Raw genomic sequence first — 51,036 nt, forward strand, 5'->3', positions numbered from 1 at the left:
CCCACTGACTCTTGTCCTGCCCTTTGTGGCAAGAGAAAACAACATTCTTCCACCTTTTTTATGGCAGCCTTTAAAGTATTTGAAGTCTGTGATCATGTCCCACTAATCTCCTCTTTCCAAACTGAACACAGTTGCTTCCTTCAGCTTTCACATAGGGCTGTCACCATCCCTCATAACATCTTTTTTACTTGCATCTGGATCCATTCCAATTTCCCTACATCCTTTCATACAAAATTTGACACCGTACTTCGACTGAGGCCTAACCAATGCCGAGTGGAGAGGTACTATCATATATCATGACCTCCATGCTATGCCTCCAATAACACAACGTGACATTATATTTCCTTTTTTAGAGACAGCAAATAAGAAAACCCACACCCCTGATAGATGTAGCTAATTCAACTTAACCCCAGTGTAGATGGCATGAGATCCACAAATGACCTAGCTACCTCCTCTCAGGTAGGTGGATTACCCACGCTGATGGGAGAACCCCTGTCGTCGGTGTAAGTAGTGTCTATGGCAACACTGCTGTGGCATTTTGAGTGTAGACAAGCCCTCAAGCAGATCTTCAGAAAAAGCGTCCAGTCTCGGTCTGCAGGCATGGGGAGTTGGAGAATCCACCATTTCCCTTTGCAGTTTGTTCCAACGAATAATCATCCTCAGTGCTAAACATTTGGCCCTTATTTCCTATTGGAATATGTCTGGTTTCAGCTTCCAGCCATTGGGTCTTCCTCAGCCTTTCTCCGCTAGATTACAGAGCCCGTTATTACTATTTAAGATAAACAAACAAAGTTCTTTAATCTCTGTCTCTGTCCAGCATTTTCTGCAGCCTCCAATTATTTTTGTGGCTCTTTTCTCCACCAGCTCAAATTTTTCATCATCCCTTTTGAAATGTGGACCCCAGAACTGGACACAGTCGGTTTCACCAATGTCACATGCAGAGGTAAATTCCTTCCCTGCTTCAACTCACCACTCCCCTGTTTATGCATCCAAGGCAGGGCCATCCTGAGGCATACGCAGAATATGCAGCTGCGTAGGGCACCACGTAATTTGGGGCACCAAATTTCATGGGGCCCTGGGCAGCTGCATGCTACATATGTGGCACTGGATCCAGCAGCCAGCCCCATCCTTCAGCCAGCCCCCCTGTTTGCCCCCGCCCTGCCCCCATTTGACCCCTTCCCCCCAAGTCCCTGCCAAGGCTCTGTCCCAACCCATCTCTTTCTGCTCCTGCTCCACCCTCACCCTGCCCCCATTCCACCCCTTCCCCCACGCCCCCTCCCCAGGGCGGTATGGCTCACGGGATTAGCGGAGGTACTGGAGCAGGCAGAAGGGGACAGGTCTGCCCCTGCACTCACCAGGGGCGGCGGCTGGAAGCAGAGCGACCAGGCCCCGGCTTGCTTCGCTCTGCCAGCTCGCAGGCGCGTTGCTCCTGTTTCCCACCACTGGTGAGTGCTGGGGTGGGCCTGACCCCTTCCTCCAAGCAACAGGGCTGGGAGCTGCGGGAATGGAGTGGGCTGGGGTCGGGTCGCTCTGCTTTCCGCTGCCATCAGTGAGTGTGGGGGGGCAGGCCTGACTCCTGCTCCCGGCTCCAGGCCCCCCACTAATCCCCTGAGGCCCTGATCCAAGGAGCACATCAGCACTTTTGGCCACAGCATCGCACTGAGAGCTCCCGGTGAGATGATTGTCCACAATGCTGGCCTAAATCCATTTCAGGGTCCCTGCATTCCATAATACAGTGCCGTAGTCTCGGGCCAGCATTGCCTATTCTGAGAGGATCGCTTTTCATGCGACTGTATAAAAACATTTTGTTTGCCTAGGCCCAGCTCACCAAATGCTCCAGATCAATTGGTGTGCCCTTCCCTGGATGCCTCATTGCAACCACGCTGCCAATCTTTGGGTCATCCACAAATTTTATCTGCAGTGATTTTCTATTTCGTTCCAGATCATTAATGAAAATATTGAATAGCATCAGGCCTAGAACTGATCCCTGCAGAATCCCACTAGAAACAGCCCCATTCAAGGACAATGGCTTTCTGAGATCTGTCAGTTAGCCAGTTTTTAGTCCATTGTACGTGTGCTCCACTGATATTGTACATTTTTTTTATCTGAATGTTTTCCCCTACTAAATCAAATGTTTCGGAGAAATTGAAGTCTATTGCATCTGCGCAGTTCCCTTGATCAACCAAATGTGTACAGTCATTAAAGGATGAAATTGGGTTTATATGGCAAGACCTGTTTTCCATAAACCATGTTGTTGATTGGCATTAATTATATTCCTAGAGTTTTTTTCTTAACTTTGTCAAGGTCGATCGGTCAGTTCATAACTCTGGTGTTTGTAACTCTGAGGTTCTCCTGTAGATACTGTTTAACATCCTCCTTGACTGCTAATGGACTGGAAAGGGTTTCATCACCGCATGTGATAGGAGTACCTCATACTGCTTCTTTCTGAATGCAGAAAGAAATGATTTCTTGAACACACTACCTTTTTTGAAACATTGCGAAGCTTCCTTTCTCCCTTTGGAATTGCCCTACATCTTTTCTATGATTTCTTTTCTATGAATATACTTAATAAGATACTCCTTATTTAGATCCTTAGCTCTGCCAAGCATGGATTGTTCCCTGATGTTTTTAACATCTCTCGTCAATTTTCATAGTTTGTATTATTTGTTTTCTATTTTCCCTTTTCCCCATTTGTTTGATATTGTTTTTCACCTCTAATTGCTGCCTCCACTTTGCCACTGAACCAGCGTTTTCTCCAAAGGTGTCCACTTTCTTGACAGTGGACTTGTGGTTTTAAGCTATCTAATAAACTCTTCTTAAAGAATTTCCACATCTCAGTTCCATTTTTCTGTCTACATTTTTCCTCCCAATCAGTTAAGATGATAATTTTGCTCAGCTTTGGGGAATTAGCTCTTTGAAGAACAAAGTATCTATAGACATTACTGCTTGGGAACTGTTCTATGTCCATTTCAATGTAATTAGTTCCATTCTTTATTTTGCTCTCATATGCCATATGCTCCCTTTGTCTCTTCTTTAAACTAAACAGTCCCAGAGTTTTCAGTCTGTCTGCATATGGCAACCTTCCCCATTCTCATTGCCTGTCTCAGAAATCCCCTTTCTATCTTCTATATCTGAGTGACCAAAACTGAGCACATATCCAGAGCAGGGTATAGCCCTTTCATTAGATACACCTCGACCTCGATATAACGCTACCCGATATAACACAAATTCGGATACAACACAGTAAAGCAGTGCTCCGGGGGGCGGGGCTGCGCACTCCGGTGGATCAAAGCAAGTTCAATATAACGTGGTTTCACCTAAAACGCGGTAAGATTTTTTGGCTCTTGAGGACAGCGTTATATTGAGGTAGAGGTGTATCTGAACCTTGTCTTTCTTTTGGCCACAACTGCCAATGAGCAGGTGTTTCTCTGGAGCTGCTATCAGTGGACAGCCACATCTTTTCACTGAGGTGTATTCTAGTCGGGATGTTTCACCCGTCAAAGATTTGCTTTTTTTCCATGCTCAGATTTTGAGTTACCAGGTGAATGGGGAACTCCCTACAGCATGGACTCTTTCGTCTGGCATTCATTGGATTAAGGAGCAATGAGGGATAACCAGTATCCACACGTGTTTCCTGCTTGTGCTTTACCACAGTACAGCATGTAGGAATTATAGACACATGCCATCAAATATGGAATTGGCATTATTAGGGTCAGTTGTTTATAATTCATTTCTCTGAATAATGAAAATGTCAATTCTTAGTGTGTGAAGAGTGACCAGTCTGCTTCACCCATGAGAACAGCCCCCAGTAGTGCATGTAATTTCTCATATTAACATTGTTTCTCCACCCAGGCATTTGGACTGTGATCATCACCCTAGACTCTGGGCACATACAGAAAGTCAGCATATGGCAGCCTCCCCCATTCTCATAGCCTGTCTTAAGAAATCCCCTTTCTGTCTGCTATATCCTTAATAGAGACTGGATGACCAAAACTGAGCACATGTCCAGAGCAGGGTATTCTCCCTCGCATTCCTTCAGGCATCCGAACACTGTCTTCAGCCACTGCTGTGAATGAGCAGGTGTTTCCGTGGAGCTGCTATCAATGATGCCCTTTCCCTGAGGTGTGTTCTAGTTGGGTTGTTTGCCCCTGGCACGTCTTGGAAAATGTTTGGTTTCTTTCCACTCTCAGATCTCCCTAAGCATATGCATGCAGTTTCTCATATTAACTTTGTCTCTCCATTCAGGCATTTGTCCTGTGACGAACACCCTAGACTCTGGGCACATACAGGAAGTGAAGGGAACGTACGGTACATACAGAAGACATCATTTTGCCTCAGAGTTGGACACCTTCTCCCCTACTCCATGTCTGATTCCAACACAACCGATTTCACCAACCCCTCCACCTTCATCCTGCTGGGCATTCCTGGCCTGGAGGCAGCCCATGTCTGGATCTCCATTCCCTTCTGTGCCTTGTACTCCATAGCCGTCTTGGGGAACTTCACCATCCTGTTCATCGTGAAGATGGATCCGAGCCTCCATGGGCCCATGTACTATTTCCTCTGCATGCTGGCCGTCAGCGACTTTGTCATGTCCATGTCCATCGTGCCCAAAATGCTGAGCATCTTCTGGTTCAATTCCAGGGAGATCGATTTCAGTGCCTGCCTCACCCAGATGTACTTCATTCACTGGGCCTCAGCGATGGATTCTGGGATCTTTGTGGCCATGGCTTTGGATCGCTATGTGGCCATCTGCAACCCCCTGAGACATTCCACCATCCTGACAAACCCTGTGGTGGCCAAGATTGGCCTGGCCGTGTTGCTCCGCAGTGGCTTGCTTGCATTGCCCTTGCCCTTCCTGGTAAGGCAATGGCCATATTGCAGAACCAACATCATCCGCCAGCCGTACTGCGCACACGTGGCCGTGGTGAAGCTGGCCTGCGCTGACACCAGTGTCAATAGTTACTACGGCCTCTTTGTGCTGTTCTGTGTGATGGGTCTGGATGTGATTTTTATCATCATGTCCTATATCCAAATCCTCAGGGACATCTTCAGCCTCCCCACAAAGGGAGCCCGGCTCAAGACTTTTGGCACCTGCGGCTCCCACCTCTGTGCCATTTTAGTATTTTACATCCCAGGTCTCTTCTCCTCCCTCATGTACCGGTTTGGGCAGAATGTAGCCCTGCATTTCCATGTTCTCATTGGAACCATATGCCTCTTGCTGCCCTCCTTGCTGAACCCCATCATCTACGGGGTGAGGACCAAACAGATCAGGAACAGGGTGCTCCGGCTCTTTACTCATAAAGGGACCTAAAGTTTTCTCCTGGTGCTCTGGATCTCAGACCGAGCTCCATGCAGAGCTGGCTGGTGACATGGTGCTGGGCCCTCTTCCCTGAATCACTGACTGGGTAGTCAAAGAGACATTAAACTCTTCACTGACCTTACTGCGCTGTCAGTGTGACAGACTGGAGAATCAGTCTGTATACAACTCATTAACTCATTGGGTTGCCATTTTTCTAACTGCTGGTAACTGGACCCCGTAATTCCCCCCTCTGCCCCCCCCCATTCCTTTAAGACCCTGACCTCTGCCCTACATATTTCCCCTAGGCCCGTTCCCATGCCCCACCTAGTCCGTCGATACCCAGCCCCATTCTCCATTTCTTCCACCATTGCCCTGCCCTTGTCCCTGGCTTCTCTACAACCCTCCCCTCATCACTCGCTAGTTCTTCTCCACTTCCGTCTCTGCCACAAGTGGGATCCCTCTTCTCTGGGACTGGTTGGGAGCTGCTGAAACCTAACAAGGGGTTTGCCTGTTGGTATGATGAGGCCCTGGCTGAACAGGGGCAGGAGTAGGTTAATGACCCAATGTCTCCACCCTGCCCTGCAGGAACCAGACACAGCCAGATGCCCTTCTTGGCCGGACTTTCTAGTTCAAAACCAGGCACCCCGACTGTGACAGATTTTTGTTACTAATCCACCCAGGACCACAGTTGATCAGGCTGTGGCCACGGGATCTTTTGGGGAGGAGATGACGATTCACACACCAAGTGTCTAAATTTTAAAGGTTTATTGATAAACTAATAAAATAACAGCAGAGAGTGCTGGGAACGCTCCCATGTCACTCAGGGGAAGAAAGAAAGTGTTAATGCCCTCAGGCTGTAACCCACTTTCATACTCACACGCTTGCTATCCAAACTGGCCAAGTCTGGGTGTAACATCAGAAGAAGATGGGGTGGGGGGGGGAGGGGGAAGGTGGTCAGAAGTGCTGTCCTGGGCCCAGGCCATCCAAGAATCTGTTGTACTCTCCAAATTACACCAGCTCTCACGGGGGTTTTAAATCCTGTGCTTCTTTGGGGGTGTTTTCGTCCAGAGCCCTCATTTCATGGTGCTCTTTGCACCAGTCCAAACAGGCTTGCTATGTATCAGAGGGGTGGCCATGTTAGTCTGGATCTGTAAAAAGCAACAAAGAGTCCTGTGGCACCTTATAGACTATCAGACGTATTGGAGCATAAGCTTTCATGGGTGAATACCACTTGGTCAGATGGATGTGGTATTCACCCATGAAAGCTCATGCTCCAATACATCTGTTAGTCTATAAGGTGCCACAGGACTCTTTGTTGCTTTTTACAGATCCAGACTAACACGGCTACCCCTCTGATACTTGACAGGCTTGCTATGGTCTCTTTCCCTTTCCCAAAACATTCTAGCTTCAGGGATGCCTGACATGGCTCTCCTTCTTGTTGTCTCACCTGTGTTTTCAGACTGGCAGCCCTGGGCTTTGTTTTCCTCTCCACTGGCTTTGCTGTCCAGCGGGTGCAGATCAGTGTAGTTGGTTTCCCATGGCCACTTGGGCAATTTTCAAGCCCCTGTCTTTCTCAGTTGTCAACTAAGTTTCTGCTGTGAGCAGTGTCCTTGGGCGGAGGCCAGGTTATTATCTTCAGACTGAGCCTGCCAGCTGCAGGACTGAGTTCACCCATTCCCTGCTCTCTTTTTCCTCCCCTTTCATGCTCTTCTACCCACAAAGGAAACTTCCACTCACACCTTTGACCCTCCCCAAAATGCTTTATGATGCTTGCAACAGCATTAGCCACATACAATACTGATCTTCCCCGGGGAGGGGGCCATTGGGGTGTGACACGACAACCCTGCATTACACCCAGACACAGAAGCCAAAAAACGGAGTGTCCGGATAAAACCTAGATGGGTGGAAACCCGATTATCTCACCCTTTGTTATCGAAACCGTCTGCATCCCCAATGTCTTTTGGGCTTTTCCTGTACTCTTCTCTCACCCACCTTGTATGAAGGGGCAGAAGGCTGAGGCAGAGGCATCTCTCTATAAATAGGTCATTGACTCTCAGCCCTAGCGAGAGCTCGCCCAGTAGAAGAAGGGAGTAACTGAATTCTAGATAAATGCAGTTTTCTCCAGCTTCTCTGCAGAGGGGTTGCCATGGAAGGAATGGAACCTCCCCAGAAGAGGAAACAGAGAAAGGAAGTGTTGTTCCAGCCCTTCAAAAACATAGAGACTGGATGAGTCCGAAGAGGAGCAAGAGGAGAGAGGCACCAGGGCGTCAGAGGGGACTGTTTGGTTGCAGGGCTCTGGCCGCAGCAGAGACAGGTTTCAGCTGGAGAAGAAGCCAGGAGTTCCAGGAGGTGGCCCCTGAGTACTCTAGAGGGCTCTGACCAATCCCAATGATGCTCCAGGATGATGTGGACAAAGTAATGCATATTGGAAAACATCATCCTAACTATACATATAAAATGATGGGGTCTAAATTGTAGCCAATAATTTTAGATCATTATTCATTTATTTTGTGATATTATGATTAATCAATATGTTATACTATATTTTCACTGAATGTTAGTTAGGGTTAAATTGTGGAATTATAGAAGTGTGAGACTGATCAGTATTTAGAGGAACCAAGTACTAGACATGAGTAAGACAAGTTGAAATGCAAGAACCTGTAGGTTGAGGCCTGCAAGATTTTAGTTTAGCTATTGTAGGCGTTGGAGACAAGAAATGATGGCATAAGTGATTGGAAAATGACCTGTTGCCCTAAGATTAGGGAAAAGAGGCACTAAGAGATAATACTGTGCAAAATTACCTAGAAGTTTAATATTAGATCATAAAAATACTGTAAAAGCATGCCTGTCTCAGACATATGTCTTAATGACAGGATACAGGTGTGCGTCAATGGTAATGAGAATAAAGGGAACTTACCACACCTATAGAAAATTGGGGTCCCTTATGTTTCCAGGGGACAAAATGTAGGTATAGAGAGAATCACATTATAAAAAGAGGATGCCCAGAGTGGGGAAATTCAACTCCCTATGGAAGACTCCAGCAGGATCCACCCGTCTTCTGATGATCGAGCTATGACAGACCCATCAGATCCTAACACTATTGTTAAGGATGGGAATATAAAGCTATATTTCAGAGTAGCAGCCGTGTTAGTCTGTATCCACAAAAAGAACAGGAGTACTTGTGGCACCTTAGAGACTAACCAATTTATTAGAGCATATATGTTCCACTCTATATGCATCCGAAGAAGTGGGCTGTAGCCCACGAAAGCTTATGCTCTAATAAATTGGTTAGTCTCTAAGGTGCCACAAGTACTCCTGTTTTTTTAAAGCTATATTTGTAAGTGGTGCATAGGTGTGTATAGAATATCTATATGCTTGGGTAATTGTAACTTTAATAAAACTTATAAAGTAGACTAGACCTTGTACTGATGAATGTATGTGTGGTCACTACCTTCGGTTTTTATGTGTTCCTAGAGACTCTAAATCTGAAGCAAGCAGCAGAAGTGACTTTCACTCTGTTAAGATTGAAACTGTAGTCACCAAAGCCGAAGCCACGGTGGTGTAACACCACATTACAAAATTTACTTTAAATAAAATAAAAGGCAATAAAATCAATGTTCCATCTTTTTTCCCATCCATTTGCAGAATGAATTTTGCTCTTTTCACCAATATCAAGGTAATGTGCAGATGTGCACCACCAGTAGAAACAAAAAAGCTCTCTCTCTCTCTCTCTCTCTTTCTTTATATATATATATATATAAAGTTACCATCAGGCTAATTACTCGAGCCAGGACAGGTTAGGTATTTTAGAACTCACTCACTACTCAAAGAATTAAATGTAAGCGTAAGAGAGAAATAAAATTTTGAAATGCACAGACCAGTCAAAAACCTAAAATAACAGCACTTGGAAAGAATAAAATGACAGAGCGTATATGTGCACTGCAGGAAGTATCAAGAAGTAAGAACAACAAGAACACGTGGTTATTTACCTGCAAGCCTTCCTGTGTACTGTGGGCCAGCCCGTGGATAATGAAGAATGAGGTCTCACAGGGACATGTGACCATGTCACCTGACACTGAAATCCATCTTAAATCTTGTATTTTTCCTTTTAGAAGGAGGAGTGTGGGCCAAGCACAGACAAAAGATTCCCACCTTGTGCCAAAGATATAAAAGAGGGTGGAGAAGGACAAAGGGGGCGGCAGTCATGAGAAAACCCCTGCTTACCACCTGAGATGTCTGCTGGAACTAACAAGGACTGTACCAGGGGAAAGGATTGGGCCCAGACTAGGAAGGAGTCTAGTCTGTGAAAGAAGCTTATTGGAATATCTTTGAGGGTGAGATATTACCAATAATCAGTTTCTTAATGCATTAGGCTTAGACTTGCGTGTTTTGTTTCATTTTGAATTGTGACTTACTTTGTTCTGTTGTGACAGATTTTTGATACCAATGTGCCTAGAACATCAGTTGATCAGGCTGATGCCACAGGCAGGGCTGGTGCAAGAAACTTCCATCTTGCGCCCCCCCCCCAGCCCTGCGGCAGCTCCCCGCCCCCCCTCAGCCCTGAGGTACCCCCCCACTGCACCTTCCTCCCCCCTGCCCTGAGGCATCCCCCCTGTGGAGCTCCCCACCCCAGCTCACCTCTGCTCCGCCTCCTCCCCGAGCACGCCGCCCCCACTCTAATTCTCCTCCCCTCCCAGGCTTGTGATGCCAAACAGCTGATTGGCGCTGCAAGCCTGGGAGGGGGAGAAGTGGAGCGGCGACCGCGCGCTCGGGGAGGGGGTGTAGGAATGATGTAAAAAAAATTGGGGGCACCGCTTTTTGGCACCCTCATATCTTGGCGCCCTAGGCAACTGCCTAGTTTGCCTGTATGGTAGCACCGGCCCTGGCCACAGGATCTTTTTGTGGGGAGGAGATGACAAGGCATGCACACCAAGGGTCTAAATTTTAAAGCTTTATTAATAAAATAATAAAAAAAAAACAGCGTTGAGTGCAGGAACTGCTTCCACGTCACTCAGAGGAAGGAAGAAGCATTAGTGCTCAAACCCTGACCCACTTTCATACTCACAGCAAGGCCTGGGGGTACCATCAGAAGAGGAGGGGGGGGAAATGCACAGGAGTCTGTGCTGTGCACAGGTTGTCCGGGTTTCCGTTGCAAAGTCTCCAACTTGCTTCTACTCTTGAGAGGGTTTTATGCCCTGGGGTCTCTTGGGGGCATCCCCTTCAAAGACCTTTGTCCCTGTGCTTGGTATTCCAGTCCAGACCACCTTTTGTGGCTTCTTCAGCTTTCCCAAAACCAACCAGCTTCAGGACCAGGAGACAGTCATGTTTTTCTCTTGCTGGCCTTCATCGGTCTTGCTTCTTTTTGCAGCCTCTGCATTTTGTTCTGTGATTCTCCTTTCTCACAGCAGGGCAGGGTTGAAATCTCGCCCCTCCCCCTTCTTTCTTGGCAGGTAGCAGCACATCTGCAGCCTTGAGCCGGCTGAAGTCAACGTCTTATCTTGGGTCTAGGAGGAGCACAGAGTTAACCCATTTTCTGTTTTCTCTCTCTCGCTGCTGTTTTTTTCTTCCCCCAACTCCTTGGCCTCCTGAAACCTGCAAAGGAATCTTCCATTCCACACTCACACCTTTAACCCTTTCCATAATGCTTTGTGATGCTTGCAACAGTGTTAGCAACATACAATATTGATCTGCTTTCCCAGGGAACTTGAGGGAGGGGACCATTGGGGTGTAGCACTGTGTGTTATTACTTGAAACCACTTAAATCCTACTTTTTATACTTAATAAAATCACTTTTGTTTATTAATAAACCCAGACTAAGTGATTAATACCTGGAGGGGTGGGAGGTGGTGCAAACATCTGTGCATATCTCTCTATCAGTGATATAGAGGGTGGGCAGTTTATGAATTTAACATGTATACGGTGGTATCCCAGCACATCAAGTGACAGTCTTAACAGGGTCTCTGTAACCGAACCCGTCACAAGGGGGTAGGGCTGACCTAGGAGAGAAGGCCTTAAAAGCCAGAGTTTAAGTGAGCAGGGGGAGCTAGTGAACAGGGGACTGCAAATAGGGGAGGTTGAGAGGGAGTTTGTAAGAGGATGTCCTACGATAGTCACTATGGTTAGGAAGGTCCACATCGCCTGTGCCAACGCTGCTCGTGTCTCCTCCACCTGCTCCAGTATCCAGACAGACAACCTGACCATGGACGCCTCTACCCAGATTCTGGTGTGGCTTTGCGGAGCCTGTGGCCTGCATTTCCCTTTCTCAGAAAACCAGGCTGGGAGGGGGACATCCAGTGTGAAAGGTGCCTGCTGGTGGAATCTCTCAGGAAGCAGGTGACAAAGCTACAGGAGGAGGTGGCTAGGCTGGGGTGCACCTGTGCCCATGAGGAATTTCTTGAGAATATTGGTGTGGAGATGTCCAAGGCAGGGGAAGCTATCCAGCTACAGAGGACTGCTGGCACACCACTGGGGGAGGGGGAGATGGCTCTGTCAGAGGGAGAACTCTGCCAGCTAGTTACTTCTGGCAGCAGGCAGTGCTACATCCCTACACCCAACCCATCCACTGTGGAGATGGAGAACCGTTACACTGCCCTGGCAATGAGAGATGAAGAATCACCCCCTAAGGTATGGGAGGAGAAGCCCCCTAAGGTATGTCTTCAGCCACCACTCCCAGGAGGAAACGTAGGGTAGTGGTAGTTGGAGACTCTTCTGAGGGGGACCGAGGCACCTCTCTGTCACCCTGACATGGCACCCTGGGAGGTATGCTGCCTGCCAGGGGCCCATATCAGAGACGTTATGGAAGGATGGTTGAGGATCATCCAGCCCTCTGACTACAACCCCATGCTACTCATCCATGTGGGCACTAATGACATTGTGAGGTATGACCCACAGCTGATCAGAAGTGACTCCCAAGGCTCTGAGGGTACAAGTGAAGGAGTTTGGGGCACAGGTGGTGTTCTTTTCAATCCTTATGGTCAAAGGTAGGGGCCTGGGCAGAGACAGATGCAGGTGAATGCCTGGCTTCAAAGATGATGTCACCAAGAGGGCTTCAGCTTCCTTGACCATGGGATGCTGTTCCAGGAAGAAGGACTGCTAAGCAGAGATGGGGTCCACCTATTGAGCAAGGGAAACAGTATATTTGGATATAGATTGGCTAACCTAATGAGGAGGTCTTTAAACTAGGTTCGAAGGGGGCATGTGACCAAAGCCCACAGGTAAGTAAAAGACATGGATATCTGGAAAAAGGGTCAGAAATGGGGGGAGCATGGGCTCTAATAGCAGGGATCAAGGAGAGACAAGACAGAAATGGGGGGGGGGGATCAAATCAGTAACTTAGAAAGGCCAAGGCACAAAAGAAGATCAAACTAGCTAGAGACATAAAGGGCAACAAGAAAACATTCTACAAATTACATTTCTTTTATACTTCTATAACTAGCTAGTGAGAAGAATGCACCTAAATTCTTAAAGTATAGGCCTTTGCAGACAGGTCTGAACATCTATATCCTAACACTCAGCGGTGGCTCCAGGTACCAGCGCTCCAAGCGTGTGCCTGGGGCGGCAAGCCACGGGGGGCGCCCTGCCGGTCCCTGTGAGGGTGGCAGTCAGGCAGCCTTCGGCGGCATGCCTGCGGGAGGTCCGCCGATCCCGTGGATTCGGCGGCAATTTGGTGGCTGGTACGGCCAAAGCCACGGGACCGGAGGACCTCCCGCAGGCATGCCACCAAAGGCAGCCTGCCTGCCATGCTTGGGGCAGCAAAAAAGCTAGAGCCGCCCCTGCTAACACTTCCAATGTATTACAGCAAATGAAAGAGGATTGGTGGACCTGTAAAGCAGTCAAACTTCAAGACGCAGCCAACAGACTCGATTTTAAAGCATTCTATGATGGACTGAAGGCAGTCTGTGGGCCATGCATTTTTGGCTCCACACCAGTGTGCTCTGCTGAGGGCAACACTTAGGTTACAGATAATACTAAAATCCTTGATCACCGGGCTGAACATTTTCTCAATTTATTAAACCAGACATCAACTTTTGACAGCAGCATTCTTGAAGAGATTCCTCAGTGGGCTAATGATTCACAGCTCATTATGCCAACAACTCCTGATGAGGTACAAAAAGAAGTAAAACAGATGAAATCTGGAAAGGCGGTGATGTGATTCCATGAGAGATTTACAAAACTCTTGTATCTGAAACTAGAAGTGTGAAATATAACTCCGAGAGCCTATTGTAATTATGCAAAGTGTGGGCCATTAATGGTGGTTTGGAATCTTGATGACTCCCATTAACCAGGACGATTGACTGCAGATGGCTCTGTTTTATCTGTAAGTCTTCCTGTATTTGTGTGTGCTGGCAAGTGGGTAATGAAGTCTTACAGTGACATGTGATCATGTCACCTGAACTGGAATCCATCTTTAAACTGGTGTCTTTCCATTGAGTAGGAGGGGGTGGGAACCCAGAGAGGGACAAAGGATTCCCGCCTTATCAAAAAGATATATAAATGGGTGGAACAGAGAAAAGGGAGCAACCATCATGAGAAATGCCCTAGCTACCACCTGAGCTGGAATAAGAGATGTACCAGGGGAAAGGACTGTGCCCAGACTAGAGAGGCATCCAGTCTGTAAAAGAAACTTATTGAAACATCTCTCAGTGTGAGATTTTTATCTGTACTCAGTTGTATTACTGTATTAGGCTTAGATTTGCGTGTTTTATTTTATTTCACTTGGTAATTCACTTTGTTCTGTCTGTTACTACTTGGAACCACTTAAATCCTACTTTCTGTATTTAATAAAATCACTTGTATTAATTAACCCAGAGTATGTATTAATACCTGGTGGAAGGGCAAACAGCTGTGCATATCTCTCTATCAGCTGTATAAACTTTATACAGGGTAAAACGGATTTATTTGGGTTTTGGACCCCATTGGGAGTTGGGCATCTGAGTGTTAAAGACCCATTGGGAGTTTAACATCTGAGTGTTAAAGACGGGAACACTTCTGTGAGTTGCTTCCAGTTAAGCCTGCATCTTTTGGGCACTTGGTTCACTCCCTGGGTCTGTGTTGGAGCAGACGGGCGTGTCTGGCTCAGCAAGACAGGGGGCTGGATTCCCAGGCTGGCAGGGAAGGTAGGGGCAGAAGTAGTCTTGGCACATCAGTTGGCAGTTCCCAAGGGGGTTTCTGTGATCCAACCTATCACACCCTCCTTTAATTCTTTATCTGTATCAGCTGCTCCATCACCTTGCCTGGCATCTATCAGATTGACAGGCCTATAATTATCTGTGTTATCCTGTTTACTCTTTTAAAAAAATGGTACAATATTTGCTCTCTCAGTCTTCTAGGACTTCCCCAGTTCTCCAACTTATTGAAAATTAACATTAACTGCCTTTTAAGCTCTTCAGCCATCCCTTTTAAAACTCTTAGATGCAAGTTATCAGAATCTGCTGATTTTAAAATGTTTAACTCTAGTAGCTTCCATTTAACATCCTACTGAGATGCTAGTCAGGGCCAGCTCTAGACACCAGCACAGCAAGCAGGTGCTTGGGGCGGCCCAGGGGAAGGGGCGGCATGTCCGGGTCTTCAGCGGCAATTCAGCAGCGGGTCCCTCGGTCCGTCTCGGAGGGAAGGACCTGCCGCGGAAGTGCTGCCAAAGAAGAAAGCGGGGCTCCGATTGGGGTGGCAAAAACCCTGGAGCTGGCCCTGATGCTAGTGGAATGTAAAAAGTGTTATCATCACCATATGATAAGCCTATAGCATCTGTTTTTTCACCAAATATAGAACAGAAATATTTAGCAAACGTTTTTGCATTTTCTGCATTATTATTGATAATTCTACCATTTTCATCTAGTAACAACCAATACCATTGTCTGGATTTTTTTTTGTTCCTAATATATTTTAAATACTCCTTCTTATTGTCCTTAACTTTCTTGACCATGGATTTCTCCTTGTGTCCTTTGGCTTCCCTTATCAGTTTTATAGACTCCATAAGTTCCCCTTTCTTCCATTTATTTTTAAAACCTACCTTCACTTCCCCTCTAAACAGGGTCAGATATTTTAGCCAGCATGAACTTCTTTCTTGATTGTGAGATTGTGACATTTGGGGCATCTAATGAGGGATTTTTAAAAGAGTCTCAATTATAATTCACATTTTTCTGATTCAATTCTTCCTCCTGTTCCTTTGGCTCAGAATTGTTTTCAGCCTTGTGAAACTGGCCTGGTTAAAGCCCCAAGTGTATCCATTGCAGGTCTGGAATTCCCCCAGGTTAGGTGCGCACTTTCTGAGCAAGGAAACTCTCCTCTGTAAGATTTAGAAATTCCAAGGACATTGTAGTACCACAGTCCCTCCTGTCTGTCCCTCCTCATGGCCTTACTGTCCCTGGTGTGAAAGTCTTCTGCTCTGGGGCTCCTGCTGTCTTTAGAGGCCTCCCTGGCTCTCACTGACTCTCTGTCTCAGCTGACAACTTCCCTTTCTTCGCTTGCTTCTTTCTCTTCCTGTAGTTTCTCTTTGGGGCACTGAAGTACAGTTTGGATGAGTGACACTAAGCAGAATAAAGCAGCATTGTTTTTACTTGCAGGGAGCGTCTGTGCCAGCAGCACGGACATCAGCAACCACTGGAGATGCCACTGCTCAATTATACCTACTTCCACCCTTCCACATTCATCCTGCTGGGCATCCCAGGGCTGGAAGCTGCACAGGTCTGGATCTCCATCCTCTTCTGCACTGTCTACATCATACCACTGCTGGGGAACTGCACCATCCTGTTCATCGTCAAAACAGAGCCCAACCTCCACCAGCCCATGTTCCACTTGCTGTGCGTGCTCTCAGCCATCGAGCAGGGCCTCTCTACTGCAACAGTGCCTAGCATGCTGGGCATCTTCTGGTTCAACTTCAGAGAGATCAGCTTTGGTGGCTGCCTCACCCAGATGTTCTTCTTTCACATGTTCAGGGGAATGGAGTCAGCCATTCTTCTGGCCATGACCTTTGAAAGATACGTGGCCATCTGTGACCCTCTAAGATACACTGTGATCTTAGCAAAGAAGAGAATTGCACTGATGGGCCTGGTGATTATATTGAAGCCCGGACTCATCATTTTCCCCATGGTATTACTGGTTGACCGTCTGCCTTTCTGTAGAGCCCGTGTCCTCGCCCATTTGTACTACGAGTACATGGGAATTGCAAAGCTGGCCTGTGCAGACATTAGGTCCAATGGAGAATGACTGGTTTTTAGTTTCCCTCTTAGTGATGGATCTGATCATGATTTTCTTGTCCTATGCTCGTATACTACAGGCCGTCTTCTGACTCCCATGCAATGACGCATGCCTCAAGGCTCTCAGCACCTGCGGCTCCCATGTGGCCGTGATGTTCATATTCTACACTCCGGTGCTTTTCTTGTACCTCACACACAAGTTCAGCCAACAGAATCCCCATTCTGCCCACATTCTGGTTGCCAGTTTCCATATCCTCATGTCCCCCATGCTGAACCCAGTCATGTACGGGGTGAGGGTGAAGGAGATCTGTGAGAGGGTGCTGAGAAAATTCCCCAGAGAAAGCGCTACTTACTCCTGTTTCTGCTGATCAGTGTGACCTCTAATAGAGCTTCTCACATCCCAAAGCAATATGTTTGTCTGGGGCCTTTTGAACCTGAACTCGGTAATGATGCATTGTTGCCATTTCTCTTCTGCTCTGTGCCTTGGTGAGCTGGGGTGAGACTGGCAAAGGCAAGGCAATATTCTCATGTCACCAGTGACTTTGCCACTTATATGTGGATCACTTCAACAAAACCAAATTGGTCAAGAGGCTGTGGGAGAAATATAGAATCAATGTGGCCAGCGATAGGAGAGAGACCAATAGATTTATGACCAGTAGCCTCTGGAAAGTGACCTTGGAGTGCTGGGGAAAGGGCTAAAGTTCTTCAATCCAAAGCATGCTAAGGAGAACTCAAGTATGGCCTTTGCATCAATCCTCACTGCAGGGGATATGAGGTAGATTCCCACACCTGAGCAGTTCTGTTTACAGCTGCCCATACTAGCTAATAGCCATTGGTGGGCCTGGCCTTCAGGAATTTCTCTGGTTCTCTTCCGAACCCAGTTAGACTTTTGGCCTTTACAACATTCCCTGGCTCAGAGATTCCCATGGATTTGAAGCAATCTCTTCTGAGATTCTTCAAGTTCATCTTGTTTTCAGTGTGAGACTGTTTGGGTTAAAATACTCATGGGGAGCAGGCACGGACAAAGGAGGCTGTATCAGCAAGAACATAAGAACACAAGAATGGCCGTACTGGGTCAGACCAAAGGTCCATCTAGCCCAGTATCCTGTCTACCAACAGTGGCCAATGCCACGTGCCCCAGAGGGAGTGAACCTAACAGGTAATGATCAAGTGATCTCTCTCCTGCCATCCATCTCCACCCTCTGACAAAAAGAGGCTAAGAACACCATTCCTTACCTATCCTGGCTAATAGCCATTAATGGACTTAACCTCCATGAATTTATCCAGTTCTCTTTTAAACGCAGTTATAGTCCTAGCCTTCACAACCTCCTTAGGCAAGGAGTTCCACAAGTTGACTGTGCATTGTGGGAAGAGCTTCCTTTTATTTGTTTTAAACCTGCTGCCCATTAATTTCATTTGGTGGCCCCTAGTTCTTGTATTATGGGAATAAGTAAATAACTTTTCCTTATCCACTTTCTCCACGTCACTCATGATTTTATATACCTCTGTCATATCCCCCCTTAGTCTCCTCTTTTCCAAGCTGAAAAGTCCTAGCCTCTTTAATCTCTCCTCATATGGGACCCATTCCAAACCCCTAATCATTTTAGTTGCCCTTCTCTGAACCTTTTCTAATGCCAGTATATCTTTTTTAAGATGAGGAGACCACATCTGTACACAGTATTCAAGATATGGGCGATACCATCGATTTATATAATGGCAATAAAATACTGTCCGTCTTATTCTCTATCCCCTTTTTAATGATTCCTAACATCCTGTTTGCTTTTTTGACCGCCTCTGCACACTGCATGAACATCTTCAGAGAAGTATCCACAATGACTCCAAGATCTTTTTCCTGATTTGTTGTAGCCAAATTAGCCCCCATCATATTGTATGTACTGTTGGAGTTATTTTTTCCAATGTGCATTACTTTACATTTATCCACGTTAAATTTCATTTGCCATTCATTTGCAAGGGGCTGTCGGGGGAAATCAGAGAAATTAGAAAAGCCTCAGAGACACAAGGGGCGGGTGGCGTTTTGTTGGTGTTTCTCCTCTATGGATCTAATGGGTGAGCCTTATGCCTCCAGGGTATCCTGGGTTGAAATTTAAATGAAAGCTGAAATTCATAGATTACAAGGTGTGCAGGGCCCCTTGTGACCCTCTAGTCTGACCTCTTGCACAACACAGCCTAGAGCCCAGCCCCCAAACCATTCCTGGAGCACAGCTTTTAGAAAAACACCCAGCCTTGATTTAAAAATGGTCAGGGATGGAGAATCCACCACGACTGTTTATACATTTTTCCAAAAGTTAATGATGATCACTGTTAACAATGTGCACCTTATTCCAGTCTGTGTTTGTCTCGATTCCATTTCTAGCCATTGGCTCGTGTTAGACCTTTCTCTGCTAGACTGAAGAGCCCATTCTCACATATTAACTTATAGGCTGATGAAATCACCCATCAGCCTTCTTTGTTCTGCTAAATGGATCGAGCTCCTTGAGTCTGTCACTATAAGGCAGGTTTTCAAACTCTTTATTCATTCTTATTGAGTTACTTAGGCACCTGAAAACGATAGGTTTTTTGGCAGACAGAAGCACTGTATCTAATGTCTATAGAAAGGAATATATACAGATCCATTAAACACCTGTTTAAACACCCGTTAAAGCCCTATTTTAAGGCGGGTCGGTCCCCCTGGGGCTGGAGCCGCTTGCTGCTGAGGGGCTGCTGGCCAGAAGCCAGGCCCTCGCAGCACTCCTACTGTTAGTCCACCCCCCGTCAGCGTATATTTAGTAAAAGTTAGGGGCAGGATGCAGGCTTCTGTGAATTGTTGTTTATTGCCTGTGATCTGTCCCTAACTTTTACTAAAAATACCTGTGAGAGACTCTTAACCTTAGTGATGGGATCACCTACCCACAGGGAAAGTTCCTTCCTAACCCCAGGAGTTACACGGTGGGTGATGCCCTGAAGCAGGGGGGTGAATAACTCCTGGGTTTTCATCTGCAACTCCAATTTATTGGCTGTCCCCTGGCGCTTGTATTCTGAGACAGGGTGAATAGGAGGACCCGACTACTTCTCACTCCAAGGCAGTGCTCACATTCTTCTGTCACATCCCCTCCTGCTTATCTCCATTCCAAACAGGCCCAGGTGGGTTCTCCCGTCAGCAGTCACTGGCATCTGCTTATTCTTGTTGCCTGTTTCTGAATGCTCTCTGGATCTCTTGTAACCGTTCTCAGACAGGGTGACCAGAACTGAGCAGGTGGTCCAGCGTAGGATGAACAACTGACTTCTATAGTAGCATTCGAACACTCTCCATCGTTTTTCTACATCCCATTTCATATGCACCCTAACATTTTCCTTGCTTTTCTTAGTGTGCTACCCACTGAGCAGGGATCTTGGCTGAACTCTGCCCCTGGCTTTTCCTTGTGTTTTGATGCCAAGAACCCAGCAAGATGTATGAGCAGTGAACATTTGCCATCACATTTGCATTATATTGCCTTTATCAACACTAGATTCCACCTGCCATGGGGCTGCCCACCCCTCTGGTTCAGTGGGTTTTTCTCAAGCTCCTCACGATCTTCCCCAGTCTTGATTATCCCAAATCATGTTCTGTCATGTGCAGAGTGGGCCCGCTCCCTGCTCTTTCTTCCCAGGTCAGTAGTAACTCTACTGCAATATTATTAATAGATGGGCAGATTATAAGGCCAGAAGGAACCACAGTGATAATGTAGTCCAAAGATTCTCAAACTGTTGGACAGGTCACTATTCTAGGGGGGGGGGGTGATATGCTTTGAGGGAAAATAAATTTCCTGCACACATTTTACCCACAACAATGAATAACTAGCAGATCTGGTACTCAGACGGCACTGTGCGTTTGACAATAGGTGGTGCTGCGCATTTTGACGGATTTCTGTTAAACCTGACTTCAGTACCAGGCAAATTGGTTGAAACTATAGTAAAGAACAGAATTGTCAGATACATAGATGAACATAATTTGTTGGGGAAGAGTCAGCATGAATTTAGTAAAGGGAAATCATGCCTCACCAATCTACTAGAATTCTTTGAGGGGTCAACAAGCATATGGACCAAGGGGATACAGTGGATATAGTGTACTTAGATTTTCATAAAGCCTTTGACAAGGTACCTCACCAAAGGCTCTTAAGCAAAGTAAGCTGCCATGGGATAAGAGAGAAGGTCCTCTCATTGACTGGTAAGTGGTTAAAAGATAGAAAACAAAGGGTAGGTATAAATGGTCAGTTGAGAGACAACCCTCCTGCCAGAATCGGTGCCCCTCCATTCCACAGAAACTGAGATTCACTCAGCCCAGAGGCTTCTCAGTTAACAGGGACTTTCCCAGTATTTAGCCTTCCTGAGAGCCTGAACCCCAAATAAATCTATTTTACTCTGTATAAAGTTTATACAGGGTAAATTCATAAAATGTCCTCCCTCTATATCATTGGTGGAGAGATATGCACAGCTGTTTGCCTCCCCCAGGTACCAATTACTTACTCTGGGCTTATTAATAAACAAAAGTGATTTTATTAAGTGTAAAAAGTAGGGTTTAACTGGTTTCAAGTAATAACAGACAGAACAAAGTAAGTCACAAAGCAAAATAAAACAAAACAGGCAAGTCTAAGCCTAATGCATTAAAAAACTCATTACAGGTAATATCTCACCCTGAAAGATGTTCCAATAAGTTTCTTTCACAGATTAGACTCCTTTCTAGTCTGGGCTCAATCCTTTCCCCTGGTAGAATCCTTGTTATTTCCAGCAGACATCTCAGGTGGTAAGCAGGGGTTTTCTCATGACTGGCCTCCATTTTGTCCTGCTCCACCCCCTTTTATAGCTGTGGCACAAGGCGGGAATCTTTTGTCTGTGCTTGGCCCCCACCCCTCCTTCTAAATGAAAAAGTACAAGATTTAAGATGGATTTCAGTATCAGGTGACATGGTCACATGTCCCTGTGAGACCTCATTCTTCATTACCCAGGGGCTGACCCACATATACAAAGGCAAGCTTGCATGTAAGTGAGCCATTTACAACTCATTGATTCTGAAGCACCCTTAATGGTCTCCACTTAATCTGATTACATTACTAGTACAAGTTTATACCTTATATTTCTAACTTCAGAAATAAAAATTATACACGCATACAAATAGGAAAATGAAATTTAGCAGATAATAACTTTTCCAATGAGATGTTACAAGAGACCTTTTGCATAAAGTGCATTCCAGCTGTCATTTTCAGATTCATATGCCTATTTTCATAGAGCATATGGAGTGCAACGTCACAGTAATGAACTATAATTTTTAAATATACACAGATAAAGAGAGCAGCCAATTCCTCTCGGCCTCAGCACAAACCCCAAGAGTTCTCATCTCCCTTTGGAAAGGTCCTATAATTGCTGTTTACTGCTAAACCTGGATAAATAGCACAGAAGTGCAGACATGGAACAAGACACATTAGCTAGAGTGTCTCCAGACTCCATCCTGTTTCCACCCAGATGCCGCTTCTCCCCTAGAGGCTGAGCAAACTCCACTGGGATTGCACAGAGCTATATTATAAACAGTGCACACCTCTGTGTCGGCATTCAGCGTGGGATGCTGCTGCAGATGCCTGAGTGAGAGAGGTGTGGGACAAGGCTACCTCAGGGGATTCCCAGGGAAGACACTTCCAACTCAGAATTCAGAGGTACCCATCTCTTGCTAAGGAGCTCACCTGGTCGACAAACCCAGTGCAACATGGGCGTGATGGGATAGAGAGTAAGACTGTGCTCCTTTCTGCTTTGTGCAGCCATTAAATTTTCTTTTATCAGTGTTATCTGTTCAGACTTTCAGTGTAACTGAATGTTCCCTTGTTCGTGAGTAGTGAGTGTTAGAGGGCTTATTCCTTAACCCGCTTACTTCCCTGGTCCTTCTCGCATGAACAGAGAGCAACAATACCCGAAGTCCGAAGGTGCAAACAATTTGATGTTTATTGGGGTCAACTTCCAGCAAGCATGATTTCAGTTTCCTTCCTCAGTGTCCCCCTTCCCAGCTCTAACACCACAGAGCCTTGCCTGTGTCCCTGTCCCCATTCCCCCCCTTAGTGAAACATGATTTCAATTCCCCCACCCCCATTCCCTGTTCCCATTCTCCCCTTACTTCTTGATTGACTGCAGACTATATAGTAAAACTTGAGTTCTGCTTAGCTATACCTTAACCAATCATTTTACTGAAATTTAACTAACCAATCCTAACATACTGTAACATGATTATCTAACCAATTATATCCCACCATCTTAATTGGTTTACAGCCAACAAAATTAATTATACAGCAGACAGAAACAATCGCAGAACAAGACAGAGACCATGCAAATAAACAATAGCAAAGTGGAAACTCTAATGACAAAACAATACAGAAGTGAGGATTTTACAACTACATCTATAAAGACATAAGGGTTTCCCAGCTGTGTCTATTGATAAGTGAGTTCTTACCAGACAGAAAACTATCAAACTAAATTTCATAGATTCATAGATTCTAGGACTGGAAGGGACCTCGAGAGGTCATCGAGTCCAGTCCCCTGCCCTCATGGCAGGACCAAATACTGTCTAGACCATCCCTGATAGACATTTATCTAACCTACTCTTAAATATCTCCAGAGATGGAGATTCCACAACCTCCCTGGGCAATTTATTCCAGTGTTTAACCACCCTGACAGTTAGGAACTTTTTCCTAATGTCCAACCTAAACCTCCCTTGCTGCAGTTTAAGCCCATTGCTTCTTATTCTGTCCTTAGAGGCTAAGATGAACAAGTTTTCTCCCTCCTCCTTATGACACCCTTTTAGATACCTGAAAACTGCTATCATGTCCCCTCTCAGTCTTCTCTTTTTTAAACTAAACAAACCCAGTTCTTTCAGCCTTCCTTTATAGGTCATGTTCTCTAGACCTTTAATCATTCTTGTTGCTCTTCTCTGGAACCTATCCAATTTCTCCACACCTTTCTTGAAATGTGGCGCCCAGAACTGGACACAATACTCCAGCTGAGGCCTAACCAGAGCAGAGTAGAGCGGAAGAATGACTTCTCGTATTTTGCTCACAACACACCTGTTAATGCATTCCAGAATCACGTTTGCTTTTTTTGCAACAGCATCACACTATTGACTCATATATAGCTTGTGGTCCACTATAACCCCTAGATCCCATTCTGCCGTACTCCTTTCTAGACAGTCTCTTCCCATTCTGTATGTGTGAAACTGATTGTTCCTTCCTAAGTGGAGCACTTTGCATCTGTCTTTGTTAAACTTCATCCTGTTTACCTCAGACCATTTCTCCAATTTGTCCAGATCATTTTGAATTATGATCTTATCCTCCAAAGCAGTTGCAATTCTTCCCAGTTTGGTATCATCCGCAAACTTAATAAGCGTATTTTCTATGCCAATATCTAAGTCGTTGATGAAGATATTGAACAGAGCCAGTCCCAAAACAGACCCCTGCAGAACCCCACTAGTTATATCATTCCAGCAGGATTGGGAACCATTAATAACTATTCTCAGAGTACGGTTATCCAGACAGTTATGCACCCACCTTATAGTAGTCCAATCTAAGTTGTATTTGCCTAGTTTATTGATAAGAATATCATGCGAGACCATATCAAATGCCTTACCAAAGTCTAGGTATACCACATCCACCACTTCTCCCTTATCGACAAGACTCGTTATCCTATGGAATATCAAAGGGGTAGCCGTGTTAGTCTGGATCTGTAAAAGCAGCAAAGAGTCCTGTGGCACCTTATAGTCTAACAGACGTATGGGAGCATGAGCTTTCGTGGGTGAATACTGTGACAGACACAGACCAGTGGGGTACAGGAGTCTGGTAGAGGGCAAATATAATGGTCAATGGATGAGTAGTTTTCTGTTCCCTGAGTGACCAGAGCAGGGGCTATACTAGAGTAATCAGGAACCTGCTAGAACCAGTTAAGGCAGGCAGGCAAATTAGGACACCTGGAGCCAATTAAGAAGAAGCTTCTAGAATCAATTAAGGCAGGCTAATCAGGGTATCTGGGTTTTAAAAAGGAGCTCACTTCAGATTTGTGGTGTGAGTGTGAGGAACTGGGAGCAAGAGGCGCAAGGAGCTGAGAGTGAGAGGGTGTGCTGCTGGAGGACTGAGGAGCACAAGCGTTATCAGACACCAGGAGGAAGGTCCTGTGGTGAGGAAGGAGGCCATGGGGAAGTAGCCCAGGGAGTTGCAGCTGTCATGCAGCAGTTACAGGAGGCACTATAGACAGCTGCAGTCCACAGGGCCCTGGGCTGGAACCCGGAGTAGAGGGTGGGCCCGGGTTCCCCCCAAACCTCCTAATTGACCTGGACTGTGGGTACTTCCAGAGGGGAAGGTCTCTGGGCTGTTCCCCAACCCACATGGTGAATCTCTGAGGCAAGAAAATCTGCCAATAAGCGCAGGACCCACCAAGATAGAGGAGGAACTTTGTCACACTGGTGTAAGAAGTGGGATCTTGGGGTGCACAGCGCGGTGGAAGAAGGACGATGATTTAAAAAAAAAGCAACAAAAAAAAAAAGGAGAGGGTTTATTTTTTTTCACCACAATGGATGACGTAGTGCGGGCACTGATACAAGCTATGGCAGCCCAGCAGGAGGCTACCCGTGTCCAGGCAGCCGCCCAACAGGAGGCAGTGCGGCTGCAGCAAGAGACTAATCACCTGACGATGGACCAGGCTGCTCAAGACCGAGCTATGTTGCGGGAACTGGTAAACCAGGTAAAGTCCCTTACAGAGCTGAATCGCGGCCATGATGGGACGCGGCTCATGCGGGTCAGCCATTGGCTGCAGAAAATGACATGGGAGGATGATGTAGAGGCATACCTTCTGGCCTTTGAGAGGACAGCCCTACGGGAGGCCTGGCCTTGAGATCAGTGGTCTGGCATCCTTGCCCCATTCCTGTGTGGGGAGGCCCAGAAGGCCTACCATGATCTGCCTGAAGAGGCTGCAGCAGACTACCCCCAGCTGAAAGCAGAGATCCTGGCCAGATATGGGATAACGACAGCAGTGTGGGCCCAGCAGTATCACGGTTGGAGGTACCAGGAACACAAAACCCCACAGTCCCAATTGTATGACCTTATCCATCTCACACAAAAGTGGTTGCAAACAGAGTCCCGGAGTCTGGAAGAGATACTAACAGTTCTGGTCATCGACCGATACATAAGGGGAGTACCACCAGACCTTCATGCCTGGGTAAGCCAGAACGAACCCTCCACCTATGACGAGGTTGTCGCCCTGGTAGAGAGGCGAAGGACAGCGAGGGAGCTGACCCGACCAGTTAAGGAAGAGGCACCCCGGGTTAAACTAGCAGAACCAAGCCCTAATGTTCGGGTGACTGGGCCACCAGGAGGGCCCAGGTGAAAAAAGAGAGACGCTGAAGGCCCATCAGAGGCCACAAAGAGTCGGAGCACTGAGGGAGAAGAGGATCGTGATGTTAGACTGCCCAAACCAAGAGACCGTGGAACGCCTAGGGCTCCATACAGATGTTATGCCTGCGGGAAGTGGGGACACATAGCTGCACAGTGTCCCAATGCTGAGGAGTCTATGCAGTGTAACCTGGGGAACTGGGCAGATCCATGCTCCCTAATCCACCTTGTGGGGGTCTCACTAACCCCACATATGTATACCAGAGCAGTGAAACTAAATGGGGTAGGGACCACGGCACTGGTTGATTCGGGGAGTGCTATCACGCTTATCTCAGGGAAGCTCATGAAGTGTAGTCAGCTGCTGCAGGCTAACTGTATGGGGATAACATGCGTCCATGGGACAGTTAGTTACTACCCCACCATCCCAGTAAAAATCGAGATCCAAGGGAACACTACTGAGGTAGCAGCAGGTGTAGTCCCTAAACTCCCATACCCGGTGCTCACAGGGAGGGACTTCCCAGGGTTTGGAAACTTACTCCCAGTAGGGGGATTGGAGAAAGATGGGGACCCTAAAATTGGTGAGGCATCCACAGCAGACTGTCAACCCCCAATCTTCTCTGAAATATCCCCAGATGTGTTCTCCACTCCCAGACAGGGTAGAAAGACAAAAAGGGAAAGAAGGGCAGCTAAGGCCTTGGGAACCCGAATACTGACCCAAAGCCAGAGGGTCGCTCTTGTAGGTAGGTGGACCCGCGCAGCTGAAAAGGAGGCCACGCAGGAGGGAGAAGCACCTGAGTCTGACACCCACCCTAATGCTTCTGAACTAGTAGAGGCAACAGAGACTGGGCCCCTAGATCTTGGGCACATTAGCCCCGGGAGAGGAAATTTTGGACGGGACCAGGCAGAAGACCCAAGGTACGACAACATTAGGAAGGAGGTGACTGAAATAGATGGGGTCCTCGTGGTAGGGAAAATCCAGGGACCAGGACCCTACTTCATCATGAAGAAGGATCTCTTATACAGGGTTGCACCAGTACTGGGGCAGAAGGTACAGCAGATCTTAGTACCTCGAAAACACCAGAGCTGGTGGGAATCTTTGCCTGAATCGGGCTACTGAAGGAGATATTAACCAACCAAGGAACCCCATTTATGTCGAAGCTAATGAAGGACCTCGGTACGCTGCTCCATATAAATACCCTGACAACTTCAGTCTACCATCTGCAGACTGATGGGTTGGTAGAAAGGTTTAACCGAACCCTCAAGGCTATGATAAGGAAAGTGGTAAGTTGGGACGGGAAGGATTGGGACACCCTACTATCCTACCTTATGTTTGCTATCCGGGAGGTACCTCAGGCCTCAACTGGGTTTTCCCCCTTCGAGTTATTATACGGGAGTCGCCCCCGTGGCATACTAGATATCGCCAAAGAGATTTGGGAAGAGGAACCCAATGAGGGGAGAAATATAATAGAGCATGTAATGCAGATGCGAGACCGGATAGCCCGGGTTACCCCTATTGTACGGGAACATTTGGAGAAGGCCCAGGAGGCCCAGAGGACCCATTACAATCACAAGGCAAAAGTGCGACAGTTCCAACCAGGGGATCGTGTTATGGTGTTGGTACCCACGGCAGAAAGCAAGCTTCTGGCCCAATGGCAGGGGCCCTATGAGGTGGTTGAACCCGTAGGGGAAGTAACCTACAAGGTGCGGCAGCCAGGACGCGGAAAACAAGAACAGATTTATCACATTAACCTTCTGAAACCCTGGCATGCACAAGAGGCATGCACAACGGTCCAAAAAGACCTAACCCAGGAAAACAAGCCTTCCAAACAGGTGACAGTGTCTCCCGATTTAAACAAGACCAGAAGAATGAGGTGTCTGAGATGATCATCCGGAACCAAGATGTCTTCTCGATGAAACCAGGTCGAACAACCGAGACACCTCACCACATCGTCACTAACCCTGGGGCCAGAGTAACCATGAGGCCCTATCGGGTGCCAGCGGCAAAAGGGGAGGAAATAAAAGCAGAAGTACAAAAATGTTGGAGTTGGGGATCATCGAAGAATCCCCCAGTCAGTGGTCCAGCCCAATCGTGCTAGTGCCCAAAGCTGATGGCACTGCAAGATTTGCAACGACTTCCGGTGACTAAACGAAGTATCCCAATTCGACGCATACCCCATACCTCGCATAGTGGACCGTATGGGTAATGCCCGGTACTTGACTACCCTAGACTTGACAAAGGGGTACTGGCAGATTCCCCTTGCAGAAGACGCAAAGGAAAAGACTGCGTTCTCTACACCAGAGGATCTTTTTCAATATACCGTCCTCCCTTTTGGACTACATGGGACCCCAGCTACTTTCCAGCGCCTCATGGACAAGCTATTACACCTGTATAACAGTTATGCTGCTGCCTACTTGGACGATGTGGTTATTTATACCCCTGACTGGGAAACCCACCTGGAGAAGGTGGAGGCAGTCCTCGATACCTTCAGGCAAGCTGGCCTTACAGCAAACCCTGCTAAGTGTGCTGTAGGGTTTACTGAGGCCAAATATCTTGTCTACATTGTGGGAAATAGTCTGGTAAATTTCCAAGTCAACAAGTTAGAGGCCATCCAAAATTGGCCCCGACCAAGTCGCAAGAAACAAGTCTGGGCGTTCCTAGGTGTGGTGGGGTATTACCGATGATTTATCCCCCACTTTGCCACAAGGGCAAGCCCCCTGACAGACCTAGTGAAAGCCCATGGACCTGATCTGGTGAGATGGTCTGACACAGCAGAGGAAGCATTCACAGACCTACTGACTGCCCTCTGCAGTAACCCCGTACTGATAGCCCCTGATTTCACCAAGGAGTTTATCCTGCAGATGGATGCATCGGAAGTAGGGTTGGGGGCAGTTCTATCACAGATGGTCGGGGAGGAGGAACACCCAATTCTATTCCCCAACCCACATGGTGAATCTCTGAGGCAAGAAAATCCGCCAATAAGTGCAGGACCCACCAAGATAAAGGAGGAACTTTGTCACAATACCCACGTCTTCGGATGCATGCATGCACGAAAGCTCATGCTCCTATACGTCTGTTAGTCTATAAAGTGCCACAGGACTCTTTGCTCCTTTATCCTATCAAAGAAAGCTATCAGATTGGTTTGACACGATTTGTTCTTCACAAATCCATGCTGGCTGTTCCCTATCACCTTACCACCTTCCAAGTGTTTGCAGATGATTTCCTTAATTACTTGCTCCATTATCTTCCCTGGCACAGAAGTTAAACTAACTGGTCTGTAGTTACCTGGGTTGTTTTTATTTCCCTTTTTATAGATGGGCACTATATTTGCCCTTTTCCAGTCTTCTATAATCTCTCCTGTCTCCCATGATTTTCCAAAGATAATAGCTAGAGGCTCAGATATCTCCTCTCTTAGCTTCTTGAGTATTCTAGGATGCATTTCATCAGGCCCTGGTGACTTGCAGGCATCCAACTTTTCTAAGTGATTTTAACTTGTTTGTTTTTTAAAGTTTATCTTCCAAACCTACCCCATTCCCATTGGCATTCACTATGTTAGGCATTCCTTCAGACTTCTCGGTGAAGACCAAAACAAAGAAGTCATTGAGCATCTCTGCCATTTCCAAGTTTCCTGTTACTGTTTCTCCCTCCTCACTAAGCAGTGGGCCTACCCTGTCTTTGGTCTTCCTCTTGCTTCTAATGTATTGATTAAAAAGTCTTCTTTTTTCCTATATTCCTGTAGCTAGTTTGAACTCATTTTGTGCCTTTGCCTTTCTAATCTTGCCCCTGTATTCCTGTGTTGTTTGCCTATATTCATCCTTTGTAATTTGTCCTAGTTTCCATTTTTTATATGACTCCTTTTCATTTTTTAGATCATGCAAGATCTCGTGGTTAAGCCAAGCTGGTCTTTTGCCACATTTTCTATCTTTCCTAACCAGCGGAATAGCTTGCTTTTGGGCCCTTAATAGCATCCCTTTGAAATACTGCCAACTCACCTGTTGTTTTTCCCCTCAGTCTTGATTCCCATGGGACCTTACCTATCAGCTCTCTGAGCTTACCCAAATCTGCCTTCCTGAAATCAATTGTCTCTATTTTGCTGTTCTCCCTTCTACCCTTCCTTAGAATTGTGAACTCTATGATTTCATGATCACTTTCACCCAAGCTGCCTTCTACTTTCAAATTCTCAACGAATTCCTCCCTATTTGTTAAAATCAAATCTAGAACAGCTTCCCCCCAGTACCTTTTTCCTTTTACATCTTCTAGGCTCTTCCCTTTCCCTGGAGTTGATAGATCGGATCATATTTCTAGCAGCCCCAGATCACCTTATTAGTTTGGGATGTGAGGATGTGACCGTTCGCTTCCCAGCTTATGGCTTCCTCTGCTGCTTGGCCAAAGGCCTTATCCGAAGAGCAGGACATCAGACCTTACACAGGCCTTACACAGATTCTTTCTTTTACACCAGGGGTCCCCAACACGGTGCCCGCCGGGGCATCCATGTGCGCCCACCTACTGGCCGCCGGACAAGCAGCCACCGAAATACCGCCAAGAAGCGGCAATGTCAAGAAGCGACACATCTTGACGTTTCCGCTTCACGGAGGCATTTCGGCGGCTGCTTGTCCAGTGGCCACTGTCCTCGACGGGTAGTCGTCCGGCGTCCGCCCCACGGAAAAGGTTGGGGACCACACTTTTATACCTCTATAACTAGCTAAATGATGAACATATACCTAAATTCTTAAAGCATAGGCCTTTACAGGCAGGGCTGAATATCTATATCCTAACAGTGAGACAGAGTAAATATAAATGGTTGATCTAGTTTATTTATCGACAGATTCATAGGCTTCATTGTCAGAAGGCACCAGTAGATCATCCTATGTTACCTACTGTATAATACAGGGTGTTACATTTCACCCAGTTTCCCCTGTATTGAGGCCAAAGACTTGTGTTTGACTAAGACTGGTCTATGGTACGATTTCACGTCATAGAATCATAGAGCCACAGGGTGAGAAGGGACTGCAAAGGTCAGCTAGTCTAACCCCCTGCCAAGATGCAGGATTTGTTTTCTCTAAACCATGCAGGACAGATGAGTATCCAACCTTCTTTGGAAAACTTCTAGCAAAGGAGCTTCCACGTCTGTTCCATTGTCCTCCTGGTCTTAAAGTAAGGAAGTTTTTCCTGAGATTTCATCTAAATCTGCTCTGTTGTAGTTTGAACCCACTGCCTCTTGTCCTGCCTCTGTGGCAAGAAAGAACAACTTTTCTCCATCTTTTTTTATGGCAGCCTTTCAAATATCTGAAGACCTCTCTCATGCCCCCGCTCAATCTCTTCTTTTCCAAACTAAATATACCAGGTTCCTTCAGCCTTTGCTTGTATGGCTGCATTCCATCCATTTGATCACCTTTGTCTCTCACCTTTGGATCCTTTCCAATTTCTCTAGATCCGTCTTATACATTGGTGACCGAAACTGGACACAATACTCCAGCTGAAGCCTAACGAGCGCTGAACAGAGGAATACTATCACCTCTGGAGATTTTCATGCTGTTAATGCAACCTCAAACTGTATTGTCTTTTTTTGCAAAAGCAAATAAATTCGCTCCTCCAAGACGTGTAGATATATCAGCCTAACACTGGTGTAGATCCCACTATGAAGTCAACCTAGCTACCGCTGCTCTCTGAGGTTGATTCCCTATGCTGATGGTATAGCAGCACTGCTGTGGCATTTGAAATGTAAACAAGCCCTCAAACAGATCTTCCAGTAAAGCATCCAGTCTGGATCTGCAGACATGGGGACTTGGAGAATCCACCACTTCCCTTCGCAGTTTGTCCCAATGGTTAATCAACCTCAGTGCTAAACGCATGGCCCTTATTTCCAGCTGAAATTTATCTCACTTGGGCTTTGCTCTGCCTTTCTCCGCAATATTACAGAGCTTGTTATTACCCATGGCTTTCTCCCCATGAAATTTTCCATTTGATCATCCTTTTGATAAGATAAATAGATGAAGCTCTTTAACTCTCTCACTGGCCGGCATTTTTTGAAGCCTCCAGTCCTTTTTGTGGCTCTTTTCTGAACGTTCTCCAAATTTTCAAATTTGATGCAGTAGGTTTCACCAATGCCATATGCAGAGGTAAAATCATTCCCCTGCTCCAACTCACCACTATGATGAGTTGGTTGTCCACAGTGCCCCCTAAATCCTTTTCAGAGTTCCTCAATTCTATAAGACATTGATCGAGTCTGTGGGTCATTCCTGCGTTCCCTGTTCCGAAATGATAACTTTGTATTTGATCGTATTAAAACATTTGTGTCTGCCCTGACTACCTCATTGTAACCACTCTGCCAATTTTTGGTCCCCTGCTATTTTATCTGCAGTGATTTTCTATTTGCTTCCATATCATTGATGAAAATATTGAATAGCATCGGTCCAAGAACTGATCCCTGAAGAACTGCACTAGAATCACCCCCATTCCCTGCAATGCCCCATTGACAACTGCTTCCTCAGATCTATCAGTTAGCCAGTTTTTAGCCTATTTTACGTCTGCTCTGCTGATATTGGATAGTGTTTTTATCTGAATGTTTTCCCCGACTACATCAAATGTCTCAGAGACATCGAAGTCTATTGTATTTGTGCAGTTCCCTTGGTCAACCAAACGTGTACAGTCATTAAAGGATCAAAACTTATTTGGCAAGACCTGTTTCCATAACCCTGTTGGTGACTCGCATTAATTATATTCTTAGACTTTTTGTTAACTAATCCCATGACAGATTTTCCATTTTTTCCTAACCTTGTCAAATCCTTTAAAAAACCTTTCCCTTTAATTTTTAATAGTTTATGTTTCTGGTGTTCATAACTCTCAGGTTCTACTGTAGATGCTGCTTAACATCCTCCTTGACTGCTAATGGACTAGAAAGTACTCCATCAGCTCATCTGATATGAGATCTTCACTTGCTTGACTGTGAAATTGTGGCTTGTTAGCTATCTATAAACTCTTCTTAAAGAACTCCCAATTTTCATTCCTGTTTTTCTGAATATTTTTTTCCTCCCAATCAGTTTTGTGGATAATTTGTCATCTTTGAGGAATTAGCCCTTTTGAAGCACTAATAATCTATAGATATTACTGGTTGAGAGCTGTTCTCTGTTTGTCAATTGGAATGTAATCAGTTCCATTCTGTTATTTTGTTCTTTTCTATCGTATGCCCCCTTATTTGTGGCTTTGCTAAACTAAACAGTCCCAGACATTTCATTCTGTCCGCATATGGCAGCCTCCCCCTTCTCATAGCCTGTCTCAGAAATCTGCTTTCCATCTGCTATATCTTTTATAGAGACTGGGTGAGCAAAAGTGAGTGCATTTCCAGAGCAGGTTGCTCTCCACCCCAATCCTTTGGCATCTGAACATTTTATTTGTTTTGGCCGCTACAGTGAATGAGCAGGTATTTCCATGGAACAGCAATCGATGACACCCTGGTCTTTTCCCTGAGGTGGTTCTAGTTGGAACGTTTCCCCTGGCACATGGATTGGCAAAGGTTTTTTTTTTTTTTTTTTTTTTTTTTTTTTACAATTTCAGATTTTGAGCAACCGGGTGCCTGGGGGAATAATGTGGACTTTCTAACCTGGCTTTCATTGTAGAAATTAGAAATTATTGCTGCATGGAGGACCATCAAATATGGAATTAACATCAGTAGGGTCAGTTTTTCATAATTCATTTCTCTGAAAAATGAAATGTGTGTGAAGAGCAACCAAGCAGCTTTACCCATGAGAAAAGTATCCAGTAGTGCATGTAGTGGCTCATATTAACATTGTCTCTCCATCCAGGCTTTTGTACTGCGACCATCACCCTGGACCCTGGGAACGCCTCAGAGTTGAACAACTTCTTCCCTACTACATGTCAGATTCCAACAAAACTGACTTCACCAACCCCTCCACCTTCATCCTAGTGGGCATTCCTGGCCTGGAGGTGGCCCATGTCTGGATCTCCATCCCCTTCTGCACCATGTACACCATAGTTGTCTTGGGGAACTTCATCATCCTGTTCATCGTGAAGACAGAACCAAGCCTCCATATGCCCATGTACTATTTCCTCTGCATGCTGGCCGTCACTGACCTGGTCCTGTCCACGTCCACCCTGCCCAAAATGCTGAGCATCTACTGGTTCAATTCCAGGGAGATCAATTTCAGTGCCTGCCTCACCCAGATGCACTTCATTCACTGCTTCTCAGTGATGGAGTCGGGGATCTTTGTGGCCATGGCTTTTGATCGCTATGTGGCCATCTGCCATCCCTTGAGACATTCCACCATCCTGACAAACCATGTGGTGGCCAAGATTGGACTGGCCTTGGTGCTGCGTGGCATGATGGTCATACTGCCCTTTCCCTTCCTGGCGAGCCAATGGCCATATTGCAGAACCAACATCATCCCCCACTTGTACTGTGAGCATATGGCCGTGGTGAATCTGGCCTGTGGCGATACCCGTGTCAGTAGTTACTACGGTCTCTTTGTGGTATTCTGTGTGAGGGGTCTGGATGTGATTTTTATCGCCATGTCCTATACCCAGATCCTCAGGGCCATCTTCAGCCTCCCCACAAAGGACGCCCGGCTCAAGGCTTTGGAGACCTGCAGCTCCCACCTCTGGGCCATCTTAAGCTTTTACATCCCAGGTCTCTTCTCCTCCCTCACACACCGATTTGGCCACAATGTGCCTCTGTATTTCCACGTTCTCATTGTCAGCGTGTACCTCCTGGTGCCCCCCATGCTCAACCCCATCATCTATGGAGTGAGGACCAAACAGATCCAGGACAGGTTACTCTGGCTCTTCACTCATAAAGGGATTTAAAGTTTTTTCCTTGTGCTCTGGCTCTCAGACTGAGCTCTGTGCAGAGCTGGTTGGTGACTTGGTACTCTGCTCTCTTCCCTAAATTACTGCCTGGGCAGTCAGAGAGACATTAGACCAGAGGTGGGCAAACTTTTTGGCCCAAGGGCCACATCAGAATTCCAAAACTGTATGGAGGGCTGCGTAGGGAAGGCTGTGCCTCTGCAAACAGCCTGGCCCCCTGCCCCCTCCCACTTCCTACCCCCTGACCGCCCCCCTCCACCCCTCCTGCTCCTTGTCCCCTGACCACCCCCTCCCATGACCCCTTGCCCTTAACCCCCACCCTGGGACCCTACCCCCATCCAACCCCTCCTGCTCCCTGTCCGCTGACTTCCCTGACCCCTATCCACATCACCGCCCCCTGATTGGCCCCCTTGGACTCCCATGCCCATCCAACTCCCCCTGCTCCCCGTCCTCTGACCACCACCACCCAGAACCTCCACCCCATCCAACCGCCCCCTGCTCCCTGTCCCCTGACCACCTCTTGGGACCCTCTGCCCCTTATCCTCTGGAATTGGTGGATCGGACCTTTCAGAATCATCGAGAAACTCAGTTCACCCATGTAAAAGATTAGAGGATCAGGAGGCAAGCATGCTAAAGATAAAATCTACTGTGCTAATCAGTTAAAGCTGTTTCAATCGTCCAGGTCCCCGGAGTAGCTTGATTCCCAGGAGGTGATCAAGTGAGTGATGGGGAGGGGGGAAAAGGAGCAAGCAGCAGTGGCGGGGACTTGGGGCAAGAGGCAGAGAAGGGAGTGGGGCATAGAGGCAAGAGGTGGAGCATGGGCTGTGTCTTGGGGGAATAGGTGCAGAAGTGGCTGTGGCCTTGAGGGGAGATGTGTACCAGGGTCATAGCCTTGGGGAGAGAAGAGGGTATTGCCCTAAATGTTTTGAAAGGCCTGAAAGGGAGAGATCTATATGTTGGAATGCATGTCCACATGTATCCATTGGAATTATGAGACAAATGGGATCTGTGACACCACATCCCAACTGCGACAGTTGTTTATCTTCTCAAAATTGTGTTGTAGCACGATCCTTGTATGTTTCATTCACAGTCTCTTTACCCGTGTTTGACTCAGACAAGGATGTGTATAAGCTGTTATTCTGGGTCCCCTTTTCATTCCTCAGGAAGAAGGGAAGGCACCCCCCCTCCTGGAATGATCTGACCGAAATTTCCATGTAGGGAGACTGTGACGTTATTTACACAAACTGGGACCACATAGATCATTGTTGCAATCAAGGTCCTATAGTGGCACCAAATCTTGTACAAAGGAGGTCATGTAAGGTGTCTAGGAAAAGGTTATGATTTACTGGTTATGATTATGCTATCTGTATGCATGTATTGTTTTTGTATTTAAAGTATTGGCTCTATACCGTCTGTTTCAAACTTGTGCTATGCTTCTGGGGGACACCCCAGACAATTTGGCATCAGCACTGCCTAGCCTGCATGATTGCCCATTAAGGACCATTAGCTATACAATTGACTCATTGAGAGAAGGCAGATACACCTTGTGACTCAGCAAGGCATGCAGGGATATGCCTATGGATAGAACTCTAAGGTTCTTCCATGCCATGTGCTGGACAGCTTGTGTTTGGAACAAAGGAAGCACAGGCCTCATGGCAAGGGACTATAAAAGGCTTCTGCATCATCTCCATTTTGTCTTCAGTCCTGCTTCTTACCTCTGGAGGAACTTTGCTACACTGAAGCTCTGAACAAAGGACTGAATGACCATCCAAGCAGTGGATGTACTCCAGAGACTTGATTTGAGCCTGCAGTTAATTCCATCACAGCTACAAGCTTGAACCAAGAACTTTGCCATTAATATACGTAATTGATTCCTTTAACCAGTTTTAGCTCTAATCTGTTGTGACAGTACCTCCCATAAGGCTTTATGGGAATATGACATAACTGGAATATGTTTTGTGCTGCCTGTGCCATGTAACATATCTCTGTAAAGGTTATGGTCTACTATATCTATTCATCCTATTTGTACACATATATCATTTTGTACTTGAGGGTAAGAATATTGGTTGTATACTTGGTTGATTTCTAAGTAAGCTTTGTGAGACATTTGGTCAGCTTCTTTAGGAAGGAATTCACCAGGTTAAGTACCAGATCAGGAAGCACTTGAGGAACAATGCATCTTGGAATGCTCCAATCCACATAAGAAGTCTTCCTGAGACATACAAGATACCATGTGTACAATGGCTTCTGCCTGCAAAGACTGTGAGTCATGCATGGACATGTGACTTGCTCAGGTGACTCCAGAACTCCATCTTGGAGATGGACTTTGCATAGGAGTAAGGAGGGGGGTCTCCACCCACAAGAGAAAGTCTCTTTAAACCCGTGGGAGACCCCTCCATTTTGTCTTCAGCTGGCTAAAGAGGGAGCCTCTCCACCCCCCAGGATACTTGGAAGAAACTGGAACAAAGGGGTGTGAGTGATTGCTGGACCCAGGCTAAAAGGAGATTAGTCTGTAAAAGGGAGCACTCTGGAACTGATGAGGATCTTATCTGTATTCAGTTTGATTAGACATAGATTTGCACATTTTATTTTATTTTGCTTGGTGACTTGCTTTCTTCTGTCTGGTACTACTTGGGACCACTTAAATCCTACTTTTTGTATTTAATAAAATCACTTTTTATCTATTAATTAACTTAGAGTATGTATTAATACCTGGGGGAGCAAACAACTGTGCATTTCTCTGTATCAGTGTTATAGAGGGCGAAAAATTTGAGTTTACCCTGCATAAGCTTTATATAGGGTAAAATGTATTTATTTGGGTTTAGACCCCATTGGGAGTTGGGCATCTGAGTACTAAAGACAAGCACACTTCTGTGAACTGTTTTCAGGTAAACCTGCAGCTTTGGGGCAAGTAATTCAGACCCTGGGTCTGTGTTGGAGCAGACAGGAGTGTCTGGCTCAGCAAGACAGGGTGCTGGAGTCCTGAGCTGGCAGGGAAAACAGGAGCAGAGGTAGTCTTGGCACATCAGTTTACAAGGGGGTTTCTGTGATCCAACCTGTCACATCTGTCTTTCTTTCTTTTTATGAATAAACCTTTAGATTTTAGATGCTAAAGGATTGGCAACAGCGTTATTTGTGGGTAAGATCTGACTGGTATATTGACCTGGGTCTGGGGCTTGGTCCTTTGGGATTGTGAGAAACTTTTTGTCTTTTACTGGGGTATTGGTTTTCATAACCATTCATCCCCATAGGGAGTGGTGGTAGTGGCGATACAAGGGAACTGGAGTATCCGACAAAATTGCTTGTATGACTTCTGGTTAGCCAGTGAGGTAAAACTGAAGTCCTCTCTGTTTGGCTGGTTTGGTGCCTTAATAGTAAAGGAACTCCAGCCTTGGGCTGTAACTGCCCTACTCTATGCAATTTGTCCTGAACTGATACTTTCAGTAGTATCCCACCAAAGGCAGCATCATTACAGAGACTTGTGGAATTTCCCTTCCCAGGCCTGCACCCCGTGTTTTTAATGCAAGACCGAGGGCCAAGGAGAAATATGGTCCTATATTATTTATTATTATTAATTATTATTATTATATTTTATTTAGGCAAAATCACAGCTGTGACAGCATCATTGTTACCACTTGGCTGCCCTCGAGGTAGCCATGTGACTAATTTGAATCATATGAACAGTAATGACAAGCCCAGTCCAGTTGGGTAGGATCATTATGCATCCCCTGTGATTTGGCCTCCCGCAGTTTGCCATTGGCTGTGACAGGGTTAAAGCTGGTGCACACGAAGCCAAACAGCTGAGGTTCCCTAATGGCCAAGTGGCCCCCAAGGGAATGTGCAGACATGCTTCATAAAGACACATGCCTCCCTATCAGAACTGATACTAGCTGCTGCTCATGTAACCTATCCGATGAGTCCTTGTCCTTTAGCGTGAAGGCCTCTGATGTCAGCCGCTCCACGCTGAGCAGGAAATGGGTACGTTGGCAGGTTTCAGTATCTTTAAAATGTGACATGAATTGAAAAGGCTTGAAGCTGTTTCCATTTGCAGATGTTCTGTGCAGCGGCAGAGGGCTCTCAGCTGGGCTGTCAGGGTGACTCAGTGATGGGGGTCCCATTTCTAGAGGTGCCATGCGCTCTGGGCCTGATACTGCCACAGGCTGAGCAAGAAGAAACACGACAGAATATCAGTGACTTGTTCCCAAATCGCCTCCGGTTTATTTTCTCCTGGAAATTTAATCAGCAAATGCATTTTCAAATGGTTTATTCTCCGGCTTGATTGTGAAGGCAGGAATTCAGAGCTGTGTTGCTTTGTGTTAACTGGTCCAATAGGGAACATTTCTATTTCCTGACTGGCCGAGGGCTCCAGCACTTCTGCCCTGTAGACCCTGCTCAGGGTTATAGGGCTACCTGCATCTCATAGGTTTACTTCCCATAGGGTGGAATCCCCTGATTTTCCAACCCTCAGACTGGGCACTGGGCTACAGCACACTGCAGGTCGACTGTTTTTGCTAAGTGGATTCAGCACCTGTGGTTCATATGTGTGCACTAAAGTACAGATGTGTAAATATTATACCAAAACTTTTCATTGTAATACAGTATTACAAAGAAAACTTTCATGACATGAATGTATGTCGAAAGCCAGCAGCAGAGGTGCTGGAATCTCTACAGGAAGGAGCAGTGGTAACTTTACTGCTTAACAGTTTTGGCTTTAGAAAATATTTCAGAAGTGCTCCACATACTGTATGCAATGGGTTTGTGCTATTAACACTTTGTTCAGTGAACAGTTGTATGATACTGTCTCCTGATCAGAAGCTTACATCCAGGGTCACGAACACAATCCCTCTGCAATACCTGTACAAGTCTTTCCAAAAAGTTATGAGAGAACAGAACCGCTGGTCAATGATTCAGAAAAGAGTAGAATTGAGGTGCAGGAAAGGGGAGTGTAATAGTGGTAGTAAGAAATTCACAGTCATCACCTGTTACAGGAGCACTGCTGAAGTAACTTGTACACTCAATTGCACATTAGTGGAACACCAGTGTTTGTACTATTCACCCATTTGCGACACCAATCCCTCTCTCACCCAGATAAAGTAACTGTCTGTGTTAGCTTGTAACTTGCCAGATATCTACAGACCCTTGCATGGGGAGAGGATGTGGTTCATGTGAGGATGAAAAGAACTCTGTAGGATGATCAACTTCTCTGGATTGAGTCAAGAATGGAGAGGCAAAGCACTTCAGCTTCTCTTGGAGAGATTCTTGGGGGTCAGAGTGTATCAACAGGAGGATTATGTAAGGGAAAGTTAATAGACCTGGTTTTGATTTAATTTACACATGTAAATCTGGATCCAATATTATTGAATTAAGAATCTGGCCCTAAATATTAATGCCATCTTCTGGAAAGAGGCAGTGGTATAATTTGGACTCTCAGGTGTGGGGAAAATAAATAGGATAGTTAATAGTGCAATGAAACACATTTATAAATAGCTTCAATGAAGGACATGATCCTTTTCAGCATGCATTTGCCGTGTGCTTACCACATGTCAAGATACAATAGACCACACTCAGAAGTGGAGGGACAGAAGGGGTGTCTCTGTGAAGGTCATAATTTTAAAATTATACAATTGTCAAATAGGTTGCGGAACTCACAGCTATGAGATATTGATGGTGCCAAGATATTAGCCGGATTCAAAGAGGGATTGGATGTTACTATGGGCAACCAAAAATTTCAATTACAAGAATAAGGATTTAAAAAAAAAAAGAAGAAGAAGTCTTGGTAGGGCTAAACACCTTCCTGATTTATGCCACAAAATATGTCCAACTAGTGGGTGTCTCGGGGAAACTTTCCCTAGGAGCAGGTTCTCTCAATTGCCTATTGCAGGGCTACTTCCACCTTCCCATAAAGCATCTGGAACTGGCCACTGGATAGTGGGCCACTGAACTACAGGTCTGATCCAGTATGGCAATGCCTATCTTCCTATCATTGGTGTAAATCCAAGAGTATGTTTTTGTTGATCTACCTTGAGCTCCTAAGCATCTCTACACTTGCATTGAGAGCAGAAAGATTTTCATTAAATATCATTTAGTCTCCTGTTATTTTTTCCTTTTAGGAAGGAAAGCTGAAAACTCTCTTGACCATCACAGTACGTAATGTCAGCTGTCAATGACACCAAATTTCAATTTGCAGTGTTCCTTCTGACCGGGTTACCTGGACAGGAAGACATTCATCTCTGGATCTCTATCCCCTTCTGCTTCATGTATGTTATTTCGATAGTAGGAAATTCGGTCATTCTCTTCATTATAAAAACAGATCCAAGCCTCCATGAGCCCATGTACATTTTCCTTTCCATGTTGGCCATCACAGAGCTTGGCATATCGATAGCCACCATACCGACAATACTGGGCATATACTTGTTTAACTCTAGGGAGATCAGCCTCAATGCCTGTTTTGCCCAGCTGTTCTTCATCCACTCGCTTCAATGCATTGAATCCGCTGTGCTCTTGTTGATGGCCTTTGATCGCTTCATTGCTATTTGTAACCCACTGAGATATGCTTCCATCTTAACTCTGCCGAAAATACCCAAGATGGGACTGGTGTGTGTGCTAAGAGGGATTGCCGTAGTATTCCCACTCCCCTTGTTCCTGAAACAGTTCCAATATTGTCGAGCCAATGTCCTCTCCCATTCCTACTGCCTCTTCCAGGAGGTCATGAAGATGGCTTGTTCGGATATCAGTGTCAACAGCACCTATGGATTGTTTGCTAAACTCCTAACGATGGGGTTGGACTCGCTGCTCATCTTGCTCTCTTACATAATGATCCTGAAAACAGTGCTTAGTATCGCGTCCTTCAAGGAGTGCCTCAGGGCCTTGAACACCTGTATCTCCCACCTCTGCGCCGTCCTACTCTTCTACACACCAGAGCTTGGTCTCTCTGTGGTACACAGATTTGGGAAGGGCTCTTCTCCCTTACTTCAGATTCTCCTGGGATACATTTCCCTGCTGGTCCCACCCCTGATTAATCCAATAGTGTACAGCTTGAAAAGCAAACACCTTCGTGCGAGAATATTCAGGGTGTTCATTAAGTGAAGGGTCACTTCATCACCCAGTGCTGGTAACTTGGGAGTCGAAATCAAGAAGCTGACCAAATGCTTCACTAACGCTTCTTAGAATCAAGTACCTAGCTAATATTCATAACTTCAAATACAAAATGATACACACATACAGGCACCATAATTATAACCAGCAAATTACAACCATTTCATAGACACCTTATTTGAACTCCTTTGTAAAAGATTTGGTGCCACTACAGGACCTTGGTTGCAACAATGATCTATACAGTCCAAGTTCATGTCCTTACTGGATGGGGGACCCAATCCTGGGAAGCAGTGATTCTGAAAAAGACTTAGGGGTCATAATCAGTTGAATATGAGCTCCCAGTGCGATGTTTCATCTGAAAAAGCTAGTGCAATCCGTTATGTACAACCAGGGGATCTCGAGTAGGAGCAGAGAGGTTATTCTGTATTTGGCACTGCGGGGATCCTGTATCCACTTCTGGTTTCTACAGTTGAAGAAGTATGTTGATAAATTGATAAATTGGAGTGGGATCAGAGAAGAACCATGAGAATGATTAAAGGATTAGAAAACCTGCCTTATATATAATGACTCAAGAAGCTTAATGAAGAGAGGGTGAAGGGGTGACTTGATCACAGTCTGTAAGTACCTGCATGAGGAACAAACATTTAATAATGGGCCCTTCGATCTAGCAGAGAAAGTTATAACAGGATCCAATGGTTGGAAGCTGAAGCTAGACAAATTCAGACTGGAACAAAGGTGTATTTTTTTAACAGTGAGTGTAATTAACCATTGCAACAATTTACCAAGCACCGTGGTAAAATCCCCAGCACTGAAAATTGTTAAATCAAGGCAGAAGGAGACAATTGTTAAATCAAAGTTGTTCTAACAGCTCTGCTTTAGGATTTATTGTGGGGCAGGTCTCTGGCCTATGCTCTACAGGCGGTCAGATTAGGTGATCACAATGGTGCCTTCTGGTCTTGGGATCTGCTGTAGCCCAGTGGGCCACTAACCTCTATTATATTCACTGCTTTGCATTATATTCTGCTTCATTATAATCAACAGTAACACAAGGAACTTACAGGCTTGTATCATGTAAGACATTGCCTTCAGCAGTTAGCATGAGGCTTGAGACCTATGAACTTTGGCATATATAAACTTTGGTAACTCAAAAGTTGTGGGGAACTGCAAGAGGAGTATAGGGGGAAATTTTGTCCATAACGACATCAGCCAACCACAGAACATGAACCGACACCGGCTTCTGGAAGGTTTGGGGACAGAACATCCAATTGCACGAGTGCCATGGCAACAAAACGACATATATGATAATGGGGTGAAATCATAAATACACTAACCTATAAAAGAAGGACACCTTAACATTGGTAAAAGGAGGAAATACAAATAAGGAAGATGGGAAAAACCAGGGCCGTCCTGGGAAAAAACCCTACTGAATATGTATTAGACATGGTAATATTAGCATAACATATTAGAAAAAGTGGCATCCCAGAGCAGTAGGAGAGAGCGATATAGCCCTTGGGCGGGACCGGAAGGTGATGGCTAATATTTCAGGTTGTTCTGAAAGGGATGGTGTGACTATGGATGTTCAGTTATACTTTCTGTATTATCTGTCCACCTTACTGAGTTACAGTGTGTGTGACTTTGCTAAATGTATTAATAAATATTTATTTGTAAATATAAAAGAGTTCCTGTAATGCGAGTGTTGCACCTGTGCATGTCACAGTCCCCAGCTATATAATAATTTTAATAATACCGGGCTTGATCTTGGGTCAAAGTAATATCTAGGATTTTTTATTCATCGTCTATAGATCGGGCTACACTGTTCAGTGGTGTTACTATCACTTGCTGGGGTGTTGTTCTGCTAAATATGTTAGAGATTGAGAGGCACTCAGACACTACAATAGTTGAGGTCATAGCTAAGTGCCTTAGAGAGATTTCAGCTCTCAGATTTGGGGCAGTGGGCAGAGAACCTGAACTCTTCCCAACACCCCTTGGTGATGAGGCCTGTCATTAGCACAGCCCCCTTTGAGGAGGGAGTTCTGAGCCTCTCCTGCAGCTCGGCAGTAAGAGCGGGAATCAGGACGTGCTTTAAGAAAGCGAAGGTTCTGGAGAGAGTTGCCTGGCCCAACAGAGCCCTGCTGGGCTGCCCCTTGATCTGATCCTGACCCCCACTCGCTCCATGAGCACTGAAAGCCGCTCTAGCGCTGGAGATAGACCTCACACCCTGCATCCAAATTTCCATCATCACCAACTTTGGGGATAGCAGGGTCAGGGGGAGGGGATTATTTAGGTCCAATAGGGAGCTAGCAGCAGGCATTTGGATCTGGGCTTGAGTCCCACCCCTTTCTATTAAGAATGGGCATGGCCTTGTTTACCCAGCGTGTGCATGTCTCATGCCTGAATGTAAGGGGACTGCCCCTTCCTGACATTCAGTGGGGGTGTTTAGTTGGCTAGCTCCCAGTACTAAAAGGAGAAGGGTTGATGAGAAATCAGGACCCTGAGATTGACAGTCCCCAGGAACAATGGGGAGAGACCAATGCTCCAGGTCAGCCTGATTGACAGGGCAGGCAGGCTAATCAGGGAGTCAGGAGGTCAGGGTGGGTCCCATCCTCCATGTGAGATGGAATTGCCTGGGGCAGACAGAGTGGGGCAGAGCTAAGGAGAAAGGAGGGGCCCAAGCTGAGATCAGGAGCAGAGCTGCAGCCCCAGAACCAGAGACACTGCCCAGGGAGAACAGAACCTGTGCTGGGAGCAGGGCTGCAGCCACAGACCCAGAGGGGCCAGAGAAGCAGCCCAGTGGGCGCTGGAGGCAGGGCAGCAGCATCAGTGCTGAGACAGAGTGGAGCTGGGGCTGGAGCTGGAGCCGGGTGTGGTAATCAACTGAGGCCAGCCAAGGGGGGACCCTGGGCAAAGGGCGCAGCACAGAAAGACACCCCCAGCCAAGGGTCCTTGCAGGCCAGACTGGGAGGGGGATCTTAACCCGGCAGGGGGCTGACCCTGGGAAAAAGGGTTCCACCACCCAAAGCCCGGAGGTGTGTGGCCACAGCCAGAGCAAGTGTCCAACCCACAGCGTCCCTGCAGCACAGCCAGGGCCTGAGAAGAAGGCCTGGGACAAGGAACAGACTGTGAACTGCCCTGACATTCCAGAGACACTGTTTGTGATGTTCCCTGCCACAGAGCGGGGTGATGTGTTTCCTTCAACCTTTCCCATTTTTTCCTTATTCTTTTTTTAATTAATTGTTGATTAAATAACTTGCATTTGCTTTAAATTGTATGTAATGATCAGTGGGTCAGGGAAGTGCCCTGTGCAGAGAGAGTACCCAGAGTGGGACACCCTAACCCCTGCCCTAAGTGACCGCAGCAGGGTTGGGGGTTGAGCCCCCCAGGAATGTTTTCAAAGTACATCAGAAGCAGGAAGCCTGCCAAACAATCAGTGAGGCCACTGGATGATTGAGGTAGTAAAGGAGCAATCAAGGAAGATGAAACTGTTGTGGAGAAGCCAAATCCATTCTTTGCATTGGTCTTGACGGCAGAGGATGTGAGGGAAATTCCCATGCCTGACCCATTTTTTAGGTGACAAATATGAGGCACTGTCCCACATTAAGTTAACGATAGAGGACATTGTGATGCTGCACCATATATTAATCATAGTGGTGTGATTATGAGATCATTATGATGCATCTGGGACAAGATATGTCTTGTGAGGTGTCATTGGAAAAGTTATGATTTGGTGAACATGATTATCCTATTTGTGTGCATGTATCATTTTTGTACCTAAAGTTATGTATATTGACTATGGATCTGTATTTCAAAGGTGCTTACTCTGGGTAACACCGACAAATAGCCTTACTGGTACACCAAGGAAGAAGCTACACAGTGCTGATGGATCATCAACAAAGACAATGGACCACAGAAGAGCTTAACCTTCCTGTGAACATTTCAGCCAGCCTATCAGTAATTGCTGTGTGACTTGGTGCCTGCCCCACGCTGGCCCTGAGCCAGTTAAAAACAGCCTAGGGACGCTAAGTGGCAAGCAGTCAAAGGAGGGGCTTCAGGGGAAACAGCCAATTAAGGCAACAGCTGCAGACAATTCGGGTGGCGGCTGGACCAGCCAACCAGGGCCCAGCTGGCCCATATAAGAGGAAGCTGCAGACCAGCGCAGGATAGACCAGAGCCCTTGGGAGAAGACTGACTTTCTATAGGGCTACACAGAGACCAGCACCTGGGGAAGGGCACGTGTTAAGACTCAGCAGGACATGCAAGGGCATGAGAGCAGACCACATGACACTGAACTCCATTCTGGTACCTGTATTTTTCCAGAAACTGGGTTGGGAACTTGGCTTGAAACAAAGGGTTCCCACCATATGGAAAAACTATATACGGTGGGGAGTGACATCCTCTCTTGACTTCACTCACCACACAAGAGAATTCCTGGAAACACCGGATGAACAAAGACTGAACTGGGAGAAGTGCTGTTCCCAGGCTAAAGGGATGTCTAGCCTGCATATGGAAACTTGGTGGACTGCTTGTATCATCAGTCAGGGTGAGAAATTGCTAATTCATATCCCATCTACCTAGTATGTTAGGTTTAGTTTGCATTTTTGTTTATTTGCTAGGTGATCTGCTTTGATCTCATTGCTATCACTTATAATCACTTAAAATCCATCTTTCTGTAGTTAATAAACTTTTTTATGGTTTATCTTTACCAGCATGTTTTGAGTAATGTGTCTGGTGAAAATCTCAGCTCTGTGTACAAATGCTGTTGCATATCTTTCCCACATCAATGGGAAAGTGACCTATATTAATGACATATATTAATAATTATGCTGTGCAGATACCTGTGCAGTGAAAGATGAAATAATTCTGGCTTTATACTTCAGGAAGCGTTCAAGGCTGGGGAGCTGGGAAATTGGCTGCTGTTCCTGCCTCTCTTTGAGTGGTTTAGGTAAAGCACTCAGGCAGCTCAGTTCGGTGTGTGGCACCATCATCTGCTGTCATACTGGGTGATAACAGGGCTTGAAGAGGCTGTCTGTGTTCACCAACAAAGCATTGTAAGATTGGCAAGCCCAGCTGGAGAGTGAAGGGGCACAATGGTTCCAACGGCTCCCTGACTGCCCCCAATGGGTGACAACCTGTCACAGTGGTCTGTTACACTCTGCTTCCTGGATTCATCACCATGGAGTCCAGGGAGATTACTGATGAACCCAGGAAGCTGAGTAACACATACTGCCTCCTCAGCCACCCTGGACCCTGCATGGTGTATAATAATAAGCAAAAACTTCCCTGGGAAAAACCTCACAACCGATGGTCAGCAGTCACATCTCTGCAAGGGAAGGTTTAACCTGTCCTGGCCTATTATATCCACCACCTATTGTTCCCAGCATTCTGTTAGCTTCATTGACTGCCTCTCCACATTAGGCAGATATTTTCAGAGAATGATACATGACTGTAAGATCTCTTTCTTGAGTGGTAATGGCAGATTTGGAACCATCATTTTGTAGGTATAGTTGGGAGTATGTTTTCTAATGTGCACTTTGCATTTATCTACACTGAATTTCATTTGCCATTTTGTTGCCCAACAGCCAAATTTTGTGAGATCTGTTTGAATCTCTTCGCAGTCTCCTTTAGACTTAAGTATATTGAATAATTTTGTCTTGTCTGCACATTTTGCCACCTCACAGCTTACCCCTTTTCCAGATCATTTATTAATATGTGGAGCAGCACTGGTCCCAGTATAGAACCCTGTGGGGCACCATGAGTTACCTCCCTCCATTTTGAAAACTGACCATTTATCCTACCCTTTGTTTCCAGTCTTTTAACTAGTTACTGACCCAGGAGAGAATCCTCCTACTTATCCCATGACTACTTAATTTTCTTAAGAGCCTTTGGTAAGGGATCTTGTCAAGGCTTTCTGAAAGTTCGAGTACACTATGTCCTCTGGATCACCCTTGCCCACATTTTTTGTTGACCATCTCAAAGAATTCTTATAGATTGGTGAGGCATGATTTCCCTTCACAAAAGCAGTGTTGACTCTTCCCCAACAAATCATGTTCATGTATTTGTCTCATAATTCTGTTCTTTATTATAATTTCAACCAATTTACCTGGTACTGAAGTTAGCTTTTCTGGCCTGTAATTTCTGGGATCACGTCTGGAGCATTTTTAAAAACTCAGCATCACATTAGGTATTTGCGAATTATCTGGTACAGAGTCTGATTCAAGTGATAGGTTACATTTAATAGTTCTGCAATTTGATATTTGAGTTCCTTCAGAATGCTTGGGTGAATATCATCTGGTCCTGGTAATTTTTCTTATTTAAATTATCAGTTTCTTCTAAAACCTCTTTGATGAGTTGTCACCCCTGGAGTGCAGACTGGGATCCCATGGAACCCCTAACCATTCAGCTGGGCTGGCCTCTCTCACACTGATCAGCTGCTGACATAGCCAGCCTATCCAGGCCCCCTTATCACCCAACACAACAGCAGGTGGCACCACACACCGGACTGAGTTACCTGAGTGCTTAACCTAAGCCACTCAAGGACAAACAGGAGACAACAACCAATTTCCCAGCTACCCAGCCTTAGAGTTTTGTAGGAGTATAAATCCAGAATTATACCATCTTGCACTGCACAGGGATCTGTACAATGCAAACTCATTGATATAAGTCAGCTTCCCCTAGATGTGGGAAAGATATGCAACAGCCTTTGTTTACAGAGCTGACATTTTGGATCCCCAAAAGAAATTGGAGGCTTTTCATCTGCCTCTCCCTTGGAACAAAAACAAAGGTTGCACTGACTGAGTCTATGGCTGAACTTTGGGAATGGAAAGGTCGAAAACTCCCGACCAGTCTATGGCTCGGCCAATGTCTCCATCAGTTACTCTAAGGAGCCTTCCCATCTCTGTGCAGCCCCCTCCACCCTGTACAACGCCCCTTCAGCAGATCCTGAGGGCAGTGGCTACTGTGACAGGCCCAGGTAGAACATTTCTGATGAACCTGTGCTAACAGTGAGCTAGAGCAGTTGCGGAGGCACAGAGATTGTGGGTGGGTCGAGCTACCAGTGGCTCATTGAGATCTGTGCATAACTATGGGGATCCAGGGGCACTGGGTCCCCTTTTTATTCCTCCCGGAGAAGGGAAGGAACCTCTGGTAATGGAATGATCCGAGGCAAATTCCCCTATATGGAGCCTTGTGGAATCTCCCTTCTCCAGCCAGAACCCTGGGTTTACAGTGCAGGGAAAAGGGTTGCTGGGGAAAAATCAGGTTCTATATTAGTATCATTATTATTTATTTTTATTTTATTTCAGCAAGATCACAGCTGTGACAGCATCATTTTTTCCACTTGGCTGCACCCAAGGCAGCAATGTGATTAATATGTCATCATATGAACAGTGATGACAAGCCTGGATTCTATGAATAGAGCCTGCAGCAGGGCTGGCACAGCAGTAAGATTGGTTAGAATCACCATGCATCCCTTGTGATTTGGCCTCCTGCAGTTTGCCATTGGCTGTGACGGGGTTAAAGCTGGTACACACTAAGCCAAGCAGCTGAGGTTCCCTGATGGCTGAGAGAACCCCAAGGGAATGTGCAGACATGTTTCATAAAGACAGTTACCTCCCTACCTGAACAGATACTGCCTACTGCCCATGCAACCTCCACAATGACTCCTTGTCCTTTAGGGTGAAGATCTCTGGTGTCAGCGGCTCCTCTTCTAGCAGGAATTGGGTATGTTGGCAGGTTTCACTATCTTTAAAATGTGCAGTGAAGGGGAAAGGCTGCAAACTGTTTCCTTTTGCAGATGTTCTGTGCAGCGGCAGAGGACTCAGCTGGGCTGTCGGGGTGACTCAGTGACAGGGCTGGAGGGCAGGCAGCACTAGGTAGCTTCAGAACTCCTCCGCTACATCTGCCCATGCTCCACGCTGGGTTATTCAAGCTACCCAAAAATCTCACATTGAAAGCAACTTTGAAACGTTACAACTCTGATGCCCCTAGTCAGGATTTCTCAAGGGCTCCCATTTCTAGAGGTGCCGCGTGCTCTGGGCCCGATCCTGCCAGGGGCTGAGCGAGAGGAAACCAAAGGGAATGTCAGTGACTAGTTCCCAAATCGCCTCAGGTTTATTTGCTCCTGGAAATTTAATCAACAAATGTATTTCCAGTGATTTTCCTCTCCAGCTTAATAGTGAATGCAGGAGTTCAGAGCTGCGTTGCTCTGTCTTAACAGATTCGATGAGGCAAATTTCTGTTTTCTGACTGGCTGAGGGCTCCAGCACATCTACCTTGTAGATACCCCTCACAGTTATGGGTCTACCAGCATCTCTGCCCCCCCCCCTTCTGGTCTCCAAGTGCCAGATGTCAGGCCCTGTATCCTGCCCTCTCATGGCTCATTGAGATCTGTGCATAACTATAGGGATCCAGGGACACTGGGGAATGTGAAGGCATGCTTCATAAAGACAGTTGCCTTCCTAACTGAACAGATACTGCCTGCTGCCCGTATCATCTCTCTGATGACTCCTTCTCCTTTAGGGTGAAGATCTCTGGTGTCAGCGGCTCCCCTTCTACCAGGAATTGGGTATGTTGGCAGGTTTCACTATCTTTCAAATGTAAAGTGAAGGGGAAAGGCTGTGTTGTTCCCGGATGCTATGGAGAGAGAGGAAGTTCCATTTCCATGAATACTCATGTATTTGACTTTGAAATCCACTTCCTGCAAACCCTCCTCATGCCTGAATAACAGGTGCTGGGGTTACTATGTACTACAGAGTGAGAGCTCAGGGAATGAATATTTTCTATACTGACCCTAATGCCTGTTACCACTCCGGATACAGGCTGCAGTCTGACAGAACAGAACCTGAGGGGAACCAGTCAGCTATTAACTCAGGGAAAGAGGAGCTACTAGACTTTTGTTTGCCAAAAAGCGACTGCATGAGGGTTGAGACAAATATACAAATATTACAAACCAAACTTTCATGAGGTATATTGAAAGCCAGCAGCAGAGTTGGAATCTCTATAGGAAGGAGCAGTGGTAACTTTACTGCGTAATGGTTTTGGCTTTAGAAAGTATGTCAAAAGTACTCCTCATACTGTTTGCAATGGGTTTCTGCTATTAACTCTTTGTACAGTGAACTGTTGTATGATACTGTCTCCTGGTAACTGACCAGAAGCTGTTTCTAACACTTACATTCAGGGTCATGAACACAAACCCTCGGCAATACATGTAAAAGACTTTCCAAAAGGTCATGAGAGAACAAA

The 51,036-nt window shown here is 46.1% G+C and overlaps 2 protein-coding genes and 2 pseudogenes across 2 annotated transcripts; all 4 read left to right on the forward strand.

Annotated features, from left to right (window-relative positions):
* Nucleotides 1-4,363: 4,363 nt before the first annotated feature.
* On the forward strand, nucleotides 4,364-5,311 carry LOC117872425 (olfactory receptor 52K2-like). Its single transcript, XM_034760859.1, has one exon. The coding sequence runs from the start codon at nucleotides 4,364-4,366 to the stop codon at nucleotides 5,309-5,311; it is 948 nt and encodes a 315-aa protein (XP_034616750.1).
* Nucleotides 5,312-15,904: 10,593 nt separating this feature from the next.
* LOC117883934 lies at nucleotides 15,905-16,862 on the forward strand (annotated as a pseudogene).
* A 16,894-nt stretch (nucleotides 16,863-33,756) lies between these two features.
* On the forward strand, nucleotides 33,757-34,704 carry LOC117872431 (olfactory receptor 52R1-like). The gene has a single exon (XM_034760873.1). It carries the CDS (start codon nucleotides 33,757-33,759, stop codon nucleotides 34,702-34,704), a length of 948 nt encoding a protein of 315 aa, XP_034616764.1.
* A 5,171-nt stretch (nucleotides 34,705-39,875) lies between these two features.
* LOC117872436 lies at nucleotides 39,876-41,790 on the forward strand (annotated as a pseudogene).
* Nucleotides 41,791-51,036: the final 9,246 nt, after the last annotated feature.

Source organism: Trachemys scripta, chromosome 1 (genome assembly GCF_013100865.1).
Source record: "Trachemys scripta elegans isolate TJP31775 chromosome 1, CAS_Tse_1.0, whole genome shotgun sequence".
Classification (NCBI taxonomy): domain Eukaryota; kingdom Metazoa; phylum Chordata; order Testudines; family Emydidae; genus Trachemys; species Trachemys scripta.

What these genes read in the sequence shown, in the direction of transcription:
- LOC117872425 (XM_034760859.1), top strand. Translation starts at nt 4,364, where the DNA reads ATGTCTGATTCCAACACAACCGATTTCACCAACCCCTCCACCTTCATC.
- LOC117872431 (XM_034760873.1), top strand. Translation starts at nt 33,757, where the DNA reads ATGTCAGATTCCAACAAAACTGACTTCACCAACCCCTCCACCTTCATC.